This window comes from Sminthopsis crassicaudata, chromosome 3 (assembly GCF_048593235.1).
Source record: "Sminthopsis crassicaudata isolate SCR6 chromosome 3, ASM4859323v1, whole genome shotgun sequence".
Taxonomy (NCBI): Eukaryota; Metazoa; Chordata; class Mammalia; order Dasyuromorphia; family Dasyuridae; genus Sminthopsis; species Sminthopsis crassicaudata.
This window is the reverse complement of record NC_133619.1, coordinates 560,853,284-560,925,372: the sequence shown is the minus strand read 5'-3', so window position 1 is coordinate 560,925,372 and position 72,089 is coordinate 560,853,284. Positions and strand designations below refer to the sequence as shown.

The 72,089-nt window shown below is 38.0% G+C and overlaps 3 protein-coding genes and 1 long non-coding RNA gene across 5 annotated transcripts in view; 2 read left to right on the top strand and 2 right to left on the bottom strand.

Annotated features, from left to right (window-relative positions):
• The window catches only part of LOC141563497 (uncharacterized), a 6,734-nt gene extending 5,016 nt beyond the window's left edge, over positions 1-1,718 (bottom strand). For both annotated transcript variants that reach the window (XR_012488434.1, XR_012488433.1), the window contains exon 1: positions 1,408-1,718. This is a non-coding gene — a long non-coding RNA (uncharacterized LOC141563497). The remainder of the gene's footprint in view (positions 1-1,407) is intronic.
• A 16,997-nt stretch (positions 1,719-18,715) lies between these two features.
• LOC141562354 (E3 ubiquitin-protein ligase TRIM21-like) lies at positions 18,716-29,824 on the top strand. Its single transcript, XM_074302385.1, has 2 exons — positions 18,716-19,897; positions 29,612-29,824. Exons 1-2 carry the CDS (start codon positions 18,716-18,718, stop codon positions 29,822-29,824), a joined length of 1,395 nt encoding a protein of 464 aa, XP_074158486.1.
• Positions 29,825-46,463: 16,639 nt separating this feature from the next.
• On the bottom strand, positions 46,464-47,864 carry LOC141562353 (tripartite motif-containing protein 43-like). Its single transcript, XM_074302384.1, has one exon. It carries the CDS (start codon positions 47,862-47,864, stop codon positions 46,464-46,466), a length of 1,401 nt encoding a protein of 466 aa, XP_074158485.1.
• Positions 47,865-54,494: 6,630 nt separating this feature from the next.
• Positions 54,495-55,895, top strand: LOC141562352 (tripartite motif-containing protein 43-like). The gene has a single exon (XM_074302383.1). The coding sequence runs from the start codon at positions 54,495-54,497 to the stop codon at positions 55,893-55,895; it is 1,401 nt and encodes a 466-aa protein (XP_074158484.1).
• The last annotated feature ends 16,194 nt before the right edge of the window (positions 55,896-72,089 follow it).

The following is a 72,089-nucleotide window of genomic DNA, read 5'->3' as shown; positions in this document are numbered from 1 at the left end:
ATGCCATTGAGAACTGGAATTGGATGCTCAATGCTAGCAGGATGCTGGATTCTTGGAGACCATAGTCTCATTCAGTCCTGGGACCAAACTGTGGATCCATTTTGTCCCAGTAAATCTCTCCCTTTCAAATAAATTATTAAACACTCTCTAATCTCTATTTTGCCTCAGTTTCTCTGGCATTACATTTGGAGCTCCCACTAAGATTTTAGAAACTGAGAATGGGAATAGAGATTAGAGACATTTGGTCTCCACCTTGAGTCTTGGGTAGATGGAGATCTGAGTTCTTAGCCTGGAGAGGCTGGCCCTCTGCATTTATTACCAGAGTCTCCAGGGAAGAGAGAAGTTTTCAGTTGTAGCCATGCCCAACAGTGGACCCCTTCCTTTTGTTCACCAGAGAGTAACTCTGAATGTCTGTTTTAGGACATCTGATCTGTTTATCTGTTCTGTCTGTACTAGCATCTGGATTCTCAGAAAAATAAAATGCTGACGGGCATTAAATTCTGAGAAGGGTATCATTCCAGGATGCTGGTGGATATCCTCTGTCCTGAGTGTCTTCTAAGACACATCTGGTTCTGTGTGCCAGTGGCACAGAAAAACAGATGGAAGTTTGTGGCAGCTCATTTTGTTGTAGCTAGAAACTGGAAGTTGAATGGATGCCCATCAATTGGAAAATGGTTGGGTAAATTATGGTATATGAAGGTTATGGAATATTATTGCTCTGTAAGAAATGACCAGCAGGAGGAATACAGAAAGGCTTGGAGAGACTTAAATCAACTGTTGCTGAGTGAAATGAGCAGAACCAGAAGATCACTATACACTTCAACAACAATACTGTATGAGGATGTATTCTGATGGTAGTGGAAATCTTCAACATAAAGAAGATCCAACTTACTTCCAGTTGATCAATGATGGACAGAAATAACTATACCCAGAGAAGGAACACTGGGAAGTGAATGTAAATTGTTAGCACTACTGTCTATCTACCCAGGTTACTTATACCTTCGGAAGCTAATAATTAATGTGCAACAAGAAAATGGTATTTACACACATATGTTGTATCTAGGTTATATTGTAACACTTGTAAAATGTATGGGATTACCTGCCATCGGGGGGAGGGAGTGGAGGGAGGGCGGGGATGATTTGGAAAAATGAATACAAGGGATAATATTATATAAAAAAAAAAAGAAAAGAAAAGCAGATGGGACAGAGAAGACCTATATGCACAAGGAATATTCATATTACCTGTTTTTGTAGTGGTAAAGAATGGAGGGGGGCATAGCCAAGATGGCGGAGAAGATACACGCCACTGTGTAAGCTCCTTTCTTTCCTCACAACCAACTAGATTTAATCAGCCTCAGAAATAGCGTTGGACTGATAGTATCCACAAGGACTGGAAGCACGACTTACCAGCTGAAGAGAATCTGGAGTTTCAGCAGGAAAGGTCAGCTCCCAGGGGAGGAAGAAGAGAGGCCAGCGCAGACGGTGGGGTAGTGGCACACTGTGCCGGTCGTGCTGGGGAGGGCTCTGGGATCAGAGAAGCCACTGAGATAAAAGAATCTGGCACAGGCTGTTAGCTCTTCTCTGCTTATAAAACAGCAGTTCAGAAGAGAAATCTAAGCAACTTTAAAATTTAAAACCAGATTGGATCTTCCCGGATCCCAGGAGTGACTCAGCAGATCTGGGCACTGGTGGGTGTGGCCGACATAGGCAATCCAGGCTTTTACCTCGGGGTAGTTAAGAGATTGAAGAGTGGGCGGGGCGGTAACTCATAGTGCCTGGCTCGGCTGGCTGAAGGCTGTGGAACGGAAGTCCCAGAGAAGTGGAACCTTTGAACTAGGGACCACGGTTTCTGGCAGACACTTCCAGTTTGAGCGCAGGGGCTTTTCACGTCATCTGCTACAGACATCCAAGTCCCACCGGGACGTATAGGCTAGACTTTGAGTCGCCTTTACTGTTCAGTCTCGAATCTCAGGGAAGCGGCTAAAACACAGCGCCCTCAGGGCACAGCAGTGCTGATCACCTCTGAGGCATTTCCAGGGAGGGGGTGGGGAACTCTCTCCCAGAGCTCTCTCTTAGCTCAGGCGCGGGGCCCGCTGCATCCATCTGGTCTGGGAGGAATCTGGTAAAGAAATAAATAAATAACTTCCTACCCCAGGGACAGACCCCAAAAGATTTTTTAAGTATGAGCAAGAAGCCCAAAAAAACCATAGATTGCTTCTACACAGAGAAAGAGCGGGTATCCAACCCTGAGGAAGTTAACAGCAGAGAGTCAGCAGATAACAACCTAAAGGGAAACGATTCCTGCCCCCCATCACATAACTCTCTCATTGAAGAGACTATTAAAAAGTTAAGAGAGTTTGAAGAAAAATGGGGAAAGGAAAGAGAAGCTATGATAGAGAATAACAACGTTCTGAAATTGGAGTTGGAAAAAATAAAGAAGTCACAGGAGATGCAGGGAAACAAAATTAGTGAATTAGAAAAGGTAAAAAAATTACATGAAAGTAGGATTTCTGAATTGGAGAAGATAAAAAAGTCTCAAGAAAATAGGATTTCTGAATTGGAGAAGATAAAAAAGTCCCAAGAAAATAGGATTTCTGAATTGGAAAAAGAAAATAATTCTCAAAAAAAAAAAATTAGGGAAATGGAAAAAAATTCAATAGAGCAAAATAACTCATTTAAAAATGAAATTGGGCATTTACAAAAAGAACTAAAAACTGTGAATGAAGAAAATAACTCCTTAAAAGTCAGGATGGAACAAATAGAAATGAATGATTCATTGAGAACCCAAGAATCATTCAAACAAAACAAAAAAAATGAGAAGCTGGAGAACAACATCAAATACTTACTGGGAAAATCTATAGACCTGGAAAATAGATCTAGGAGAGATGATCTGCGGATCATTGGACTTCCCGAAAACTATGACCAAAAAAAGAGCCTAGATTCTATTTTACAGGAAATTATCAAAGACAACTGTCCAGAGATAATAGAAACAGAGGGGAAAGTAGATGTTGAAAGAATTCCTCGAACGCCTTTTGAAATAGACCCAAAAAAAAGAACACCATGGAATATTGTGGCTAAGCTGCAGAATTATCACACAAAGGAGAAAATCCTGCAAGCAGCTAGAAAAAAACAATTTAAATACCAAAGTGCCACAATAAGGGTCCCACAAGATCTGGCTGCCTCCACATTAAAAGATAGAAGGGCCTGGAACCTGATATTCCAAAAGGCAAAAGATCAAGGATTGCAACCAAAAATAAACTACCCAGCTAAGTTTAGCATCTTTTTCCATGGAAGAAGATGGTCATTCAGTGAAATAGAGGAATTCCACATGTTTATAAGAAAAAAACCAGACTTAAACAAAAAATTTGATCTACATCCACAAGACTGAAGAGAAACAGAAAAAGGTACACAGAACCCTTGAGAACTATATCTCTGTTGTGGGTATATAGAAAGTACACATGGATAATTTGATTTTACTGATATAAAAGAAAAAAAAAGGAGGGGGGCAGTAAAAGGAAGGGGGTAGTATCAGAAAAAGGGGAGGGAGTGATAAAAAGAGGGAAACTACATCCCAAGAAGAGGCATAGAAAATACACCATATCTGAGGGAATTTAGAGAGGGGGAGAATCATTGTGTAAATCTTACTCTCATCAGAAGAGGCTCAAAGAGTAAATAATTGTCATATTTTCTTTTTCAAAGAATTTTCTCTCACCTCATTAAAAGGGGGGAGAGGAAAATGGAAAAGGAAAAGGAGAATAAGGGAAGGGACGTGGAGGGATACTAAAAAAAAAAAAAGGGAGGGCTGCGCGTCACAAGGGGGGTCTATAAATTGAATATTGGGGAAGGGGTTCAGGGGGGTCAAGGGAAAAAGCATAATCTGGGGATAATATGATGGCAAGAAATACAGAATTAGTAATTTTAACTGTAAATGTGAATGGGATGAATGCTCCCATCAAATGGAGACGGATAGCAGACTAGATCAAAAATCAGAACCCTACAATATGTTGTTTACATGAAACACACTTAAAGCAGGGAGATACATATAGAGTAAAGGTAAAAGGTTGGAGCAGAATGTATTATGCTTCAGGTAAACCCAAAAAAGCAGGGGTAGCTATCCTTATTTCAGATCAAGCAAAAGCAGAAGTTGATCTAATTAAAAGAGATAAGGAAGGAAACTATATCCTACTGAAAGGTAGCATAAATAATGAAGCCATATCGATACTAAACATATATGCACTAAGTGGTATAGCATCTAACTTTCTAAAGGAAAAGTTAAGAGAGTTGCAAGAAGAAATAGACAGTAAAACTATAATAGTGGGAGATCTCAACCTTGAACTCTCAGATTTAGACAAATCAAACCACAAAACAAACAAGAAAGAAATTAAAAAAGTAAATAGAACATTAGAAAAACTAGGTATGATAGACCTTTGGAGAAAACTGAATGGCAATAGAAAGGAATATACTTTCTTCTCAGCAGTTCATGGATCCTATACAAAAATTGACCATATATTAGGACATAAAGATCTCAAAATTAAATGTAGGAAGGCAGAAATAATAAATGCCTTCTTCTCAGACCACAATGCAATAAAAGCTACATTCAGTAAAAAGTTAGGGATAAATAGACCAAAAAGTAATTGGAAACTGAATAATCTCATCTTAAAGAATGACTGGGTGAAAGAGCAAATTATAGAAACAATTAATAATTTCACCCAAGATAATGACAATGATGAGACATCATACCAAAATCTGTGGGATGCAGCTAAAGGAGTAACAAGGGGAAATTTCATATCTTTAGAGGGTTATTTGAAGAAAATAGAGAAAGAGAAGATTAAGGAATTGCTTTTTTTTTTTTTTTGCTCAGCATGATGAATATGGAAACATGTTTAGAGAAATTGCACCTGTATTGCAATTTACCCTATATTGAATTGCTTGCTGTTTTGGGGAGAGGAAAAGGGAAAGGAGAAGGAGAAAAATCTGGAACACAAAATCTTGCAAAAATTAATGTTGGAAATTATATGTATATGGAAAAAGAAAATACCATTAAATGATTATTAATAATAATAATAATAATAATAATAAAGTGGATATACACTTAAGTGCTGAAAAAAATTGAATTCCTTAGTGGCATGTGATAAGTGAGATACTACTTATGAACCTCCATTTCTTCACTTTCCAAACAAGTCAATTAAGTCTGGGAGGCTTTTAATGAAAATCATCTGTGATTGGGGATATTCAATATATTATTGAGGGAGGTAGCTGGATACTTACATTCCATACCACAGCCCAGACCAGAGGTTGCTCCTTCTCTTTTAATACAATTTTCTGAACTATTTTGACCTTTCTGTGAAAGATTTCCATCTTTTTCTACATCTTCTTTTGTAAAGAAAGAGGAATAAACAGGAAATTTCTTTCCTCAGCCTGAGTTCTGTGACCTACTTGAAACTAAGAAACTCAATAACCCTGATAAGCTGGTACTATTTCATTGATTTGTTAGGAAAAGTCACCAAAGGAAAGACTGTTAGGTTCTTACTAAGTGCTAAGTCAGTACTTGACAATTCTCTAGTTCCAGCCAGGACTGGGAGTTTTACTTGTGAATTTCTGGGGAAGAGCTTGCATGCTTAGGAGGAGCAAGTTCATTGGTTGAAGTAATTTTTCCCAGAAGCCCTTACATTATCCTACACCCATTCTCTGGGAGGATAAAAGAGGGAAGTCCCACTCTGGACCAGAGTTAACAGCAACTGTCTAGAGACAACAGTTCTCTAGAGGAAGAAGAATCTGTCTGAGAGATTTGAGTTGACACAGCAGATCTCCTCCCAGAGAGCAAACAGCAGCTTCTGGAGACAACAGCACATTACAAAAGACCATGAACCCATTCTGACATAACAGTATTCAGATCTAAGTGATAAGCTAATGCAGAAACAGCGAAATTGTGCATGGACAATCAGTGCCATTCCTGAAGGAGTAGGGTCTTATTCCTATCACAGAACAGCTTCTGGTCTTCCCTGTGTATCTCACATATGCCTTCCCCTTCAGGGTACATAGCAATGTCAAATTGATGACCTCTTAACTGAGAAAATTCCCAGCATGTAGTACAACAAGAAGATGGAGAGGTATTTTTCCTTAAGCAAGACATGCTTATGTTTTCTCCACACATTTCCCCACCATTATACTCTGTGTGGAGTACTGGGATGCAGCAATTGTAAAATATAAGATAGTTTGTTCCCTCCAAAAAAAAAACAAAAAACAAAAAACCTTTTCTAATTTGTCATCCTGGTATTTTCCATTTCCCTTAGGCACACAATTAATCTCAGTGTTCACTCATTAACCAATTCATTCTACTTATTCTGAGATTAATGAAATATTTTCCCTCCTTTTCTAGGACCTCAAATTGGTCCCAGTCAAGCTCCATATTCCACACTGCCCATCTTCTGCTCATATCCCCTACTTGACACTGTGTGAGTGGGAACCTTGGGCCGCCTTCCCTGTAATAATACTACCAACCCTAAGACTTGATTAAATGGTGTAACAGTGTACCCACTGGGAAAGTGAAGGGAAATTTCAAATGGTGTAAGGTGAGAAAAAGCAGAGAAGCATCATCTCTCAGAAAATAGTCTAAAACTTGTAAAGAAATATAAGATGAAGGAAGTTCTTTGTGGGTGAATCAACTACTGGGTTCTGTGGGAATTGTGAGAAAATGTCAGAGCACTGGTTGAACCTGCCACCATGTAGCCTAGAAAACATATGTGTTGCTTAGAAACAAGATTTTTTAAATATTTAAATCAGAAATTAGATTACCCTGACCAGGTACCCATCCAGATATGAAGATTTGCAAGAAATGTTAGGAGTTTCCCTTAGGTACACATCTCAAGGATTCATGTGGCTTATTTGAAAATGCCTCCTAGCTGGCCAGGCAGCTTCTCTTTTTTTCTTCCTTGTTTGAATCCTATATTATGTATAATTTAAAGAAAATCGGTGGCAACAGCCATCCAACTTTTTTAAGTCTCCCTTCTGCTGGAAGGCTTAAACTTCTTTTTAAATTATTTTAGCTCTAGATTTTGTTCTCAATCAACAGAGGCAGGAGGAGAAAGGATGGGTTTGGAATTGCTAACTTTTGAGTGATAGACAATTAAGTAGAAGTGGTAGAATGATTACCATCCCCAGCTGAGGACATAATTGAAAGTAAATAACAACAATCAGTAGTGGATTCATTCAGCATGCTCTCCTAACTTAAATTCTTTTGATTCTTTTAAAAGAATTGATGGATAAAATCTGAAATAACCAAGGAAACAAAGGTTGCCATATACATTTATTATGTAATAAATACATGACAACTGCAGAGCAAATCTGGACCAGTCCTCCTCAGCCTGGCACTTGACCCCTTACAGGGGAAACATTTTCTGAATTAAAAAAAACCAAGTAGGAAGATATAAAACAGGATATGGAGGGGAAGAGCGAAAAGGGGAAATTCCTTGATTAGGTAGAGGTGGCCCAACTTCTAAATCACTTGGCAATGCAATGAAGTTTTCTCCCAATTCTCACCATTGAACAGTGTTCTGAGTAGTTAGAAATTGAAGTGGATCCCTAATTAAATAGAAAGGGAACTGAGCTACCTCCAGAACTGAGTCACAACATAAATTCAGTGTGGTGTATTGAATTCCAATAATTCTTTTGAAAAGTAAAAAAAAGTAAGACTTATTGACACTGAAATAGAGATAATTTCCAGTTAGGTACTATTTGCCCTAGTTGATATCTATAGGGAGGATCTTCCAATTTTATCATTCTGTATTTGTCACCTGCTGAAAGTCCAAAGCCAAGAACATACTAAGGCAGGCTAGCTGCTTTCCCAGAGGTGTGAACACCATCATACTCACTGCTAATGCTATCCCAGGTGAAGTTCAGCAAGTTCCAGAACAAAACTTATGGCAGAAGAGGTGGTCCTGTGAAATCTAATAATGAATTGAATTTATATCTTATGTGGTTCAGGTGAATTTCCACCTTGTGTTGGAAGGGGTTAAATTTAAATAAATGACATATTTTGAATGAATCATTTAAAAACAGGTTTCTAGTTTAGGAAACTTATTTCCTTTTCTGAATTTCAGAATTGGGTCCATTTGTAAGAAACTAGCAGGTAAATATTTCAGTGACAATGGAATGCTACAGCATGACTTAATCTAACAGTGCTGATAAACTTCCTAGGACACTAGCCTTTTTGGGTTTTCTATTAGGGGGTTATGATGTTTAACTGAGTTGATTAAGGAGATGTCCCAACTATAGGTGTCTTCAGGGATGTGGATATTCAATGTGAATTTCAAATCCACTTGGTGAGAATGTGGTTCTAGTTTATTTAGTAATTTGCTAAACTTGAACACTGGTATTTTTATTTTATTTATTTTATTCTGAATGTAAGGAGGGGGAGTTTTTTAAATAACATAACAAAATACAGGTATCTTGAAATTTTCTTTTTGGGGGGAGCTAGGTAGCACAGTGCATAGAGCACTGGCCTTGAAGTTAGAAAGACCTGAGGTCAAATTTGACCTCAGACACTTAACACTTCCTAGCTGTGTAACCTGGGGCAAATGACTTAACCCCAATTGCCTCAGGGGAAAAAAAAAGAAATTTTCTTTTAAAAATTATTTTCTTCTCTTTCTGCCCTCCTCCTAGAAATGGCTAATATTAAGCACAAACATATTTATGGGATGAGATGTGAACCCCATTATATTCACCATTAATGCTATCACAAGTGAATTTTAGGAAGTATCAAAACAAAGCTTATGGCAGTACAGGTGTTACTGGGGAATCTAATAATGCATTGAATGTACATGTTATGGCACATCACATGAATTTAAATATGTTTTGGAAGGGGATGAATTCAGAGGAAGTACCCAGAGAGAATCATTAAAAAAAAATTAATCTTATTTCTTTTTCTGAACTTCTCACTTGGGTCCATTTTCAAGAAACTAGAAGGGAAAGGCTAGACTTTATTTTTTCATTTTCTTCAGCTCAGAATATTTTGTATTTTCCGTCATTAGGCAAGCAATTCTGATCAGAAAAAGAAAAGACAGAAGGAGGAAAAATGTCACTTTCTAAACTTAATTGTCATAAATATCAAATTCATTCAGTATTTCATGCCATTAATCCAATTTTTGTCCAAAAAATGGAAGGACAGATCATTTTCTCTTGGACTCATCCATGGATATTCATTCCAGTCATACTGAAATTAATGAGATATTTTCACTCCTTTTATAGGTCTTTAAATTGGTCCCAGTCATGCTTGATATTCCACATTGGCCATCTTCTGCTCATGCACTCTACTTGACACTGAGTGGTTGGGAACCCTGGCCTTCTCTGTAGGAGCACTACCAACCTCAAAAGACTTGAGCAAATGGTGAAATAATGTGTGCACTGGGAAAGTGAAGGGTACTTTCAGAGGGTGTGAGGTGAGGAAAAGCAGAGAACAAGCACCTCTCAGAAAATGGTCTAAAACTTTTGAAGACATATAAGAAAAGTTCTTTGTGGGTAAATCAAATAAGGGGTTCTGTGGGAAGTTTGAGAAAACTTCAGAGCTCAGGTGGAACCTGCCACTAGGTAACCTACAAAACATGTTGCTCAGAGACCTGATTAACTTAATGTTTAAATCATAACCTGGATTGCCTATCCACATGGCCAACAGGTAAGAAGATTGATGCAAGAAACATTGGGAGGTTTCCCTGGTTATAAATCCCAAACCATTCATGTGTCTTATCTGCAAATATTTCCAAGCTGGCCAAGCAACTTCTGTTTCTTTCTTCCTTTGTTTGAATCCTATATCATATGTAAGTTACAGATATTCAGTGGCAAAGGCCAAAGCAACTTTTTGACCCTCCCCTCCATGGGATGACTTAATAAACTTCTTTGTAAACTCTGTTAGTTGTGGATTTTGTTCTCAGTCAGTAGAGGCAGGAGGAGAGAAGAGAGGTTTGGCATTGCTCCTTTATGAGTGACAGATAATTAACTAGAAATGGCAGAATGATTACCATCCCCAGCTGAGGACATGTTGAAATTAGATACCTCCAATCAGTAGTGGACTCATTCAGCATATTCTCCTAACTTCAATTCTTTTGGTTCTTTTGAAAAGAATGTGATGGATAAAATCTGAAGCAATCCAAGAAACAAAGATTGCAGTATAGATTTATCACTTAATACATGTTAATTGCAGAACACATCAGTAGCAGGCCTCCTCAGCTGGGCACTTGGCCCCATTACAAGGGAGCCACTGCTTTTTGAATAAAAGTAAACAAGGAAGAAGACATAAAACAGGATAGAGATAAGGGACTTCCAAAGTTGGGAGGGAGAGAGGGGAAAGTGACAATTCCTTGGTTTAGTAGAGGTGGTCCAACTTCCTAACCTCAGGGGACTAGGTTCAAACAATGCAACTAAGCTTTCTCACAATCCCCAAAAACTGAACCATTTTTTTCTTAGTAGACAGAAAATGGAATTAGGTCTCTCATTAAACAGAAAAGGAACTGAGCCACATCCAGAACTGAGTCACAGAATAAACTCAATGTGGTTCACGTAATTCTAATAATTCGTTCAAATAATCAAGAAATGTTAAGATGTATTGATTCTGCAACAGGGGTCACTCCCAGTTAGGATGGACTAATTAATATCTATAGAGGGGACCTTTCCACTCTGTCATTCTGTGTTTGTCCTATGATGAAAAGTTCAAAACCAAGAACAAACTCAGCTGTGGCAGTCACTTTCCCAGAAGTAAGAATTCCATGGTACTCACTGCTAATGCAGTCACCAGATAGTGACTGTCAGAAGTATCAGAACAAAGTTATGGCAGACAGGTGGTCCTGGGAATTCTTATATTGAATGGAATTCACATCTTATACTGGACTAGCCAAATTTTCACCTTGTGTTGGAAGGGGTAGAATCGAGAGGAAGCATGCCTAAGTGAACATTTTTATTATTTAAAAAAAAAAAAAAAGTTTCTTATTGTAATTCTCTCCAAGCCTCCCTGTATTCCTCCTGCTGTCCATTTCTTACAGAGCAATAATATTCCATAAGCTTCATATACCATAATTTACCCAACCATTCTCCAATTGATGGACATCCATTCATCTTCCAGTTTCTAGCGACAACAAAAAGAGCTGCCACAAACACTTTGGCACATACAGGTCCCTTTCTGCACTTTAGTATTTCTTTAGCTTATGAGCCCAGTAACAGCAATGCTGGGTCAAAGGGTATGCACAGTTTGATAACTTTTTGGGCATAGTTCCAAATTGCTCTCCAGAATGGCTGGATTCTGGAAAGTTAAATTAATTGTAATAAATAACTTTGCCAAGAAAACCCCAAATGAGGAAACAAAGAGCTTGACACAAAGGAAAGAAATGCACAACAAAAAAGATACAAAGAAGCACACCAAAAGCTAGAATTCATTTCACATCTTTATTGAATGGAGTAAAAGATAAGTTAACAGTAATTCAAGTGACATAGGAGTGGAATGGCTTGAAATCTATGGCTTTCGAAGAACTTTGACAAATTCTAGGAAGATTATGGAAGCCACAGTCCTTATGTGTGTTGTTATATATTTTTTTAACTGCTGAAAAAAATTGCTATGTTTTGAAATTTTATAAGCAGAATCCACTGACGATCAGAAGGCACAACATACTTGGGAAGAATCCTCTTCAGCTTGCAGGGTGAAAGGCAAGGCATCTAGAAGTTGGTGATGCTCCTTGTCTTGCAGGGGAAGTTTGGAAATGGAAAAACACCAGCCGGGGAGCCTAGTGGTGGGCTGAGAATTCCTCCTTGTTGGAATGCTCAGAGAGACGAATAGCAGCAAGAACAAAGATGAGAATCCAGTGCACAGAAAGTCATGGGTGCAGGCTTTGTTCCTGGAAGTGGGGGGCCAGGAGAAAACATGGGTCTAACAGGGGCTGCAAATGAAATATCAGGTAACTGATAAATAAGAGAACTCTGCAGAACATTGTAAAAGGCTAGAGTGCCAAATTTGTATTCCAAGTATACTCCAATCCTGGGAATAGGATCTTTTAGTTTGTGGTTCAGTGATCCAGGATAAGATTGCAAATAGTGTCCATCTTCCTTCTTGACACATCTCAGGAAAAAGACAGAGGCATATTTAGTTATTCTCCCGGGACTTTTTATCCTCAAATAGGTTGTGTGAATCCCCAGTGTCCACTGAGGCAGCTGTGTCACATCCACCTCCCAGTACTGTATGCCTGAGGAGAAGGCCTGCTCAGCAAGGACCATGGGAAGGTCAGAGTCATCACCATGTGGGCTGTCTACCTGCCAGCCTTCTCCAGCTCTTACACTCTTCAGATCCTCAGCCACAATCAGGCAGGGACTGGCTGATGCAGGATCCAACCTGATGTCCACTCTGAATTGGTTGAGGGTCTCTATCATGCCAAAGATAGGACACACTCTCACCTCTGGGATGAGAGCCTTGGCCCTTTGGGACAATGCTGACTTGCTCCTTTCCAGCAACTCCTTGACATCCCGGAGCAGATCCAGATTGGGTTGGGAGTCTGCTTCCTGTAGATCTAGCATGAGGTCCTGAAGGGTGCTGCTTTCCTGGGATAGTCTCTCCTTCTTGTTCTTTTTTTCTTGATCCATCCTTTCCAGATAATGATATAACTCATCCCGCATGAGGGAATCCCGTTCCCGGTATTCTCTGCTGATCATCTTCTCCCAGTCAATAACAGGTTTCTTTTCCTTAACAAGAAGTTTCTTAGTTTCCTTAAAGTACTTCTGTAAGCAACTTTGCAGGTGCTGCATCTTCTTCCTGGAATTGGACACAGCTTCTTCTACAGGACAGTGCCTGTGAGCCCCATGCTCTGGGGCTTGACAACATCTTAGACAGAGCACGGTCTGGTCGTCTTCACAAAAGTACTCCAAGACTTCTTTGTGAATGGCACAGCGCCTCTGTCCTCCAGTACTCTGTAACAGCTGGGACCTGAGCTGTGTGCCCAGTTTAGTCAGCTCTTCTAGGCCTCCATTGACTAATGGGAAGCCTCTGACCTGAGACACTTGCCTGCATTCAGGGCAAGAGAAAGCTGTAACTGCTGTGCTTGGGAGACATGCTCGGCAAAAGCTGTGCCCACACCCGATGGTGACTGGCTCACAGAAGTAGTTCCCACAGATGGGACACGTGATCTGGCTCTGCAATTGCTGAAACATTTCCATAGCAGCAGCAGCAGCCATTCTCCTCTCTCCACTTGCTTCTGTTCTGCAGCAGCTGAGATGAAGAGCCTTCACTTCTATTCAAAGTAGTGCTTCTGAGCAGAAGAAGGCTCTCCTTTTATAGCAGGTAGCCCCACCCCTCTAGAGCCTCCCTGGCAAGGTGTGAATTCCCCTGTCCCAGAATTCTGAAGTTCTACCTGAGAACTCTTCCCAGTTGACAGAGTCCTGAGGACCTCAGAGTTCACACTTTTAGTTGGCTCCTTTGAATGTTTGGATTTCACCATCCTGCAGCTTTGTGGCTGTCTGTTAGGAAGAGCTTTCTTTCCCTTACCCAGCCTTACCCAATCAGTTCTAAGAAGCTCCAAAAGTCCTGTGCATTTCTCCCTTCAATCTACTTTTGGAAAGTCACAGAATTTAAGATTAAAAATGGATCTGCATGGCCATTTAGGTCAAGGAGCCCACAGCCATGATGAGGGCCATCTCCAGGATCCAAGAAGGGGTATTCCTTCTCTGTTGCATCGACAGTGGCATACTTATTACTTCTTCTCTATTGCATTTTTCTCTCAGTTAAGTGTCTTCTTCCTCCTTATTCCATCCTTTCCACAGTTGTCAATTAATCTTCCACAAGCAATCTGAGGATTGAAACTGTCTAAAAAAGTGTAACAGAAAAACTGATTTGCTTCTTTTTTTAACAACAGAATACCTTTTTTATAAACAGTTCAACATACAAAGAACATTAATTGAATTTTTTCATTTATCATTTTAAATTAGTAGAACAAGACATTAAAGTGTCAACAACTTATTTGCAAATTTAATTTCCTTTCCCTAATCCTACCTTTCTTTCACAAATGGTGCACCTAGAGGACAGGGTCTGATTTGTTTATCTTTTGTCTTCTAATATCTTCCATGATGCCGGTGAAATGATAGGTGTCTAAAAGTGTTAACTGAATTGAATTCTATTGATTTTAAAAATGAGGACTCCAATGAAGGCTACAGCATTGGGATGGCTAGTGCTTTTTTTCCATTCCACTTATTGCTCCATTTGGTCAGGTATTAGATGATCTCTCTATATGTTGTTTAAGTTGTTTAAATTATCCAAGTGTTGTGAGGGCTGCTATTAACATCTGGGAATATGATGGGACAGAGAGGAGGAGCTCTACTTTGCCACAAGCATGATTTTTTTTTTTTTAAATCTTCACGTTCTTTCTTGAAAGTGGAGAGACATTTCTCTAGAAATGAGGAACAAGGAGGCTTTAATGATTGAGAGTGCCTTGTAAAAAAAGAAGGAAGGATTCCAGTTTTGTGGAAAGGATATGGTAGGGGGTGGAGCTAAGATGGAGGAGAGCAGACACAATTCTCTGTAACCTCCTCTAACCTTCTCTCAAACCTACCCCAGATGAAGCCTCTAAACTGGTTTTGAAGTCAAAGAATCCACAAATATTTGTAGTACAACACATTTCTAGAAGAAGAAGATACGTTGGAAGAATTTCAGAACGGGTCTGTTTCAATCTGGCAGGGGGAGAGTCTGCCAAGCCCAGAGCATAGTATAGGGAGACCAGGGCAAGAAGCTGGAGTGGAGAGTCAAAGTGTTGTAGCTTCCAAGAACCTGGGGATCTTGTGTGAGCCTCCTTAGGCCACTCTGTCCTGGTTGCTACCAGATGGTTTGGCAGATTTGCCTTTTATAAAAAACAAATAGTTCCGTTACTGGAAATCAATCAGCAGAACTGCCCCAGGGCAGCTGTCCCTCCCTTGCATTGAAAGCACCTCAAGCCTTTAAAACAGTGAATAAAAAACAAAAAAGAACTCAAACCTAGACAGCTTTTATGGAGAGAGAAAAACAGCCCTCAAATCCTGAGGTTCCTAAAGGCAAAGCAAGTCCAGAAGAAGCCCTAAAGAGAGATACAAGCTGATTGCCATTTCACAAAACTTTCTTTGAAGATAGCATAAAGGATCTTAAAAGAGAATTAGAAGAAAAATGGTGAAATGAAATGAGACCATTGCAAGAAGGAATAGAAAAAATGAAAAAAAGAATGCAATGAACAAAAAAATATAATTGTCCAATTGCAAAAGGAGGTAAAAAAATAACTGAAGAAAAGAATACTCTAATTTTTAGTGTATTTAGTGAACAAATGGAAGTGAATCACTCAAGACTTCAAGAATCAGTGAAACAAAAAAAAAAAAAAAATAGAAGAAAATATGAAATACTTCCTAGGAAAAATGATAGTGATAAAACGATTGGTTTATACTCAGTGTAGAGCATATAAGTAGGAACTGAGAACCACTGAGGACAAGCACACTAGAAGCTCTCAGAACCAAGGGGACAAATTCAAGTTAAACTCCAATTTCCTGGTGGCTGGCCTGGCCTCCTGCACTTTCCCCAATAAAAGCAAGGCCACACTGAAAGGCTCTTCAGAAAGCTGCCCAGCATCAGGCAAAGAGGAAATAAAAGATTTGGACTTTAACTCTTGGCTACTCTTCTGGTGATTACTGAACTGAAACAAAGGCTGCTGCCAGAGACCCCAAGAAAACTGAACCAAGAGAACCTTACAAAGGAAGCCTATAAAGTAATAAACATCCCTAAATTGACAGTATGGCTTCATTATCTGTATCTGAAAGTCACACTAGCTACCAATCAGGGTTGCCTTACCTTTGCCAAAGGCGGTCTTAAACATGTAATATGTATTGCTGTAATATAATTCCTAAGTTTCTAAACTTTTTCTTTGTCATTTGCTGGCCATGGTGTGTTACCTGAATTTTGACAAACTCCCCGGGAAAAATCTCACTTGATTTCTCATGCCAAGCTTTGGGTATTGAAATGGGGATAGTCCCTTTGACCATGAATCTAAGCTTTTTTTCATACCAGTTCTAGGACACCAACAAAACCTTCCTGTTGAAAGTGTAGTCTTCAGTATTTCTGTTTACTGGGCTCTGAGAATGATAGAGAATGACTACTTGTCTAATATTTCATAAAGTAGAACCTTGTGCCAGGTCCAGATGCAATGTTGAGATCGAACTCCAACGGGTAAGTGAATAAAGAATGAAAGGGGAACAATAAAACTCAGGGAGATTCATCAACTTCTCTGTCTTGTAGTCTTTTTCTATGCATTATTTAATCAGGCTTCTGATAGAGCACTCATGGAGCTTCATTAGGCTGAAGTTTTATTCTGAGCAATAAGCAGAGCCTGCATGAACACAAATGTTGTGCTACTTGTGAGTTGGAATCAATAGAGCATCTGACCACAATGTTTGACACACCAAAGGGCTTTTAAAAACCAATTTTTATTCGGTTATGAAGGATGAAAACCAAATGAAAGCAATACTCAAGAGAGATTTCTTAGGTGCCAGATAGAATATAAAAGTGAGGATTCAGTCATCATGTTCCTCCTTCCAAAAATATGTACAACATAAGCCACACCTCAGGATTTAGTAATCCCAGGGGAAAGAAAGTTGCAGTCAGAATATAAGTCATTAAGGTACACCCAATGCCTACTATATACCATCCATATAACCTTAGAAAACTCTCTTCTTTTTGAAAAAAGTCCCTTCATCCCTGCTCAGGGTAATTCTTTCTTCTCTTCGGGATTAATTGAAGGGGAGAGAGAGAAATTGGAGAGGTCAAGGTCTATAGGTATTTATTGCTATATCACTAGCTAATTATATCACTCCCCTAACTGACTACCAGAATTTATCTATATGCTGGAAGAGGAAGGTCAGAAGAAATGAGGCAGTCTAAGAATTCCAAAGACTAGAAAAGTAACTGTTGGTTAAGAAGTCAGGAAGTCATTTACTCATTTGCAGATATTTTACGGGGGCTGATTAGAGTAAAAAAGGAAATGCCTGAGAAAGAGATCAGGGGCATGGCTAAAAGCTCTTTCCAAGTGTAATCAAATAAATAAAGAATATTCTTCATGAACCCCTTACTGCCCATAGAAGAATGGTTGAAAATGAACGATATCATTTTTTTTTTTTACTGTCAAAAAGGCTTGTGAAATGTTTAAATTTCCATAATATTGTTTATCCTATTGTCAAACCAGGAAACAGGACTATGCCTACTTGCAGTTTAGAGACCTTTAAGTAAGAACCTAGACTATGCTGCCCAGAACCCTAGTTAGATCCAAAGATTGATGAAGGGAGATTTCTCACAATTGCATACCTCAAACAACCCATATATCTTATCTGAAACCTGAAACTTATTGATGAATCAGTTATTCTTTCCATGTTCTTTGATTAAATATAGATATTTGGGAGTAGGACACCTCTTCATATGAATTAAGGGAATTGCATTGCTTTCTCTCATCCTTACAACTTGGACAGGCCCTAATCTGTCCTTACATTAGAAATCTGATCACCTAATATTGAATTCTTTTCTTAATTAATTGATTTTTATTTGATTAATTGCTTTTAATTTATGAAAGTCTATCTTCTCATGTTTTGGAGATTGAGGCTTAAGCTTGTTGCTTAAGAAATCAATATACTTAGAAGATCCAACCTTTGTTTACATTAGTAATTTTATCTTTCAGGTGGCAGAACAGTCAACGTGATTAGATTTTCTTAAGATCCTTTTAAATTTCTACAAGGATTTATTTCTAGAAGATTTATTCAGCAATAAAGTCTCTTGGCATCTGGAAAACCAGATCTATCGGTATAAATGTGTCTGCAAATCTGTCCTAAAAATAAGGCCCTAAGGATACTGTATGGCTGATTTGCCTAGATATATTTCAGAGTTAATTAGATCAAACTGGACAGTTTTGGGATGATGCTCAAAGACAGTCCCCTAGGGAAGAATTCCTATGAAGAAATGCTTTCCAGAAACAGACAACTTCATGAAGTAGACAACTCTTTCCAAAAATTTGCACTTGGATATACTGATTAAGAACATTAAAGAACTGTTCTACTCTTTTCCTCTTGATCCTTGTTTGTATTTTGGCTTCCATTATATTGATTTGACAGTGTATTTTAGCCATGGGGAGCCATTTCTTGGATCACAGAGATGGCCCTAATCATGAGCATGGGTTCCTTGCACTAAATGACCATGGCGGAGGATTTCTCATCTCACATTCTGTGATTCTCCATAACTGGACTGAAGGGAGAGATGCAGAGGATTCTTGGAGAGACTTGGAAGTGATTGGGTATGGCAGGGTAAAGGAGAGAAGGTACTTATGAATCCTGGTGTTTACATGGGGCTCCTGCACAAATCAGATTGTAAAATTCATTGATCTGAAGCTCCCTGTTTTCAGAGTCTTCTTCCTAAAAGATAGGGGAACCATCATGATGGTGAAATCCATCCATACAAAGGAGTCAACTAAAAGTGTGAACTCTGAGGTCCTCAGGGCTCTGTCAACTGGGAAGAGTTAACAAGTAGAACTTCAGAATTCTGGGACAGGGGAATTCACACCTTGCCAGGGAGGCTCTAGAGGGGTGGGCTACCTGCTATAAAAGGAGAGCCTTCTTCTGCTCAGAAGCACTGCTTTGAATAGAAGTGAAGGCTCTTCATCTCAGCTGCTGCAGAACAGAAGCAAGTGGAGAGAGGAGAATGGCTGCTGCTGCTGTGGAAATGCTGCAACAATTGCAGAGCCAGATCACGTGTCCCATCTGTTGGAAGTACTTCTGTGAGCCAGTCACCATCGGGTGTGGGCACAGCTTTTGCCGAGCATGTCTCCCAAGCTCAGCAGCTACAGCTTTCTCTTGCCCTGAATGCAGGCAAGTGTCTCAGGTCAGAGAATCACCTTTATGTATCAATGGGCGCCTGCTAGAGCTGACTGAACTGGGGAAACAGCTCAGCTCCCAGCTGTTGCAGAGTGCTGAAGGACAGAGGCTCTGTGCCACTCACCAGCAAGTCTTGGAGTTCTTCTGTGAAGACGACCAGACATTGCTCTGTGTCAGATGTTGCCAAACCCCAGAGCACGGGGCTCACAGGCACTGTCCTGTAGAAGAAGCTGCTCCCAATGTCAGGAAGAAGCTGCAGCACCTTCAAAGTTGCTTGGAGAAGCACTTTGAGGAAGCAAAGAAACTTCTTGCTAGTCCCAGACCTCTTGTGAACTGGCACAAGATGATTACAGAAGAATACTACAAAATGTACAACCTGCACTTATTCAAGGAATGCCCTTTTGCTAGGATTGAGGAAGAAGAAAGAAGTGAGAAGGACAGACTTTCCCAGCAAATGAGAACCCTTCAGGACCTCATGCTAGATCTCCAGGAAGCAGAGGGCCAAGCCAATGTGGATCTGCTCCGGGATGTCAAGCAGTTGCTGGAAAGGAGCGAGTCAGTGTTGTCCCAAAGGGCCAAGGTGCTCATCCCGGAGCTTAGAGTGTGTCCCGTCCCTGGCATGATAGAGATGCTCAACCGCTTCAGAGTGCACATCAGGTTAGATCCTGCATCAGCCAGTCCTTGCCTGATTGTGGCTGAGGATCTGAGGAGTGTAAGAGCTGGAGAAGGCTGGCCGGTGGACACCCACCCTGGTGATGACGGGCATCTTCACATGGTCCTTGCTGAGCAGGCCTTCAGCTCAGGGAGACAATACTGGGAGGTGGATGTGACAGGATTACCTCAGTGGATGCTGGGGATCCACACCCCCTGCTTGAAGAGACAAAGTGGTGGCAGCAAGACCCATTGTCCCTCTGTGTTCTTTCTGAGATGTGTCAGGAAGGAAGAGGATTACTTTTTGCAATCCTACCCTGGATCGCTGGACCACAGACTGAAAAGCCCTATTCCCAGGGTAGGACTCTACCTAGAATACCGTACTGGCATTCTGGCCTTTTACAATGTTCTGCAGAGTTCTCTTATTTATCAGTTACCTGATATTTCCTTTGTAGCCCCTGTTAGACCCATGTTTTCTCCTGGCCCCCCACTTCCAGGAACAAAGCCTGCTCCCATGACTCTCTGTGCACTGGATTCTCATCTTTGTTCTTGCTGCTATTCGTCTCTCTGAGCATTCAAATAAGGAGGAATTCTCAGCCCACCACTAGGCTCCCCGGCTGGTGTTTTTCCATTTCCAAACTTCCCCTGCAAGACAAGGAGCATCACTAACTTCTAGATGGCTTGCCTTTCACCCTGCAAGCTGAAGAGGACTCTTCCCAAGTATGTTGTGCCTTCTGATTGGCAGTGGATTCTGCTTATGAAATTTCAAAACATAGCAATTCTTTTTCAGCAGTTAAAAAAAAATAACAACACACATGAGGACTGTGGCTTTCATAGTCTTCCTAGAATTTGTCAAAGTTCTTAGAAAGCCATGAATTTCAAGCTATTCCACTCCTATGTCACTTGAATTACTGTTAACTTATCTTTTACTCCATTCAATAAAAATGTGAAATGAATTCTAGCTTTTGGTGTGCTTCTTTGTATCTTTCTTGTTGTGCATTTCTTTCCTTTGTGTTAAGCTCTTTGTTTCCTCATTTGGGGTTTTCTTGGCAAAGTTATTTGTTACAATGAATTTAATTTTGCTAAAATTATCTTTATCTGTTCAAGGAATCTAAAGAATTTTAAGGAATCTAAGAAACGGCTTCCTGGTTTCTCTCTGCCCCTTCTTGGCTCTGCCCCTTCCACTATTGTTTTAATTGGCCTCATACATTGAAGTCATATTATTATTGCCACCCTAAAGAATTTTGGGGTCTTATGGACCTCAGAAAATTGATATGAGTAGGAAATCAATGCTAATATGGACATCAATGTCTTCGACCTTGGTCCATTTGACTGGATATCTTATGGATCTGAATGAAAATTAGAATTTAAAATTTTGTTCAGGTTCAAATGACTGGCAATTGGTGATTAGGTGTTATTGCCCAAAATAAAGACTGAAACAAAAAACATCAAAGAATAAGGAAAAGAAATCACTTACACAAATATTTTGGGAGTACTTTTATTGGTGGGGGACAAGAAGCTGGAAATCAAAGGGGGTATATATCACTATGCACTTTATGGTCTCAAGATGCAATAGAATACACTTGACACGTAAAAAAATGATGAAGATTATCAGGAAATAATGTGAAGTCTTCCCATTTGGGCATCTATATAAGATAAGAAATATACATAGAATTTATTCTCCCCTCACCCCACAGGAGTTCACTGATGAGGAGTAAATTGGGGCTCTAAGCCAAGATGTATTAGCTGTTCTCCTCCTGAGTCTGATTAACCTCTCTCTCTCCAAAGTAACCAAGGGCAGGTTCAGTAACAAATGAATTTGCTACTCAATGCTGTATCAAAACAAAGTCTTTATTGATAGTAAAGGGATAGACAGGCATTAGGCCTCCAGGAAGACCAAACTGACTGGCAAGGGGATGCCAGTTGGCAGGCACAAGGCTGGTGTAGACCGAGTGCAAGGATTCCATTTTTTAGAACTTCCTTTTATACATAATTAGGGTCATCAAAACAACATTTGCACAGATATGTTATCCAAAATGTTGCCGAGATATTTGTAAATAAGACAGGAATTTCTCTTAATCATTTGTATCTCAAATTATCTCTTTTTACCCTTCCTGAGACAAGAATTTTCTGTTAATTATTTTTATCTTGAACTATCTCTTTTTTTTTTTTTTTTTGACATTATCATTTCCCCTTCTCAAATAATAGGACACAAATTCTTTTGGGGGTAGGGAAAATTGTCGTCGAAGATCATCAAGCTGCTTCGTGCTGAAAGGGGCATCGATGGGGGGGGGGCGGGAGTTGATGTCTAAAAAGCAATAGCCATAGTATTTTAAGCACAGTAATAGATAACCCAGACAAGTTTGCTGTTCCACTTCCTAACCATAACATAATTATTTACTGAAAATTCTTCCTCCCAAGATACTAAATGTTCTTGTTACCCACAGAAGGAATGCTATAGAATTCAAGTAAGGTCTTCTTCTCACTAAAGATGTTGAAATCCTTTCTTTTGGACTGAAACCTTTTCCTTTTTATAGGATATAAACTGACAGAGAGATGCAATGACTACAAACTTGTCTGAAGCAAAAAAAAAAAAAAAAAAAAAAAAATGGGCTGTCACAATTGTCCTTGGCTTCTAAGAGAAGAAATACCTTGCCTATATATTTGGAAATGTTCAAGCTGAGGATATCATAATTAAGAAAATTCTTTATTGAGGCATAGTCCCAGATAAAGTGTTTGAAGAAGTCTATGCCAAGCGGGCAGCTAGGTGGCGCAGTGGATAAAGCACCAGCCCTAAATTCAGGAGGACGCAAGTTCAAATCTGGTCTCAGACACTTAACACTTCCTAGCTGTGTGACCCTGGGCAAGTCACTTAACCCCAGCCTCAAAAAAAAAAAAAAAAAAGTCTATGCCAGAATTATCATCACTTTCAGAATTGCTATGAAGAGGGATGAATTATCTAGCAAGCTTTTTCCTCCAATAAAAAGGCAGTATGAGTAAAGAGCCTTTGCACAGAAGTTCAGGTGATTCTAAATAATGTTGAATCATTGTCAAATATTCATGTGCATTATTTTCATATTTGATGAATCACAGGATTATAAATCTAGAGCAAAATTTCTTAATCTGACATAAATGAAATTCCTGCCCAACCCCCAATCAATGGATAGATATTAGGGGGTCTGTTAATTCCTGACATTCCTGATATTAAGACCAGCTTTCCCAAACATTCCCGTTAGCAATAGAAAGTTCTTTCCAAATTACTGATGACCTGATCAGCATATGACAGCTCAAGTTTTGGAAAAACCAATTTGATAGAAACAATTACTAAATATTCACTCCAATTTCACAATCCATGATCTGCCTTTCTGAGGTGGCAGGGAAGGGGGATAGTAGAAAGTAATACTTAGGCCACTAGGTGGCCTTGTACATAAGGTTATTGAACAAAGTTCAAAAATGTTCTCAACCACTAACTAGCTCTGTGACTTTAGATAAGTAATTTAACTTCTGTCTGCCATTTTGTCTTTAGAATGCGTATAATAACTTCTTATTATAAAGCTTTTTTAAAGACCAAACAGGATTAGCTATATAAAGTAATTTGCAAATCTCAAAGCACTGTGAAATTAGATAATATTATTAGTAATCACTTCAGACCAGCTCACCCCACTAGAGAGATGGCAGTTCCTTCAGAAGGAAATGGAAGCCTTAATATGAAACTAAAAGAGACCTGAATTGAACCTCCAATGGCCAAACTGAGAAGATTGTTTAATCCAAGCTAAATACTGGACTCTTATTATCTGATCTTACACTCTCAGGAAGGCAGAAAATTTAGTCTCCATCCCCTTTACAGCCTTTTGCTTAGTAGGTAGGCAAATACATTTGAATGAAGGAAAATTTTGGCTTGAAAATGAAGGTAATATTATTGTGCTGCCTACTTCACAGAGTTATTGTGAGAAAACAACTTTATTGTATAAAGTGTGAATTAAAGGCTGTTGTAGTGCCACAGTTCCCTTTTATGGATCTAATTCAGTTTCCATAATTTTCCTGACCCAGTTTCCCTGAATTATTCTGCCTCTATTCCTAATTGTAATGCTCAATACTGCAACACAACCTTTCCCTCTTAATCATTAGAATGTTTGAAAGTTGAAGATCTTAGATTTTAGACATCATTAGAATATCAGGTGCCTCTCCCCATCCCATTTAATTAGAATATCAGGTGCCTCTCTCTCTCCAGTGCCTCCCCCCATTATGTCATTATTCTTGTTACGCTATAAAGGAATTTTTGTATTCAACATTCTCTGCTAGATTCTTGGAGACAATAGTCCCATTCAGCCCTGGGAAGAAACCATGGATCCATTTGGTCCCAGTAAATCTCTCCCTTTCAAATAAAACATTAAAGACTCTCTAATCTCCATTTTGCCTCAGTTTCTCTGCCATTCCACTGTGATTTAATGACTAGATCTAAGGTTTCAAAGTACTAGAGAAATGTGGAAAAAAAATTCTATCTTTGTTTAAATTGAGAGAGATGGAGAGAGCAGAGCAAATTCACAGCTGCTCAAAGTAGAGTGAGGAAAGGGGAATGTATTTATGGGTTTTTGAGTCTTTTGAGCAGGGCTCAGGGGCAAAAGGAATAAAACACATGCACATGCAATAAGCTAGGGAGCAGAATACTTAGAAAGTCTCAAGCAATGTTTTGAATCTTCAAGTGCTTTACACTGGTCAAGGCTAATTCTGTAGTTTCTGGCAACTACAGATATCTCCAAATTCAGCTAGAATTCACTTACAACAGGTCACTTGTACATCAAGAAGTTTTTGGCATCATATGTAATGGGGATAAACTGGAACCCTTCCCAGTAAGATCAGGAGTGAAACAAGGTTGCCCACTATCACCATTACTATTCAATATTGTATTAGAAATGCTAGCTTTGGCAATAAGAGTCAAGAAAGAGATTAAAGAATTAGAGTAGGTAATGAGGAAAACAAATTACCACTCTTTGCAGATGATATGATGGTATACTTAGAGAACCCCAGAGATTCTACTAAAAAAGCTATTAGAAATAATCTACAACTTTAGCAAAATTGCAGAATACAAAATAAAACCCACATAAGTCATCAGCATTCTTACTTATCACTAACAAAATCCAACAGTTAGAATTATAAAGGGAAATTCCATTTAAAGTAATTACCAATAGTATGAAATATTTAGGAATCTATCTGCCAAGGGAAAATCAGGAACTATATGGGTAAAACTACAAAATACTTTTCACACCAAAAAATCAGATATAACCAATTGAAAAAATATTAAATGTTCTTGGATAGGGCAAGCAAATATGATAAATATGACAATACTATTTAATCTATTTATTTAGCGATATACCAATTTGACTTCCAAAAATCTATTTTTATGACCTAGAAAAAATAACAACAAAGTTCATATGGCAAAGCAAAAGGTTAAGAATTTCAAGAGAACTAATGAAAAAAAAATCAAATGAAGGTGCTGTAAATAGACTAGTTGGTCAGTGGAACAGGTTAGATTCAAAGGAAAAAACAATCAATAACTTTAATAATCTAGTGTTTTACAAACCCAAAGACCCCAGCTTTGGGGATAAGAACTCACTGTTTGACAAAAATTGCTGGGAAAATTGGAAATCAGTATGTCAGAAACTGAGCATTGATCCATACTTAACACTGTACACCAAAATAAGGTCAAAATGGGTTCATAACCTGGGCATAAAAAAATGAGATTACAAATAAATTAGAAGAACATAGGATAGTTTACCTCTCTCAGACTTGTGGAGGAAGAAAGAATTTATAACCAAAGAAGGATTAGAGATCATTATTGATCACAAAATAGAAAATTTTTTATTCCTTCTTGCAATGATCTCATTTCATTTCCCTATTGTTCTTCTAATTCTATTTTAAGATCCTTTATGCAATCTTTGAAGAAAGTTTTGTGAAATGGGGACCAACTTTTGTCTCTCTTTAGGGCTTTATCTGGAGTTGCTTTGCCTTTAGGAACCTCAGGATTTGAGGTCTGTTTTTCTCTCTCTCCATAAAATCTGCCTATGGTGATCATTCTTTTTTGTTTTTTATTCTTTTTTTTAAGGCTTGAAGTGTGTGCAAAACAAGAGTGACAGCTGCCCAGGGGTAGTTCTGCTAATTGATTTCCAGTGCTGGGTAATGGTGGCTAGGTCGTGTCTTCTTCCTGCACTCATTGATTTACAATTTGTCTTTTAGAAAAGGCCAATCTGCCAAACCATCTATTTGCAACCAGGACAGAATGGCCTAAAGAAGCCTCACAGAACATTCCCAGGTTCGTGGAAGCTACAACACTTTGACTTTCCACTCCAGCTTCTTGCCCTGGTCTCACTATATACTATGGTCTGGGTTTGGCAGACTGTCCCCTGCCTGATTGAAACAGACCTGTTCTGAAATTCTTCCAAGGTATCTTCTTCTAGAAATGTGTTGTATTACAAATATTTGTGCATTCTTTGACTTTAAAACCAGTTTAGAGGCTTCATCTGCTGTTGGTTTGAGAGAAGGCTAGAGGAGGTTACAGAGAAGTCACTCTTTGCTACACTGTAGATTATTCTATGCTCCAGAATGACTGATTGGAGAAAGTGAGTTTTAAGCTTCATAGAAAAGTGTTTGGCCTTTCTGATTCAGAGATTACTTATTTGGATATTGTAGGACTGCAAATGTAACAGGATCAGCTGTCAGAAGTAAATATAAAGAAGGAAACATTATCAACTTCTCCTATTGGAAGATGAGATTCAGAGGCAAGGGAGATCTGAAGTTTTGTATTCTGCTTATGAGCATTCATGGGACAGTTCTCTTTTTAGAAATTTTGTTAGACATAAGGAGAGACAAAAAGTGATGGCTCATATGGAGAGATACCTTCTGCATCAGGGAGGCCTAAATTCATGTCATCCCTCAGATATTTCCTGATTGTTCTGTAATATCTTTCGTCTTCCAAGTATTCCACCAAAGGTAAAAGTTAGAAAGACCTTTTCCATCAACTTGTGTTTCAAGTGCTTAAACTTCATCTTGCTTGCCAGGGATTCTCCAAGGTGCAGGTTAGGGATTCTACAAGGAACACACACTCCAGAGATCAGGTCTATACAACGATGGAAAATTCCTACTTGTTTATGGGAAAAAGAAAGCAAGACAGAGTCACTGTCAGTTCATGGAGGCGAATAGTATACCAACATAAAAAGAAAACAAAAAAAGACACAAAAATTAAAATAATAGAAAGAGGCCAGGTTGGGAAGATCCATAAATACCCAGCAGAATACCTTGTATTTAAATGAATTTAATTTACAATAAGCAAAATCAATTACAAGGAATATATATATATATAAAGATACTTCTGCCTTCACTGTTTTGGTTCCATAGGGGAGAAATAGAAATGCAAAGTAATACCTATAACATATTGAAGAAAATTAATACTATATTGTATCATTTGATAATTAAAACTATTTTGTCATCTCTATTTTCCCACTATTTTACCAAAAAACGATCTCTTAGCCACATGCAGAAGGGTATCTTTACTAGTCCTAGCCTCCTGGAATATCTACTTATTAGCCACTTTAAAGGTGGCACCCCAGCTTTCCTTTCTTCTTTAAGAAAAAGAACTAGTTGGAACTGCTCTCTCCCTTGGGGACAACTCCACTGTCCTAGCTTCTCACTTTAAAATTTGAGATCTGATCTCCAAGGAAGGGCAAAAAAGAGGTTTGGTGTGATTTTATTTTTTAGCCAAGATTTATTAGAGGCCTTTGAAGACAGTCAATTAATAAATATTCCATAATTGGCTGAGGATGTCTTGATTATCGGTACCTGAACTATCTGCCAATCTACCAATCAGGAGTCAGATGTAAGTCTTTTGGAAAATCCAAGCAAGATGAGGTCTCTTGGATGACTTTAGGGGACTTGGCTAGCCCCCTAACCAAAGCTGGTGACCTATATCCAAGCTCCCTTGGATTATTTATATAGAAGATCAGAATATAACCAGAGTATACCTTATGTAGAAGCAAAAAGGGCCCCCTAAGAGAAAAACACAAACAGGATGTGCCTTGACTAACAGAACAAGGAAATGTCACAACCTTGGTTATACTTTGTGTGGTTTTCTGGCATTTGTATAATGTATAACAGAGAAAAACATGCTTAAGGTGGGATATAAAAAGGAAGCTGTAAGAAATAAAGTCAAGATGTAAGCTTGAATTCACCTGGTCCCATTCATATCCTTTTCAGTTATTACTTCACCCAGCAGTCATACAAACTACTAGCGCTCTTACCTTTGTCAAAAGATGCCACTGTCTTGTCAGGTCAATGAGAAGGAAAACGAACCTAAGTTTAGAAGGCTCTCTTAGCCCTCAATGTCTCTTTTCATTGTGACCCAGAAATCAAAGTCCCACTGTCTTTATAACAGCTAGCCTAAGAAAAAAATTAGTCATACAATCCCTGGATTTTGCCTGCCAGTGCCATCCATCTTATTAACACTTTACACATGGCTGTTATTAAAATGATATCTTGTTCTGGGGGAAAATGTGCCTCAGTTATAATACTATTCACCACAATCTGACTTTAGTATATTGCTTACTGTTAAACTTATCACACTCTTACACCCAACTTCTACCTATATTTCACCCTTCTAATTTTACCTTATAGAAGACTGATTTCTAGAAGTGAGAGAAGCAATGAAAGTACAGAAGATTAAAAAGTAAAGTGATCAGTAAAGTTTATTTTAACAATAATCATAAAAATAGCTTCTTAAAAAAAAGATGTCAAATTCCTAATGTTCTTAAGAGCAGAGAATGTGAGCAAATAAAGTGATAAATATTTGACACGTAAAAGTCCTATATTATTATAGACAACATAAACTTAAAAACAAACAGCAATTTATTTGATATTGTCAAATTCATATATATGTTGGCAATACTTTATTGTTTTACTATAGTCCTACAAGAGGAGGGAAGACTAAATCCTACATATATTTTCTATCTGAAACAGATGCCCAAATGTGAAATTCCTCCTATGAATTTTAGAAACTGTTCTTTTCGTCATTTCTTCTGTTTCAAATGTATTCTCTTGCATCTTGATACCAAAACATTCACAGCCATTCCCAACTGATACATACTCTGGTTTTCTAATTTCTTGCCCTGAATTAAAAAAAAAAAATACAAACTAGTATAGGTGATTCCTTTTCTTGTTTCTTTGATTTTTTTTTAATCTTTCTTTTTTTTTCTCGTAAATTCTATCTACTTACCAACTGTCTGTCATTTAAGGCAGATTAAAATTTTAGGTTCTAATCTTGCCTCCTGATCAATAAGATATCCAGCCAAATTTACCTAGGTAGACAAAATTGTTATCCAGCAGGATATTTAGACTTCTGGACTGAGAAATTCTTCAACAATTTTGCATTGTGGATAGGCTTTACAAGGATTTCTGGCAGTAAAAAAAATAGAGTTTGCCTTTCTGGGATAATTGAGGTAATGAATATTAACTCTAATTTCCTTCTTCCATCAGTCTTTTGGAGCCAGTCAAATCCATTGGTCTTTTGAGTGTTAAGAATAATATGCCTCAAATTTTTATAACGTATGAAACTGATTAAAATACAATTATTGAACAGCAGAAACAGAAGAGGAGAGAGAAGCCAGGAAGTTGTTATAGGGACATTTCTCCTTTTCTGAGAATTGCCATGTATGTCAGCTGGTAGGACAGGCCCAGGGGGTAAAAGGGGTTTGGCCTCTGAGGCAGGAGGTTGTGTCTTACAGGTGGTTCCTTGAGATGAGAAGGGGTGTGTCCTGTTGCTAGATCTCCTCTTAGAATGAAGCACTAACTCCAGGTGTCTCCCTTCTGCAGATCCACCTATTCATGCTGAGGGGGCTAGACATGGGGTAATCCCAAAGGAGAGTTAATATAAATAACCAGCTTAGAGTCCATAGGCAGGGATGTAGAATAAGACGTTTTCCTTACAACTGGGGAGTCTCTGCAATGGATGACTGTCTGCAGATTTAGCAGACTTTGCAGACAGAGCCTAGATGAATCTTTCCCTGATGTTTGTGGTTCCCTACAGGTGGCTGTTGAGAGATTAGTAGGTAAAGGAGAAGCAGCTGGTTTTATTTGGAAATTAGTTCGAGAGAACACTAATGCCCATTGCCAGAAAGCCATGCTCTCCTTAGATGGGGATGCGAGCCTTGAAAAGATTATAAAAAGATGTAACAATGTTGCCTCCAGTGCCTTTCAAATGGATGCCCTGGAAGCTGCTATTTCTGAAGGAGTGCAGTAAGTGATCACATAAAATGCAACTGCCTCCTTGGGCAGTGGTTCTTTGTTTAACAGAGCTTCCAAAGGCCTGGGATTAGGTGATCTCTGAGAGGGAAGTTACAGTTACATTCTTCAAATGTCTTTAGATTCTATAAAGAGGTGAATAAAATTTTAGAAAAGTTAGACTTGGGGGCAGCTAGGTGGTGCAGTGGATAGAGCACCAGCCCTGAATTCAGGAGGACCCAAGTTCAAATCTGGTCTCAGACACTTAACACTTCCTAGTTGTGTGATCCTGGGCAAGTCACTTAGCCCCAGCCTCAGAAAAAGAAAAAAAAAGTTTACTGTAGTTTAAGGGGCACAGGACTAGAAAAGGGAACCTCTAGGAACCTCTATTCTATGAACCTCATAGAATTTTGAAATCTATGAACCTCATAGAACTTTAACAAATTCTAGGAAAGCTATGAAAATGAAGGTCTTCATAGGAGTTGATGTTAATTTTTAAATTTCTGGAATACAATTGATGTTGTAAAACTTCATAAATACATGGGATCCACTCAGAACAAGAAGGCACAAAACACTTGGCAATGGTCCCCTTTCAGCTTGCAGGGTAAATGGCAAGCTATCTAGAAGTTGATGATATTTATTTTCTTGCAGGGAAAGTTTGGAGATGGAAGAACTCCAGCCAAGAAGCCTAGTGGTAGGTTGAGAGCTCCTCCCTGGAGAAATGTTCTGATAAATGAATAGCAGCAAGTACAAAGATGAGAATCACCTAGACAGAAATGAAACCAAGTTTTGTTCCTAGAACTGGAAGCCAGGAAAAAGATAGGTGTAATAGGTATTATGAATGAAATTTTTGGTAATGGATAAAGAAGAGAACTCCAGAGAACAGTGTAAAAAGCCAGAATGCCAGTTTGATATGCTAAGTAGGGCGTTATCCTGGGAATATGGCCTTTCAGTCTGTGGTTCAATGTTCCAGGATACTATTGTAAACAGTAATCCTCTTTCTTCTGGCCACATCACAGGAAGAACAGAAGGACAATGAGTCATGCTGCCACCACTTTGTCTCTTCAGGTGTGTGTAAATCCCCAGTATCTACTGAGGTAATTGTTATATCAACCTCCCAATATTGTCTGCCTGTGCTGAAGGCTTTCTCAGAAAGGACAATGGGAAGATTAGAGTCATCACCAGGTTGGGTGTCCACCTGCCAGCCTTCTTAGAAAGGACTGGGTGATGGAGGATCCATTCTAATGTCCCCTCTGAATCAGGTGAGCATCTATCATTTCAGAGATGGGACACATTCTCTACTATGGAATAACGGCTTTGGCATTTTGGGATAATATTGCTTCACTCCTTCCCAGCAACTGCTTGACACTCAATAGCAGATCAAGATTGGGTTGGGAATCTGCTTCCTCTAGATCTAGCCTGAAGTCCTGAAGGGTTCTCCTTTGCTGAAATACTCTGCCCTGCTCTTCTTGCTTTTTCCTTGGAAGACAATGAGATTCCTCCTCCATCAGGAGGCAGTGCAGTTTGTAGAATTCTCCTATGATCATTTCCTGCCAGTCAACAACAGTTCTCTCCTCCTCAGCAAGAAGTTTCTCTGCTTCCTCAAAGTGCTTCTCCAAGCAACTCTGAATGTGCTAGAGCTTCTTCCTGAAATTGGGAGCAGCTTGTTCTACAGGAGAAATCCTGTGAGCCCCATGCTCTGGGGTTTGCCAACATCTCACATAGTAATGTCTAGTCATCTTCACAAAAGAACTTGAAGACTTTGTGTGTGTCACACTGCTTCTGTCCTCCATTACTCTGCAAAAGCTGGGAGCTGAGCTGTTTGCCCAATTCAGTCAGCTATGCTAGGTACCTGTTGATTAATGGGAAGTCTCTGACCTGAGAGCTGCATTCAGGTCAAGAGAAAGTTGTAGCTCTTCAGATTGAGACATGCTGGGCAAAAGCTGTGCCCACTCCTGATGATTGATTGACTCAGAAGTAGCGTCAAAAGATGGTACAAGTGATCTTACTCTGTAATTTTATATGTGTACAAAGTGTTTTGTATTTTTGCTCATATAATTCTTGTATTTCCCTTGGCAGATAGATTCCCAAATATTTTATACTATTGGCAGTTACTTTAATGGAATTTCTCTCTGTAGCTCTAACTGTTGGATTTTGTTAGTGATATATAAGAATGCTGATGACTTATGTGGGTTTATTTTGTATCCTGCAACTTTGCTAAAGGTGTGGATTATTTCTAATAGCTTTTTAGGAGAATCTCTAGGGTTCTGTATACCATCATATCATCTGCAAAGCATGCTAATTTGGTTTCTTCATTACCTATTCTAATTCCTTTCATCTCTTTCCCTACCTTTATTGCTGAAGCTAGCATTTCTAATACTATCTTGAATAATAATAATGATGGTGATAAGATCACTCCTAATCTTATTGGGGTTGGTTCCACTTTATCCCCATCACATATGATGTTTACTGATGGTTTTTAATAAATGCTCCTGACTATTTTAAGGAAAAGTCCATTTTTCCCTAGACTTTCAAGTGGTTTTCATAGGAATGGACATTGGATTTTATCAAATGCTTTTTCCGCATCTATTGAGATGATCATATGTTCTTTGTGAATTTGGTTACTGATATAGTCAATTATGCTAATAGCTTTCCTAATATTGACCCAGCCCTGCATTCCTGGTAAAAATCATAGTTGGTCATGGTCTGTTATTCCAGGGATGGTTTTCTATAATCTTTTTGCTAATATTTTATTTAAGATTTTAGTATCAATATTCATTAGGGAGATTGATCTAGAATTTTCTTTATGTGTTTTCATCCTACTTCCCTGCCACCTAAGAAAGGCAGATCATGGATTGTGAAAAATGGAGTGAATATTTAGTAATTTCGTATATCAAATTGGTTTTTCCATAAGTTGAGCTCTCCTATGTTGATCAGGTCATCACTAATTTAGAAATAACTTTCCATTGCTAATGGGAATGTTTTGGGAAGCTGGTCCTGATAGAATATCAGGAATTTACAGACCCCCTAATATCAATCCATTGATTTTGGGGGTGGGCAGGAATTTCATTTATGCCTAGTTAAGGAGCTTTGCTCTAGATTTATAATTCTATGATTGACCAAATATGAAAGCAGTACACATGAACATTTGGCAAGAATTCATTCAATGAGTCAACATTATTTAGAACTACCTTAACTTCTGTGCAAAGGCTCTTTACTCATGCTGCCCTTTTATTGGAGAAAAAACTTGGTAGATGATTCATCCCTCTTCATAGCAATTCTAAAATGGATAATTCTGGCATAGAATTCTTCAAACACTTTATCTTGGGACTTAGCCTCAATAAAGAATCCTCTTAATACAATATCCTCAGCTTGAACTCTTCCAAATATATGGGCAAGGTATTTCTTCTCTGAGAAGCCAGGGACAATTGTGACAGCCCTTTTTTTTTTTTTTTTTTTTTTTTTTTTTTCTCTTCAGACAAGTTGTAGTCATTGCATCTCTCTGTCAGATTATATCCTATGAAAAGGAAAAGATTTCAGTCCAAAAGAAAGGATTTCAATATCCTTAGTGAGAGGAAGACCTTACTTGAATTCTATAGCATTCCTTCTATGGATAACCAGAACATTTAGTATCTTGGGAGGAAGAATTTTCAGTAAATAATTATGCTATGGTTAGGAAATGGAACTGCAATCTTAGCTGAGGACTAGATCTTTCTTTTTCAAGCATTTCCTTTTATTCTAATACACCCCCATATCTGTTTAGATGAAATCTGTTTGTAGGATAATAAAGGTTTCAAGGGAGAGGTGAAGGTAGTATTTTAGTCTTTGTGGCTTTTAAGTAACGCAAAATGGCCCAGTAAGTCATGTGAATTCTTTCTCCTTATAGTAAAGATCAGAATAGCTCCAATTATAAGAATAATTTTTTAAATTTGGAATGCCCAGATTTCTCCAGTTCTCATGAATTAAATTATGCCTTCATTACCTAAGTCTACATTAGATGCTCTTAATAAATTCATGGGACAGTACAATTAGTTAAATGTCAAGTTCTATAGTGTCTTTAATCTCTCAAAGTAAATTGTTTCATCAATGTCACCAGCTTTTATTTCCCCAAATTTTGTCACTTCTGTACTCCATCATGTTGAGAAGAAATAATGAAAGGAAATTATATCTCCATCTGTCTATTGACCTGGGGCCATAAGTTCTTGAGATGCAGACAAATATTCTCCCAATATTTGAAGGTTTTATGTCTTAACACAGATCTTTCTGCGGAATCTCTTCATTTCACAGGGCTGTCAAGGCCTGAGTATCTAATAAAGTCTTATCTCCAAGGAGCCACTTTCTAGTTGTATATCATAAGTTCCTGGATTTTGATTTCATTTCTAAAATATAGTCTAAGATAATAGATATGGAAGAGATCTTATAGAAGTCAGCACAACATAACTTCCTCTTACCAGGTAGAAATGAAAGAAGTTAGAAAATGAGCTTTCTAAGAGTACAAAGAAAGCGTAAGGAATGGAAAATGGTTTACACCTCTGATTTACAAACATCTTTCTCTTTGGACAACTATATCCTTCAGTACCTAGCCTTTCTTCTTTATCTTATATAATTTGGGAAAGAGGCACATGGTGATTCCTTACTAAAAATCATTCTCTACAGAGACCCTTAGGGAATTTCTCCTCTTATTTCCTCTTGTTTTCTGCTTTTCATCAATGAGTAAGAGTTGATAAGAATTTCCTATGCCCCAATGCCCTGCAACTTAGAAGCTCAGCAGTAAGGTCTATGACTATGAGTATGACTATGACACCAGGATGGCAATCCAGCATACGGTCCCAGTGCATGACTTGCTGGAGCAGCTTCAGTCTTGTCCCCGGTCATGGCTGCAAAATGACCAATATGTACAAAAAATATTCATAGCAGCTCTCAAGACAAAAATAATTGGAAATTGGAGGGATGGCCACTTGTGATACAATATTATCATTCTATGTGAAATGATTGAGCAGATGCACACAGGAGAGAAAAAAAAACCATCTCGAAATTCTTTATGAACAACGTGAAATATAATTTATAAAAAAGAATAGCAATGTCTATCTTTGTTATTCTCAGTAGAGCATCATCCACACTATTCCAAAGACTTAGGATAAAAAATCATATCCATACCCAAAGAAGAAACTGATATATCTGAATAAAGCATCTATCTCTCATCCTCCTCTCTCTCTCTCTCTCTCTCTCTCTCTCTCTCTCTCTCTCTCTCTCTCTCTCTTTCTCTCTCTCTCTCTCTCTCTCTCTCTCTCTCTCTCTCTCTCTCTCTCTCTCTCTCTCTCATTATTTAATTTTTCTTGAGGATTTTATTTAATGAGGTAAAAGATCTATGTTATTCTTTCACAACTTTGAGAAGATGTTTTGGCATAACTCACATGTGATTTCTTAATTGTGGGTGAGGATAAGGAAGAGTGCCTAGAACTTAAAAACATTTTTAACATTTGTTTTATAGATGTTTAATATTACTAGGGGGGAATTATTAAGTAAATAAATACCTAAGTCTGATAATAAGAACATGCCTGCCTGACTGGAAATGAATCAGAAATATGTGTCTAAGCTCTCCAGTCTTCCTCAACATCTTTGCCCTCCATGTATTCTAGGCTGCAGTGACAATGGCCTCCTTGTACTCAGAGAGGCTCTTCTATCCACACATTTCTTTATCACTGGAATTCTTTTAATGCTAGGAACTCACTTTGTCCTTGTCACTACCTGATGAGTTCCCAACATCCTTCCAACTCCAGATAAAATCCTCCAATCTATGAGCAGTGTTTTCCCAATTTTTTTTTCATGTTAGTCTCTTCTTCCTCTTGATTATACTCAATTTAATTCGTATATCTCTTGGCCAAACATGTCTCTTTTCATGTTTTCTTTTTCATTAATCTGAGAGATCATTAAGGGCTGAGGCTTATTCTGTCTTTTAATTTCTCCCCACCAATTGTCACAGTACTTAAAATATAGGAAAAGCTTAATATGTGATTATTACTATGGGAGATGATGGTGGAAGGATCATGTAATTCAGTATTTTCCAAGTACTCTTTCAAGGCCACTTTGTGATCAATTCATACTATTGCTTAGCAAACTCTTTACTTCTCAAAGTCTATTTATCAAATGTGTCCTATCCGGTTAATCCCCTTTTCCCTTAAAATCTCATTTTTCTGTTTTGATTGATGAAGGAGTCTTAAGACTGGGAAACAAATCAGAAAGCTGAACCAAGATGGCAGGGATAGATGTCATCTCCAATGAGAGACAACTTAAGACTTAACTCTAGATTTCAGGTCAGAAGATATTAGTTTGATTCAAATTTCTGAACTCATTTGATCACAAAAGAGAGAAAAGGACTCATACGTGTAAAAATATTTTTGCATCTCCCTTTGTGTGGTAAGAAACTTGGAATTCAGTAGATGCCCCTCAATTGGGGAATTACCTACTTAGTTATGATATATAAATGTAATTTAATATTATTGTTCTCTAAGTTATTATATACAAGGTGATTTCAGTAAAGCCTGGAAAGACTTACATGAGGGGCAGCTAGGTGGTGTAGAAAATAGAGCAAAGCCTTGAACTCAAGAGCATCTGAATTCAAATCTGGCCTCAGGTACTTAACACTTCCTCAGTGTGTGACCCTGGACAAGTCACAACCCCAATTGCCTCAGCAAAAAAAAAAAAAGAAAGAAAGAAAGAAAGAAAACATACAGGAAATGATGCTAAGTGAAGTGAACAGAATCATGAGAACATTATACAGTGTAAGAACAAGATTATGTGCTAATCAACTGTGATAACCTTGGCTCTTTTCACTAATGAGTTATTTTAAGGCAATGCCAGGAAACTTGTGATGGAAAGTTCAATCCACATTCAGAGAGGAAAAAAAAGGCTGAATATGATGTAAGCATAGTATTTTCACCTTTGTGTTATTGTTTGGCTTCTGGTTTTGTTTTGTTTTTCCCCTTTGAATCTGCTTTTTTTGCTCAATATGATGAATATGGAAACATGTTTAGAGAAATTGCACCTGTATTGCAATTTACCCTATATTGAATTGCTTGCTGTTTTAGGGAGAGGAAAAGGGAAAGGAAAAGGAGAAAAATCTGGTACACAAAATCTTGCAAAAATTAATGTTGGAAATTATATGTATATGGAAAAAGAAAATACCATTAAATGATTAATAATAATAATAATAATAATAATAAAGTGGATATTCACTTAAGTGCTGAAAAAAATTTAATTCCTTAGTGACATGTGATAAGTGAGATATTACTTATGAACCTCCATTTCCTCACTTTCCAGACAAGTCAATTAAGTCTGAGAGGCTTTTAATGAAAATTATCTGTGATTGGGGATATTCAACATATTATTGAGGGAGGTATCTTGATACTTACATTCCATACCACAGCCCAGACCAGAAGTTGCTCCTTCTCTTTTAATACACTTTTCTGAACTATTTTGATCTTTCTGTGAAAGATTTCCATCTTTTTCTACATCTTCTCTTGTAAAGAAAGAGGAATAAGCAGTTAGGAAATTTCTTTTCTCAGCCTGAGTTCTGTGACCTAATTGAAACTAAGAAACTCAATAACCCTGATAAGCTGGTACTTTTTCATTGATTTGTTAGGAAGAGTCACCAAAGGAAAGACTGTTAGGTTCTTACCAAGTGCTAAGTCAGTACTTGACAATTCTCTAGTTCCAGCCATGACTGGGAGTTGTACTTGTGAATTTCTGGGGAAGAGCTTGCATGCTTAGGAGGAGCAAGTTCATTGGTTGAAGTAATTTTTCCCAGAAGCCTTTGCATTATCCCACACCCATTCTCTGGGAGGATAAAAGAGGGAAGTCTCACTTTGGACCAGAGTTAACAGCAACTGTCTGGAGACAACAGTTCTCTACAGGAAGAAGAATCTGTCTGAGAGATTTGAGTTGACACAGCAGATCTCCTCCCAGAGAGCAAACAGCAGCTTCTGGAGACAACAGCACATTACAAAAGACCATGAACCCATTCTGACATAGCTTATCACTTAGATCTGAATACTGTTAATGCAGAAACAACGAAATTGTGCATGGACAATCAGTGCCATTCCTGAAGGAGTAGGGTCTTATTCCTATCACAGAACAGCTTCTGGTCTTCCCTGTGTATCTCACATATGCCTTCCCCTTCAGGGTACATGGCAATATCAAATTGATGATCTCTTAACTGAGAAAATTCCCAGCATGTAGTACAACAAGAAGATGGAGAGGTATTTTTCCTTAAGCAAGACATGCAGATTATATGTCCACATTCAGCTGTGATTAGCTTAATGACTTCATTCAAGCAGTTAACACAAAGACCCTCTTGTACTGCATCAACCATGATTCTGAAGAGAGAAAATGAGGCAGTGTAAGAATACTTCTACTCCTTCATTTCTGAAGTTTTAAAAAGCACATTTCAAGAACACCATAGCAAGCAAAATCATAATTGATGATATCCCCCATAAACCTGGAGAAAGTCTTTAACAGGTATAGACTCCATCACTTAGAAAGATAGACACAATAATATGTAATAACATCTAGTTTCACCTTAGACATTTATGATGCATTTCATACTTTTTTTTTTTTTTTTTTTTTTTGGTCCACACAAAACCCCCATCAAGTACATGAAATTGTCTGCATAGTGGATAGGGAACCTCAGGATGAGAGGCCAAGTGAGTTGCTCAGAACCAGAAAAGCTCTCCTATTTCCAAAGCTGTATGAGATAATTTTGATACTCTTATTCAAATCAATCAGTATTTAATCAATTTGTTGTGATTTTTATGATTATCAGTGATTGTATTAGTGAATCAAACAGAATGATTAATTCAAGTTGCTGTTAGGATAAGAATTAATCCTCCTTGAAGATTATATTTATTATGTTTCTCAATTACCTTCCTTTTGTTAGTAATGTAATAGCATGTAATTGTTGCATTGATCCCCTCCTTGACTTAGGAAAGGCTGTAATAAGATTCACTTGCTAGTGCAATAGCTCTCCCTCCTATGAACCACTTCTGACCATTCCCTACTGATCTTTATTTCCAGCTCACAACTTCCTTAGACTGTAGGCTAGCATTGGTCAAACCCTAGGGACTCATGTCTTGTAGAATCTCCTGAGATGTTGTTGAAAGGGTCTTAGGACCTTTGGATCACCTGGAATTTATGACCTGTGAAGAGGTCATGACATAATTATGATTGGTAGACATCCCTAAGATTTCACCCCCTTCTGGAATTGAGAGAGCAGTAAATTGTAATGTCTCCTTATTTTAGGAGTATATAAAAGTAGTTAGCACCCAAGAGGAGGGGCCTCTGATAGTGAGGAAGATCTTAGATCCAATTAAATTTAGGGCCTCTGGATTCACTAATGAATTGATCATGCTTGGAGTTTTCCATTACTTTTGTAATTTTCTGGCTTACAACAACTAATAATCAATCAACATTTATTAAGTGTCTGCCATGTGCCAATTACTGTGCTAGAAATTTTACAAATATCACCTCACTTGATCAGCACAATGAATGAGACTTAGGGGATACTATTTCTGTAATAATACAGTCAAGGAAACTGAGGCAAAGAGGTTTACTAACTTGCTCAGAATGAAACAACTAAATAAATATCTGAGGCTGGATATTGAAAGTAGGTCTTCCTGATTCCATTCCAGTGCTGTACCAATTATGCCACTTATATAATAAAATGATAGGCATAATAAGTAATAATAGCAATAAATAATAATGAAAGAAATATTCTGTTACAAAGGGATAATAAGAAATTTGGATTCAGAAACTATGCTCAAATTCTAGTACTGAATTTGGTCATCACTTTAAAAAAAAACTCTTCCGGTCTGTTTCTCTCTATGTAAAATGAAATGATGAAATTAGATGAACTCTAAGGTTCCCAGCACTTTCTAAATTGGTCTTCAGTAACAACAAAAATTTTCCTCAGAGGGACACCTACCTGGGATATCCTCTGGAGCCTCTAAGCATGTGAATTCCAGTTTGGGAATGTCTTAAACTAGAGCAGCACACAACATCAAAGTGAGTAGGGGCTGGAGCTTAAGTTTTCCCCATACACTTCCCTACCCTCATAATCTGTATGTACTGGGATACAGCCTTTGTAAAATATAAGGGACTTTGTCATCCCCCCCCCAAAAAAAAAAAAAAAAAAAAAAACTTTTGTTAGTTATTATCCTGTTATTCCCCATTTCTCTTAGGCAGACTTTGAATCTCAGTGTTTACTCATCAATCAATCAATCAATCAATCAACTGACTACTTATTCAATGATTACTAAGCTTTAGGTTTTGTCAAAGTCTTGAGTGATTCAGAACAATACAGAATCATGATCCCACTCTTCAAAGAGTTCACTACTAGGAAAGAGAACTTGAAAACCAATCCACTCTACCAAATACTTGAGGAATAGCCATAACTGTGAAAATGGGTTGGGGGAAACAACTGCCAATGATATCAGGCAGAGGTTCATTTGAACTGAAAGATTTATTTTCAGGGAAAAAAAGAGGAAATTTCACCTGGAAAATTATTTCCTTAGCACCTAAGAGTAATTAGGAAGTAATTACCAATTCAGGTCTTTTTAAATTAAAGAGCTTTCTTTTCTTTTAGTCAAGAGTTATTGCATGTGCCCCAGTCATGGCAGAGATCCTACTATCTGTATAAATTAATTGAAATACACATTTTGGAAAATCAATATATTTTGTGGATGAGAGATCAGGAAATGGCATCCATGGTGGCTCCAGACTGCCCCAACAAAAGAATCTAAAGTTTTGGACTTGCCAAGTTACTCTCTCACCCAGATGAATGGGATTCTTTGTTGTTCAATCATTTTTAGTGATATCTAACTCTTTTTGACCCCATTTGAAGTTTCCTTGGCAAAAATACTGGAGTGGTTTCGGTATTTGCTTCTCCAGCTCATTTTATAGGAGATGAAATAACAGGTTTTAGTGACTTGCCCGGGATTGTAAAGCTAATAAGATTCTAGGGCCACATTTGAACTCAGATGAGAACTCTTCTGGACTCCAAACCAGGCAGTCTGTGCACTGTACCACCTCGATCCCATTCCCTTTTATCACTTCCTCAGCAATAAGTCTCCTCTGACCCACTCCAGTACTCTATTTCTTTAGGCTAATTGGTTCTACATCTCCATCCAAAAATATATAGTGTTTGGAGATCTTTGAGGCCTCTTGAAGTCTGTTCCTCTCAAGAATTCCTATAGCAATCATAGAATTAGAGTACCAAGGCTCTTTCTAATTCTGCACTACAAGGAAAAATGATAGGATCACTATTTGACTGAATTTGATGATACTCTGTCTTTGTACCCTTTCATCTATGACTGACTGAGAATAACATTTCTTCATCTATGTCTATGGATTCTTGATACTTTAGATCCATTTGGGGGCATAATTATAAATGTCTACTTGAGTAACTAACTCACACCTCCACCAGTAGTGTCAGTTCATCTATCTTCTCCCAGATGTTTCAGCATTGTCCATTTTTTCTATCTCTTCTGATCTTTGCCAATTAATTGGGTATGAGTTTCTATCTTTGAGTTCATTTGGTTATCATTGGCTTGGAGAATACTTTCTTTAAGGAATGGTAGTTTCTAAAGTATATTTGAAAACTGATCCTGGGAGAAATTCAGATCGCTAGGTGGACAAGGGAAGATACTAATCCTATCCTTTTAGCAAGCTGACTTTCTCCACTTCTTCTGACATAGATTAGGAAAGAACCCATGAACATGAATTCTTTCTCTCTTCTCCCTTTGCTGGGTTCAGAAGACTCATTCCCAAATTTTTATAGTATAATGTGGTGAACTATACCTCTCAACCTCAATGACTGCCATATTGTGATGGACATTTTTGCATTCCTGTCTCAGAAATGAAGTTTTTAATAGGAAAACTTACCTTTCTTTTTTCTCCTGGGATCTTTTCTTCAGCTTCCACTGGTCTGCCTTTCCTCTCTGTGTTCAGGAAAAGGAAACTCTTGAGTCTGTCTCCTCTTAGGCCTTTCATATACTGCTAAGCACATTCATGAAGCCCCTCCTTCTTTCAAGGTGTGAATTCTCCTGACCTCCAAAGCCAAGAATAAACTCATATGTGACAGCCATTTTCCCAGAGGTATGAACTCCATGGTGCTCACTGTTAATGCAATCACAAGAATGTGAATTTCAGGAAGTAGCAGAACCATGCTTTTGGCAGAGAGGTAATCCGGGATAATCTAATAATGAATTGAATTCTCATCTTATGCTGGACCAGGTGAATTTCCACCTTGTGTTGGGAGGGACTGAAATTCAAAGGAAGTATCCTGAGTGAATCATAAAAAAAAGGTTTTTTATTTAGAAATCTTAATTTCCTTTTCTGAATTTCAGAGTTGATTCTATTTGTTAGGAACCATGGGGGAAATGTTTCAGTGAGAATGAAATGCTGCAGCGTGGTTTAATCCAACAGTAATGATGAAGTACATAGACAACTGGCCCCCTTTGATTCTTTGAGGGCTATTAAGGAGGTGTTCCAAATTCAGCCTTAGGTATATTCAGAAATTTAGATATTCAGTGTGAATTTGAGATCTACTCAGTTAGAATGTAGTTTCAGTTTACTGATCTGCTAATTTTGCACATTGCAGTTGTTGTTTTTTTTTTTAATTTTATTCTGAACATAAGGGGGGAAAAGGAAGAAAGGATTTACATAAAAATCCTTTAAAATGTATAATAAAGTTATCTGGTAATTCTCTTTTTTTTCACTTTTTTCTTCTTTCCACTCTCCCATCCTGGAGATGGCTACCATTAGGCATAAATATGTTTATGGTATGTGTGTTTGTGTTTGCATGAATGTATATACCTACACCATCCTTATAATTTTATTTATCAGTTCTTTATCTGTGTGCAGATGACATCTTCCTTTATATCTCATTTGCAGTTAACTTGGGAATTTATCATAGTCAAAAAGTGTCTCACAGTTTTTCTTAAAACAATATTTTGTTACTGTGTACAGCGTCCTTTTGGCTCTCCTCATTTCATGCATCTTTATTTCTTTCTATATTTTACTAAGATCATTGAGCTCATCATTTGTTTTATCGTAGCAGTATTGTATCACAATCACACACTATAACCTGTTCAGCTATTCCCCAAATGATGGACTTCTCTGCAGTTTCCAGTCCTGTGCTGCCAAAAAGAACTGCTAAAATTATTTCAGAACATCTATATTATTTTCCTTTTTCTCTTACCATCTTTTCATTTAATCAACAGAGGTATTAGTGTTATTGCTGGGCGAAAGGGTATACACGGTTTTAGAACAGTGAGCAAAATTTCAGATTGTTCTTCACAATTGTTGGATTACTGCACAATTCTTCCAGTAGTGAATTCTTGTCCCACATGCCCTCCAACATTTATTGCTTTCTTCTTCATTCAGTTCATAAAATTTTATTAATGAAAAAAAAAAGTTAAAGAAGGAGGTTTGGCAGTAATAGATTTCAAATGTTATGATTTGGATGTAATTATCAGATTTGTTTACGGAAAAGAAGATCAGTGGAAGAAAATAGACATATACTTTATATTAATAATTAAAGTCATCTTGTTTTTGTTACATCTGAAAACTTAAGATTTGGGAATCAGAACTCGCTCTTTGCCACATTGCAATTTATTCTAAGTTCTAAAATGACTATCTGGAGAAAGTGAGTTTTAAGCTACATTAAAAAGAGTTGGTTTTTTAAACTCAGAAACTACTTGCTTGGGCCTTGTAGCAAGTGAGAAGGATCAGCTGACAGGACTAAAGATGATAGTGGAGTCTTCTCAAATATAAGGGAGAGGACATTCTAAAAATCTAGCATTTTCAACTGCTCCGATTAGAAGATGAAATTCAAAGAGGAGGGAATTCCTGGAAAAGGAAAACACTTAGTATTCTGCTGATGAGCATTCATGGAGAGTTCTTTTTTTTAAGAATTGTACATAAGGAGAGATAAAGTGTGATGGCACATATGGAGAGATGGCTTTTGCATCAAGAACACCTAGATTCATGTCACATCTCAAACATTTCCTGATTGTGCCAGAGAAACAACTTTCTTACAACCATTTATTCCACCAAACATGACAAATGGTAAAAGAGGAAAGAACTTTCCCCTCTTGTACTTCAAGTGTCTAAGCTTCTTCTTGCATGAAGCCAGAAATGCCTATTCCAAAGGTTAACTCTGTGCAAAGTTGAAAAATGTGTTTTTGTTTATGGGAAAGAAGAAGCAGGACAGAATCACTGGAGTGTAAGTTCATGGAAGGGAGTAATGTAAAATAAGTAAAAACACAAAAACTAAAAAGACAGAAAGAGACCAGGTTGTGAAGAACTTAAATACTAAGCAGAATACTTTGTATTTAAATATGAGCTTAATTTACAATAACCTAAAATTGGATACAAGAAAGAGTTGTAAAAAGATACTTCTTCCACCCTCTTTTCCAGAGTAGAGTAATAGAAATGTGGAGCAATGTTTATAATATCTTGAAGACAATTAATACTGAGTTCTATCATTTGATTATTAATATTACTTTTTAATCCACCTTTCCCCCCTATTTTGCCAAAACCCCATCTCTTAGCCAAGCTCAAAAGAATACTTCTCCTGTCTAGCTCCTCAAAGTATGTATTTATTAATCAGTTTAAAGTGGGTACCCTTGCTTTGGTTTCCTTGTTAATTAAAAAGACAAAAACTATCTTTTTCTGGTTTCTCGCCAGGAGACAACTGTACTATCCTTGCTTCTCCCTTTGAAATTTGGTTGTGGCTTGATCTCCAAGGGAAAGACCAAACAGGGGTTTGGAATGGTTATACTTTCCAGGGAAGATTTATTAGATGCAGTTGAAACCCAGCTAGCAATGAGTATTCCATTACTGGCAGAGGGTGACTTGATCATCTGTACTTTAATGTCACACTACCTGCCAATCTACCAATCAGCATTGTCTTATCTTTGATAAAATAGGTCCTAATACTGTACTGGCAGATCAATGAGAAGGAAAACATACCTAAGTTTAGAAAGTCCTGTTGGCCCTGAATGTCTCTATTTATTGAGAGACAGAAGTCAATGTCTCAGTGTTTTGATTACTGCTAGTCTAGTAATAAACTGGTCATGCTCAGAGTTTTACCTACCAGTGTCACCCATCTTACAAATAGTTTACACATGGCTGTTATAAAATTGTAAAAATGTCTTGTCCTGCAGAAAAAAATTGCCTTTGTTGTAATTTTATTCACCAAAAGATGACATCAGTACATTGCTTAACTTTGTTGAAGAGACCACTCCCCTATATCCCACCTCTACCTATACTTCCCCTTTTGATTTTGCCTCATAAAGATGTGTTTTCTAGGAGTCAGAGAAGCAAAGAAAGTACAGAAGATTCTAAAACAAAGTGATGTATATTTCTTATCTTATACAGAAGCCCAAATGGGAAGACTTCCCATTATTTCCTGAAACTCTTCTTTTCATCCTTTTTAAAAAAATGTTTCAAGTGGATTCTATTGCATCTTGAGACCATAATGTGTATAGTCCTTCTCTAAATGATACATATCCCTTTGATTTCCAGCTTCTTCCCCAAATAAAAAAATATTCCCAGCATATTTGTGTAAGTGATTTCTTTTCCTTATTCTTTGATGTTTTTGTTTCAGTCTTTATTTTGGTCGATAACACCTATTCACCAACTGCCTGTCATTTCAGTTGGAATAAAATTTTAAATTCTAATTTTTATTCTGATCCATAAGATATCCAGTCAAATGGACTAAGGTAGAAAACATTACTTTCCAGCATGACACTAGGACTTATGAATTGAGAAATTCTTCAACAAATTGTAATTTGTGAGCAAGATTTACTGGGATTGCTGATAGTAAAAAAGGATTTTTATTTTTTATTTATTTGTTTGTTTTTTTCCCGGAATCCATATTAGCACTGATTTCCTTCTCACATCAGTTTTCTGGAGTCCATTATACCCCAAAGTTCTTTAGGGTGGCAACAATAATATGACTTGAATTTTTGTAATGTATGAAGCCAATTAAAAACAATTAGTGGAAGGGGCAGAGCCAAGAAGGGGCAGAGAGAAACCGGGGAAGCTGTTTGTAGATTCCTTAAAATTCTTTAGATTCCTTGAAGAGATGAAGATAATTTTAGAAAAGTTAAATTCATTGTAACAAATAACTTTGCCAAGAAAACAGAACTTGACACAAAGGAAAGAAATACACACAAAAAAAAGATACAAATAAGCACACCAAAAGCTAGAATTCATTTCATATTTTTATTAAATGGGTCAAAAGCAAAGTTAACAGTAATTCAAGTGGCATAGGAGTGGAAAAGGTTGAAATCCATGGCTTTCAAAGAACTTTGACAAATTCTAGGAAGAGTATAAAAACCACAGTCCTCATGTGTGTTGTTAATTTTTTTTTCTTTTAACTGCTGAAAAAGAATTGATATATTGTAGTTTCATAGAATCCATTGAAAATAAGAAGGCACAACATACTTGGAAATAGTCTTCTTCAGCTTGCAGGGTTAAAGGCAAGCCATCTAGAAGTTGGTGATGCTCCTTCTCTTGCAGGCAAAGTTTGGAAATGGAAAAACACCAGCCGGGGAGCCTAGTGGTGGGCTGAGAATTCCTCCGTGGAGAAATGCTCAGAGAGATGAATAGCAGCAAGAAGAAAGATGAGAATCCACTGCACAGAGATTCATGGGAGCAGGCTTTGTTCCTTGGAGTGGGGGACCAGGAGAAAACATGGGTCTAACAGGGGCTACAAATGAAATATCAGGTAACTGATAAATAAGAGAACTCTGCAGAACATTGTAAAAGGCCAGATTGCCAGTTTTATATTCCAAGTATACTCCAATCCGGGGAATAGAACCTTTCAGTTTGTGATTCAGGGATCCAGGATAAGATTGCAAATATTGTCCATCTTCCTTCTTGACACATCTCAGGAAAAAGACAAGGGCACATTTAATTATTCTCCCGGGACTTTTTATCCTCAAGTAGGTTGTGTGAATCCCCAGTGTCCACTGAGGCAGCTGTGTCACATCCACCTCCCAGTACTGTAAGCCTGAGGTGAAGGCCTGCTCAGCAAGGACCATGGGAAGATCAGAATCATCACCAGGGTGGGTGTCCACCTGCCAGCCTTCTCCAGCTCTTACACTCTTCAGATCCTCAGCCACAATCAGGCAGGGACTGGCTGATGCGGGATCCAACCTGAGGTCCACTCTGAATTGGTTGAGGGTCTCTATCGTGCCAGAGATAGGACACACTCTTACCTCTGGGATGAGAGCCTTGGCCCTTTGGGACAATGCTGACTTGCTCCTTTCCAGCAACTCCTTGACATCCCGGAGCAGATCCAGATTGGGTTGGGAGTCTGCTTCCTGTAGATCTAGCATGAGGTCCTGAAGGGTGCTGCTTTCCTGGGATAGTCTCTCCTTCTTGTTCTTTTTTTCTTGATCCATCCTTTCCAGATAATGATATAACTCATCCCGCATGAGGGAATCCCGTTTCCGGTATTCTTTGCTGATCATCTCCTCCCAGTCAATAACAGGTCTCTTTTCCTTAACAAGAAGTTTCTTAGTTTCCTTAAAGTACTTCTGCAAGCATCTTTGCAGGTGCTGGATCTTCTTCCTGCAATTGGATGCAGCTTCTTCTACAGGACAGTGCCTGTGAGCCCCATGCTCTGGGGCTTGACAACATCTTAGACAGAGCACGGTCTGGTCGTCTTCACAAAAGTACTCCAAGACTTCTTTGTGAATGGCACAGCGCCTCTGTCCTCCAGTACTCTGTAACAGCTGGGACCTGAGCTGTTTGCCCAGTTTAGTGAGCTCTGCTAGGCTCCCATTGATGAACAGGAAGCCTCTGACTTGAGTCATTTGTCTGCATTCAGGGCAAGAGAAAGCTGTAGCTGCTGACCTTGGGAGACATGCTCGGCAAAAGCTGTGCCCACACCCGATGGTGACTGGCTCACAGAAGTAGTTCCCACAGATGGGACACGTGATCTGGCTCTGCAATTGCTGAAACATTTCCATAGCAGCAGCAGCAGCCATTCTCCTCTCTCCACTTGCTTCTGTTCTGGAGCAGCTGAGATGAAGAGCCTTCACTTCTATTCAAAGCAGTGCTTCTGAGCAGAAGAAGGCTCTCCTTTTATAGCAGGTAGCCCCACCCCTCTAGAGCCTCCTTGGCAAGGTGTGAATTCCCCTGTCCCAGAATTCTGAAGTTCTACCTGAGAACTCTTCCCAGTTGACAGAACCCTGAGGACCTCAGAGTTCACACTTTTAGTTGGCTCCTTTGAATGTTTGGATTTCACCATCCTGATGGTTCCCCTATCTTTTAGGAAGAAGCCTCTGAAAACAGGGAGCTTCAGATAAATGAATTTTACAATCTGATTTGTGCAGGAGTCCCATGTAAACACAAGGATCCATAAGTACCTTCTCTCCTTTACCCTGCCATACCCAATCACTTCCAAGTCTCTCCAAGAATCCTCTGCATCTCTCCCTTCAGTCCAGTTATGGAGAATCACAGAATGTGAGATGAGAAATCCTCCGCCATGGTCATTTAGTGCAAGGAAACCATGCTCATGATTAGGGCCATCTCTGTGATCCAAGAAATGGCTGCCCATGGCTAAAACACACTGTCAGATCAACATAATGGAAGCCAAAATACAAACAAGGATCAAGAGTCAAAGAGTAGAACAGTTCTTTAATGTTCTTAATCAGTATATGCAAGTTCAACTTCTTTGAAAGAGTTATCTGCTTCTGGAAAGCATTTCTTCATAGGAATTCTTCCCTAGGGTACTGTCTTTGAGCATCATCCCAAAACTGTCCAGTTTGATCTAATTAACTCTGAAATATATCTAGGCAAATCAGCCATACAGTATCCTTAGGGCCTTATTTTTAGGACAGATTTGCAGACACATTTATACCAGTAGATCTGGTTTTCCAGATGCCAAGAGATTTTATTGCTGAATAAATCTTCTAGAAATATATCCTTGTAGAAATTTAAAAGGATCTTAAGAAAATCTAATCACGTTAAGAAAATCTAATCACGTTGACTGTTCTGCCACCTGAAAGATAAAATTACTAATGTAAACAAAGGTTGGATCTTCTAAGTATATCGATTTCTTAAGCAACAAGCTTAAGCCTCAATCTCCAAAACATGAGAAGATAGACTTTTATAAATTAAAAGCAATTAATTAAATAAAATCAATTAATTAAGAAAAGAATTCAATATTAGGTGATCAGATTTCTAATGTAAGGACAGATTAGGGCCTGTCCAAGTTGTAAGGATGAGAGAAAGCAATGCAATTCCCTTAATTCATATGAAGAGGTGTCCTACTCCCAAATATCTATATTCAATCAAAGAACATGGAAAGAATAACTGATTCATCAGTAAGTTTCAGGTTTCAGATAAGATATATGGGTTGTTTGAGGTATGCAATTGTGAGAAATCTCCATCAATCTTTGGATCTAACTAGGGTTCTGGGCAGCATAGGCTAGGTTCTTACTTAAAGGTCTCTAAACTGCAAGTAGGCATAGTCCTGTTTCCTGGTTTGACAATAGGATAAACAATATTATGGAAATTTAATCATTTCACAAGCCTTTCTGACAGTAAAAAAAAAATGTTATCGTTCATTTTCAACCATTCTTCTATGGGCAGTAAGGGGTTCATGAAGAATATTCTTTACTTATTTGATTACACTTGGAAAAGAGCTTTTAGCCATGCCCCTGATCTCTTTCTCAGGCATTTCCTTTTTTACTCTAATCCGCCCCGTAAAATATCTGCATATGAGTAAATGACTTCCTGACTTCTTAACCAACAGTTACTTTTCTAGTCTTTGGAATTCTTAGACTGCCTCATTTCTTCTGACCTTCCTCTTCCCAGCATATAGATAAATTCTGGTAGTCTGTTAGGGGAGTGATATAATTAGCTAGTGATATAGCAATAAATACCTATAGACCTTGACCTCTCCAATTTCTCTCTCTCCCCTTCAATTAATCCCGAAGAGAAGAAAGAATTACCCTGAGCAGGGATGAAGGGACTTTTTTCAAAAAGAAGAGAGTTTTCTAAGGTTATATGGATGGTATATAGTAGGCATTGGGTGTACCTTAATGACATATTCTGACTGCAACTTTCTTTCCCCTGGGATTACTAAATCCTGAGGTGTGGCTTATGTTGTACATATTTTTGGAAGGAGGAACATGATGACTGAATCCTCACTTTTATATTCTATCTGGCACCTAAGAAATTTCTCTTGTGTATTGCTTTCATTTGGTTTTCATCCTTCATAACCGAATAAAAATTGGTTTTTAAAAGCCCTTTGGTGTGTCAAACATCGTGGTCAGATACTCTATTGATTCCAACTCACAAGTAGGACAACATTTGTGTTCCTGCAGGCTCTGCTTATTGCTCAGAATAAAACTTCACCCAATGAAGCTCCATGGGTGCTCCATCAGAAGCCTGATTAAATAATGCTTAGAAACAGACTACAAGACAGAGAAGTTGATGAATCTCCCTGAGTTTTATTGTTCCCCTTTCATTCTTTATTCACTTACCCGTTGGAGTTCGATCTCAACATTGCATCTGGACCTGGCACAAGCTTCTACTTTATGAAATATTAGACAAATAGTCATTCTCTATCATTCTCAGAGCCCAGTAAACAGAAATACTGAAGACTACACTTTCAACAGGAAGGTTTTGTTGGTGTCCTAGAACTGGTATGAAAAAAAGCTTAGATTCATGGTCAAAGGGACTATCCCCATTTCAATACCCAAAGCTTGGCATGAGAAATCAAGTGAGATTTTTCCCGGGGAGTTTGTCAAAATTCAGGTAACACACCATGGCCAGCAAATGACAAAGAAAAAGTTTAGAAACTTAGGAATTATATTACAGCAATACATATTACATGTTTAAGACCGCCTTTGGCAAAGGTAAGGCAACCCTGATTGGTAGCTAGTTTGACTTTCAGATACAGATAATGAAGCCATACTGTCAATTTAGGGATGTTTATTGCTTTATAGGCTTCCTTTGTAAGGTTCTCTTGGTTCAGTTTTCTTGGGGTCTCTGGCAGCAGCCTTTGTTTCAGTTCAGTAATCACCAGAAGAGTAGCCAAGAGTTAAAGTCCAAATCTTTTATTTCCTCTTTGCCTGATGCTGGGCAGCTTTCTGAAGAGCCTTTCAGTGTGGCCTTGCTTTTAGTGGGGAAAGTGCATGAGGCCAGGCCAGCCACCAGGAAATTGAAATTCAAATTGAATTTGTCCCCTGGGTTCTGAGAGCTTCTAGTGTGCTTGTCCTCAGTGGCTCTCAGTCCCTACTTATATGCTCTACACTGAGTATAAACCAATCATTTTATCACTATCATTTTTCCTAGGAAGTATTTCATATTTTCTTCTATTTTTTTTTTTTGTTTCACTGATTCTTAAAGTCTTGAGTGATTCACTTCCATTTGTTCACTAAATACACTAAAAATTAGAGTATTCTTTTCTTCAGTTATTTTTTTACCTCCTTTTGCAATTGGACAATTAAATTTTTTTGTTCATTGCATTCTTTTTTTCATTTTTTTCTATTCCTTCTTGCAATGGTCTCATTTCATTTCACCATTTTTCTTCTAATTCTCTTTTAAGATCCTTTATGCTACCTTCAAAGAAAGTTTTGTGAAATGGCAATCAGCTTGTATCTCTCTTTAGGGCTTCTTCTGGACTTGCTTTGCCTTTAGGAACCTCAGGATTTGAGGGCTGTTTTTCTCTCTCCATAAAAGCTGTCTAGGTTTGAGTTCTTTTTTGTTTTTTATTCATTGTTTTAAAGGCTTGAGGTGCTTTCCATGCAAGGGAGGGACAGCTGCCCTGGGGCAGTTCTGCTGATTGATTTCCAGTAATGGGACTATTTGTGTTTTACAAAAGGCAAATCTGTCAAATCATCTGGTAGCAACCTGGACAGAGTGGCCTAAGGAGGCTCACACAAGATCCCCAGGTTCGTGGAAGCTACAACACTTTGACTCTCCACTCCAGCTTCTTGCCCTGGTCTCCCTATACTATGGTCTGGGCTTGACAGACTGTCCCTCTGCCAGATTGAAACAGACCTGTTCTGAAATTCTTCCAACGTATCTTTTTCTAGAAATGTGTTGTACTACAAATATTTGTGGATTCTTTGACTTCAAAACCAGTTTAGAGGCTTCATCTGGGGTAGGTTTGAGAGAAGGTTAGAGGAGGTTACAGAGAATTGTGTCTGCTCTCCTCCATCTTAGCTCCACCCCCTACCATGTCCTTTCCACAAAACTGGAATCCTTCCTTCTTTTTTTACAAGGCGCTCTCAATCATTAAAGCCTCCTAGTTCCTCATTTCTAGAGAAATGTCTCTCCACTTTCAAGAAAGAATGTGAAGATTTCAAAAAAAAAATCATGCTTGTGGCAAAATAGAGCTCCCCCTCTCTGTCCCATCATATTCTCAGATGTTAATAGTAATGAGGGAAAGGAAAGGGGGAACCCCATTTCTCGGTGCTTAGATAATCCCATGAGGCACAGTGTCCCCTGTAAAATGAATTTACAGGCCTGAAAACCTAGATTGATAAATAAAAGGTTTATTGTAGAAATTTGGAAATAAAGTTCAGTTAGAAAGATGCCAGGGCCGAAGGTGGCCGCTAGGTGGGCAGGAACCCTTACATGGCTGGAAGGATACCATTTGTTGGCTGGGAGGGCTCCTGCCATTGAGGGCTCCAGCTTGGCCCTTTTTATATATAATGAGCTATACTCCTAAATTCTCGGCAGGCTTTTCAGTTAGCTCAGATCAGGTAAGGCTGGGGGAAGCTGAGCTGATGATGGTGGGGGCTGGGTCCGGATATTCAAAGGGTGCCTTAGACCAGGATTTGTGAATCAAGGTCAGTCATGGTGATGGGAATGTGACAGGGAAATTGAGGCTGGAAACCCTAAAAAAAGTCACTTCCCACGTTATCCAGAACTAGAAGCCAGCCCAACCCCACCTCTGTTAAGTACCACTAATTTACCTTTCTATAGAGTTCAGCTGGACACCACCCAAATTTTCTACAGAGCTGAACTAATGCTAAGTACCCCTACTTAACTATCAATAGAACTGAATTCACATTAAGTACCTCCACTTAAGATCTATACAATTTGAACTATCACTAATCAAACTGTCTTTAGCCTTACTGAAGCCTATTCAAACCCAGTAGCTCTGTATTGTCTCAAATCTTATTCACGAGGGTGGGAAGAATGGGCGGAGGGGCAGAAGGGGCAGAGCTCTAATTCCATCAAAGAGTTCTGCTCCATTTGAGCTCTCTTGATGATTTATAATAAAATTAAACTTCTAATTTTACTTATAATTTAGTAAATTCTTTTACTTCACCCGAGCCTTGTCTCATCAAAAGCCTGTACATCCCCAACAAACCGTTGGGCAATCTTAAAGGGACTTCAACCCCCATCAGTAGCAGCCCTCACAGGAGTCTCTGACACTTGGATAACTTAAACAAGTTAAACAACATATAGAGATATCATTTATACTTGACCAAATGGAGCAATAAGTGGAATGGAAAAAAAGCACTAGACATCCCAATGCTGTAGCCTTCATTCAAGTCCTCATTAATAAAATCAATAGAATTTAATTCAGTTAACAGTTTTAGCCACCTATCATTTCACAGGCTTTATGGAAGATATTAGAAGACAAAGACAAACAAATCAGACCCTGTCCTCTAGGTGCACCATTTGTGATAGAAAGGTAGGATTAGGGAAAGGAAATTAAATTTTGAAATAAGTTGTTGACACCACCTCAGGCTTTTTCTGCTAATTTAAAATGATAGATGAAAAAATTCAATTGATGTGCTTTGTATGTTGAACTGTTTATAAAAAGATATTATGTTGTTTAAAATAAGAAGCAAATCAGTTTTTCTGTTACACTTTTTTAGACATTTTCAATCCTCAACTTGCTTTTAGAAGATTGACAACTGTGGAAAGAATGGAAAAGGGAGGAAGAAGACACTTAACTGAGAGACAAATGCAATAGAGAAGAAGTAATAAGTAGATGCAACAGAGAAGGGATACCACTTCTTGGATCCTGAAGATGGCCCTCATCATGGGCATGGGTTCCTTGAACAAAATGGCCATGCAGATCCATTTCTCCGCGCCCCCCCACCCCCAAGGCTGGGGTTAAGTTGCCCAGGGACACACAGCTAGGAAGTGTTAAGTGTCTGAGATCAGATTTGAACTTGGGACTTCCTGAATTCAGGGCTGGTGCTCTATCCAGTGCACCACCTAGCTGCCCCCAGATCCATTTTTAATCTTAAATTCTGTGACTTTCCACATGTAGGTTGAGGGGAGAAATGCACAGGACTTTTAGAGCTTCTTAGAACTGATTGGGTAAGGCTGGGTAAGGAAAAGAAAGTTCTTTACAGACAACTACAGTGCTGTAGGATGGTGAAATCCAAACATTCAAAGGAGCCAACTAAAAGTGTGAACTCTGAGGTCCTCAGGGCTCTGTCAACTGGGAAGAGTTCTCAGGTAGAACTTCAGAATTCTGGGACAGGAGAATTCACACCTTGCCAGGGAGGCTCTAGAGGGGTGGGGCTACCTGCTATAAAAGGAGAGCCTTCTTCTGCTCAGAAGCACTGCTTTGAATAGAAGTGAAGGCTCTTCATCTCAGCTGCTCCAGAACAGAAGCAAGTGGAGAGAGGAGAATGGCTGCTGCTGCTGCTATGGAAATGTTTCAGCAATTGCAGAGCCAGATCACGTGTCCCATCTGTGGGAACTACTTCTGTGAGCCAGTCACCATCGGGTGTGGGCACAGCTTTTGCCGAGCATGTCTCCCAAGGTCAGCAGCTACAGCTTTCTCTTGCCCTGAATGCAGACAAATGACTCAAGTCAGAGGCTTCCTGTTCATCAATGGGAACCTAGCAGAGCTCACTAAACTGGGCAAACAGCTCAGGTCCCAGCTGTTACAGAGTACTGGAGGACAGAGGCGCTGTGCCATTCACAAAGAAGTCTTGGAGTACTTTTGTGAAGACGACCAGACCGTGCTCTGTCTAAGATGTTGTCAAGCCCCAGAGCATGGGGCTCACAGGCACTGTCCTGTAGAAGAAGCTGCATCCAATTGCAGGAAGAAGATCCAGCACCTGCAAAGATGCTTGCAGAAGTACTTTAAGGAAACTAAGAAACTTCTTGTTAAGGAAAAGAGACCTGTTATTGACTGGGAGGAGATGATCAGCAAAGAATACCGGAAACGGGATTCCCTCATGCGGGATGAGTTATATCATTATCTGGAAAGGATGGATCAAGAAAAAAAGAACAAGAAGGAGAGACTATCCCAGGAAAGCAGCACCCTTCAGGACCTCATGCTAGATCTACAGGAAGCAGACTCCCAACCCAATCTGGATCTGCTCCGGGATGTCAAGGAGTTGCTGGAAAGGAGCAAGTCAGCATTGTCCCAAAGGGCCAAGGCTCTCATCCCAGAGGTAAGAGTGTGTCCTATCTCTGGCACGATAGAGACCCTCAACCAATTCAGAGTGGACATCAGGTTGGATCCCGCATCAGCCAGTCCTTGCCTGATTGTGGCTGAGGATCTGAAGAGTGTAAGAGCTGGAGAAGGCTGGCAGGTAGACAGCCCACATGGTGATGACTCTGATCTTCCCATGGTCCTTGCTGAGCAGGCCTTCACCTCAGGCATACAGTACTGGGAGGTGGATGTGACACAGCTGCCTCAGTGGACACTGGGGATTCACACAACCTACTTGAGGATAAAAAGTCCTGGGAGAATAATTAAATGTGCCCTTGTCTTTTTCCTGAGATGTGTCAAGAAGGAAGATGGACAATATTTGCAATCTTATCCTGGATCACTGAATCACAAACTGAAAGGTTCTATTCCCCGGATTGGAGTATACTTGGAATATAAAACTGGCAATCTGGCCTTTTACAATGTTCTGCAGAGTTCTCTTATTTATCAGTTACCTGATATTTCATTTGTAGCCCCTGTTAGACCCATGTTTTCTCCTGGTCCCCCACTCCAAGGAACAAAGCCTGCTCCCATGAATCTCTGTGCAGTGGATTCTCATCTTTCTTCTTGCTGCTATTCATCTCTCTGAGCATTTCTCCACGGAGGAATTCTCAGCCCACCACTAGGCTCCCCGGCTGGTGTTTTTCCATTTCCAAACTTTGCCTGCAAGAGAAGGAGCATCACCAACTTCTAGATGGCTTGCCTTTAACCCTGCAAGCTGAAGAAGACTATTTCCAAGTATGTTGTGCCTTCTTATTTTCAATGGATTCTATGAAACTACAATATATCAATTCTTTTTCAGCAGTTAAAAGAAAAAAAAAAATTAACAACACACATGAGGACTGTGGTTTTTATACTCTTCCTAGTTCTTTGAAAGCCATGGATTTCAACCTTTTCCACTCCTATGCCGCTTGAATTACTGTTAACTTTGCTTTTGACCCATTTAATAAAAATATGAAATGAATTCTAGCTTTTGGTGTGCTTATTTGTATCTTTTTTTTGTGTGTATTTCTTTCCTTTGTGTCAAGTTCTGTTTTCTTGGCAAAGTTATTTGTTACAATGAATTTAACTTTTCTAAAATTATCTTCATCTCTTCAAGGAATCTAAAGAATTTTAACGAATCTACAAACAGCTTCTCCGGTTTCTCTCTGCCCCTTCTTGGCTCTGCCCCTTCCACTAATTGTTTTTAATTGGCTTCATACATTACAAAAATTCAAGTCATATTATTGTTGCCACCCTAAAGAACTTTGGGGTATAATGGACTCCAGAAAACTGATGTGAGAAGGAAATCAGTGCTAATATGGATTACTTCAGTAATTCCGGGAAAAAAACAAACAAACAAACAAACAAATAAATAAAAATCCTTTTTTACTATCAGCAATCCCAGTAAATCTTGCTCACAAATTACAATTTGTTGAAGAATTTCTCAATTCATAAGTCCTAGTGTCATGCTGGAAAGTAATGTTTTCTACCTTAGTCCATTTGACTGGATATCTTATGGATCAGAATAAAAATTAGAATTTAAAATTTTATTCCAACTGAAATGACAGGCAGTTGGTGAATAGGTGTTATCGACCAAAATAAAGACTGAAACAAAAACATCAAAGAATAAGGAAAAGAAATCACTTACACAAATATGCTGGGAATATTTTTTTATTTGGGGAAGAAGCTGGAAATCAAAGGGATATGTATCATTTAGAGAAGGACTATACACATTATGGTCTCAAGATGCAATAGAATCCACTTGAAACATTTTTTAAAAAGGATGAAAAGAAGAGTTTCAGGAAATAATGGGAAGTCTTCCCATTTGGGCTTCTGTATAAGATAAGAAATATACATCACTTTGTTTTAGAATCTTCTGTACTTTCTTTGCTTCTCTGACTCCTAGAAAACACATCTTTATGAGGCAAAATCAAAAGGGGAAGTATAGGTAGAGGTGGGATATAGGGGAGTGGTCTCTTCAACAAAGTTAAGCAATGTACTGATGTCATCTTTTGGTGAATAAAATTACAACAAAGGCAATTTTTTTCTGCAGGACAAGACATTTTTACAATTTTATAACAGCCATGTGTAAACTATTTGTAAGATGGGTGACACTGGTAGGTAAAACTCTGAGCATGACCAGTTTATTACTAGACTAGCAGTAATCAAAACACTGAGACATTGACTTCTGTCTCTCAATAAATAGAGACATTCAGGGCCAACAGGACTTTCTAAACTTAGGTATGTTTTCCCTTCTCATTGATCTGCCAGTACAGTATTAGGACCTATTTTAGCAAAGATAAGACAATGCTGATTGATAGATTGGCAGGTAGTGTGACATTAAAGTACAGATGATCAAGTCACCCTCTGCCAGTGATGGAATACTCATTGCTAGCTGGGCTTCAACTGCATCTAATAAATCTTCCCTGGAAAATATAACCACTCCAAACCCCTGTTTGGTCTTTCCCTTGGAGATCAAGCCACAACCAAATTTCAAAGGGAGAAGCAAGGATAGTACAGTTGTCTCCTGGCGAGAAACCAGAAAAAGATAGTTTTTGTCTTTTTAATTAACAAGGAAACCAAAGCAAGGGTACCCACTTTAAACTGATTAATAAATACATACTTTGAGGAGCTAGACAGGAGTATTCTTTTGAGCTTGGCTAAGAGATGGGGTTTTGGCAAAATAGGGGGGAAAGGTGGATTAAAAAGTAATATTAATAATCAAATGATAGAACTCAGTATTAATTGTCTTCAAGATATTATAAACATTGCTCCACATTTCTATTACTCTACTCTGGAAAAGAGGGTGGAAGAAGTATCTTTTTACAACTCTTTCTTGTATCCAATTTTAGGTTATTGTAAATTAAGCTCATATTTAAATACAAAGTATTCTGCTTAGTATTTAAGTTCTTCACAACCTGGTCTCTTTCTGTCTTTTTAGTTTTTGTGTTTTTACTTATTTTACATTACTCCCTTCCATGAACTTACACTCCAGTGATTCTGTCCTGCTTCTTCTTTCCCATAAACAAAAACACATTTTTCAACTTTGCACAGAGTTAACCTTTGGAATAGGCATTTCTGGCTTCATGCAAGAAGAAGCTTAGACACTTGAAGTACAAGAGGGGAAAGTTCTTTCCTCTTTTACCATTTGTCATGTTTGGTGGAATAAATGGTTGTAAGAAAGTTGTTTCTCTGGCACAATCAGGAAATGTTTGAGATGTGACATGAATCTAGGTGTTCTTGATGCAAAAGCCATCTCTCCATATGTGCCATCACACTTTATCTCTCCTTATGTACAATTCTTAAAAAAAAGAACTCTCCATGAATGCTCATCAGCAGAATACTAAGTGTTTTCCTTTTCCAGGAATTCCCTCCTCTTTGAATTTCATCTTCTAATCGGAGCAGTTGAAAATGCTAGATTTTTAGAATGTCCTCTCCCTTATATTTGAGAAGACTCCACTATCATCTTTAGTCCTGTCAGCTGATCCTTCTCACTTGCTACAAGGCCCAAGCAAGTAGTTTCTGAGTTTAAAAAACCAACTCTTTTTAATGTAGCTTAAAACTCACTTTCTCCAGATAGTCATTTTAGAACTTAGAATAAATTGCAATGTGGCAAAGAGCGAGTTCTGATTCCCAAATCTTAAGTTTTCAGATGTAACAAAAACAAGATGACTTTAATTATTAATATAAAGTATATGTCTATTTTCTTCCACTGATCTTCTTTTCCGTAAACAAATCTGATAATTACATCCAAATCATAACATTTGAAATCTATTACTGCCAAACCTCCTTCTTTAACTTTTTTTTTTCATTAATAAAATTTTATGAACTGAATGAAGAAGAAAGCAATAAATGTTGGAGGGCATGTGGGACAAGAATTCACTACTGGAAGAATTGTGCAGTAATCCAACAATTGTGAAGAACAATCTGAAATTTTGCTCACTGTTCTAAAACCGTGTATACCCTTTCGCCCAGCAATAACACTAATACCTCTGTTGATTAAATGAAAAGATGGTAAGAGAAAAAGGAAAATAATATAGATGTTCTGAAATAATTTTAGCAGTTCTTTTTGGCAGCACAGGACTGGAAACTGCAGAGAAGTCCATCATTTGGGGAATAGTTGAACAGGTTATAGTGTGTGATTGTGATACAATACTGCTACGATAAAACAAATGATGAGCTCAATGATCTTAGTAAAATATAGAAAGAAATAAAGATGCATGAAATGAGGAGAGCCAAAAGGACGCTGTACACAGTAACAAAATATTGTTTTAAGAAAAACTGTGAGACACTTTTTGACTATGATAAATTCCCAAGTTAACTGCAAATGAGATATAAAGGAAGATGTCATCTGCACACAGATAAAGAACTGATAAATAAAATTATAAGGATGGTGTAGGTATATACATTCATGCAAACACAAACACACATACCATAAACATATTTATGCCTAATGGTAGCCATCTCCAGGATGGGAGAGTGGAAAGAAGAAAAAAGTGAAAAAAAAGAGAATTACCAGATAACTTTATTATACATTTTAAAGGATTTTTATGTAAATCCTTTCTTCCTTTTCCCCCCTTATGTTCAGAATAAAATTAAAAAAAAAAAAAAAAAAAAAAAAAAAAACAACAACTGCAATGTGCAAAATTAGCAGATCAGTAAACTGAAACTACATTCTAACTGAGTAGATCTCAAATTCACACTGAATATCTAAATTTCTGAATATACCTAAGGCTGAATTTGGAACACCTCCTTAATAGCCCTCAAAGAATCAAAGGGGGTCAGTTGTCTATGTACTTCATCATTACTGTTGGATTAAACCACGCTGCAGCATTTCATTCTCACTGAAACATTTCCCCCATGGTTCCTTACAAATAGAATCAACTCTGAAATTCAGAAAAGGAAATTAAGATTTCTAAATAAAAAACCTTTTTTTTATGATTCACTCAGGATACTTCCTTTGAATTTCAGTCCCTCCCAACACAAGGTGGAAATTCACCTGGTCCAGCATAAGATGAGAATTCAATTCATTATTAGATTATCCCGGATTACCTCTCTGCCAAAAGCATGGTTCTGCTACTTCCTGAAATTCACATTCTTGTGATTGCATTAACAGTGAGCACCATGGAGTTCATACCTCTGGGAAAATGGCTGTCACATATGAGTTTATTCTTGGCTTTGGAGGTCAGGAGAATTCACACCTTGAAAGAAGGAGGGGCTTCATGAATGTGCTTAGCAGTATATGAAAGGCCTAAGAGGAGACAGACTCAAGAGTTTCCTTTTCCTGAACACAGAGAGGAAAGGCAGACCAGTGGAAGCTGAAGAAAAGATCCCAGGAGAAAAAAGAAAGGTAAGTTTTCCTATTAAAAACTTCATTTCTGAGACAGGAATGCAAAAATGTCCATCACAATATGGCAGTCATTGAGGTTGAGAGGTATAGTTCACCACATTATACTATAAAAATTTGGGAATGAGTCTTCTGAACCCAGCAAAGGGAGAAGAGAGAAAGAATTCATGTTCATGGGTTCTTTCCTAATCTATGTCAGAAGAAGTGGAGAAAGTCAGCTTGCTAAAAGGATAGGATTAGTATCTTCCCTTGTCCACCTAGCGATCTGAATTTCTCCCAGGATCAGTTTTCAAATATACTTTAGAAACTACCATTCCTTAAAGAAAGTATTCTCCAAGCCAATGATAACCAAATGAACTCAAAGATAGAAACTCATACCCAATTAATTGGCAAAGATCAGAAGAGATAGAAAAAATGGACAATGCTGAAACATCTGGGAGAAGATAGATGAACTGACACTACTGGTGGAGGTGTGAGTTAGTTACTCAAGTAGACATTTATAATTATGCCCCCAAATGGATCTAAAGTATCAAGAATCCATAGACATAGATGAAGAAATGTTATTCTCAGTCAGTCATAGATGAAAGGGTACAAAGACAGAGTATCATCAAATTCAGTCAAATAGTGATCCTATCATTTTTCCTTGTAGTGCAGAATTAGAAAGAGCCTTGGTACTCTAATTCTATGATTGCTATAGGAATTCTTGAGAGGAACAGACTTCAAGAGGCCTCAAAGATCTCCAAACACTATATATTTTTGGATGGAGATGTAGAACCAATTAGCCTAAAGAAATAGAGTACTGGAGTGGGTCAGAGGAGACTTATTGCTGAGGAAGTGATAAAAGGGAATGGGATCGAGGTGGTACAGTGCACAGACTGCTTGGTTTGGAGTCCAGAAGAGTTCTCATCTGAGTTCAAATGTGGCCCTAGAATCTTATTAGCTTTACAATCCCGGGCAAGTCACTAAAACCTGTTATTTCATCTCCTATAAAATGAGCTGGAGAAGCAAATACCGAAACCACTCCAGTATTTTTGCCAAGGAAACTTCAAATGGGGTCAAAAAGAGTTAGATATCACTAAAAATGATTGAACAACAAAGAATCCCATTCATCTGGGTGAGAGAGTAACTTGGCAAGTCCAAAACTTTAGATTCTTTTGTTGGGGCAGTCTGGAGCCACCATGGATGCCATTTCCTGATCTCTCATCCACAAAATATATTGATTTTCCAAAATGTGTATTTCAATTAATTTATACAGATAGTAGGATCTCTGCCATGACTGGGGCACATGCAATAACTCTTGACTAAAAGAAAAGAAAGCTCTTTAATTTAAAAAGACCTGAATTGGTAATTACTTCCTAATTACTCTTAGGTGCTAAGGAAATAATTTTCCAGGTGAAATTTCCTCTTTTTTTCCCTGAAAATAAATCTTTCAGTTCAAATGAACCTCTGCCTGATATCATTGGCAGTTGTTTCCCCCAACCCATTTTCACAGTTATGGCTATTCCTCAAGTATTTGGTAGAGTGGATTGGTTTTCAAGTTCTCTTTCCTAGTAGTGAACTCTTTGAAGAGTGGGATCATGATTCTGTATTGTTCTGAATCACTCAAGACTTTGACAAAACCTAAAGCTTAGTAATCATTGAATAAGTAGTCAGTTGATTGATTGATTGATTGATTGATGAGTAAACACTGAGATTCAAAGTCTGCCTAAGAGAAATGGGGAATAACAGGATAATAACTAACAAAAGTTTTTTTTTTTTTTTTTTTTTTTGGGGGGGGGATGACAAAGTCCCTTATATTTTACAAAGGCTGTATCCCAGTACATACAGATTATGAGGGTAGGGAAGTGTATGGGGAAAACTTAAGCTCCAGCCCCTACTCACTTTGATGTTGTGTGCTGCTCTAGTTTAAGACATTCCCAAACTGGAATTCACATGCTTAGAGGCTCCAGAGGATATCCCAGGTAGGTGTCCCTCTGAGGAAAATTTTTGTTGTTACTGAAGACCAATTTAGAAAGTGCTGGGAACCTTAGAGTTCATCTAATTTCATCATTTCATTTTACATAGAGAGAAACAGACCGGAAGAGTTTTTTTTTAAAGTGATGACCAAATTCAGTACTAGAATTTGAGCATAGTTTCTGAATCCAAATTTCTTATTATCCCTTTGTAACAGAATATTTCTTTCATTATTATTTATTGCTATTATTACTTATTATGCCTATCATTTTATTATATAAGTGGCATAATTGGTACAGCACTGGAATGGAATCAGGAAGACCTACTTTCAATATCCAGCCTCAGATATTTATTTAGTTGTTTCATTCTGAGCAAGTTAGTAAACCTCTTTGCCTCAGTTTCCTTGACTGTATTATTACAGAAATAGTATCCCCTAAGTCTCATTCATTGTGCTGATCAAGTGAGGTGATATTTGTAAAATTTCTAGCACAGTAATTGGCACATGGCAGACACTTAATAAATGTTGATTGATTATTAGTTGTTGTAAGCCAGAAAATTACAAAAGTAATGGAAAACTCCAAGCATGATCAATTCATTAGTGAATCCAGAGGCCCTAAATTTAATTGGATCTAAGATCTTCCTCACTATCAGAGGCCCCTCCTCTTGGGTGCTAACTACTTTTATATACTCCTAAAATAAGGAGACATTACAATTTACTGCTCTCTCAATTCCAGAAGGGGGTGAAATCTTAGGGATGTCTACCAATCATAATTATGTCATGACCTCTTCACAGGTCATAAATTCCAGGTGATCCAAAGGTCCTAAGACCCTTTCAACAACATCTCAGGAGATTCTACAAGACATGAGCCCCTAGGGTTTGACCAATGCTAGCCTACAGTCTAAGGAAGTTGTGAGCTGGAAATAAAGATCAGTAGGGAATGGTCAGAAGTGGTTCATAGGAGGGAGAGCTATTGCACTAGCAAGTGAATCTTATTACAGCCTTTCCTAAGTCAAGGAGGGGATCAATGCAACAATTACATGCTATTACATTACTAACAAAAGGAAGGTAATTGAGAAACATAATAAATATAATCTTCAAGGAGGATTAATTCTTATCCTAACAGCAACTTGAATTAATCATTCTGTTTGATTCACTAATACAATCACTGATAATCATAAAAATCACAACAAATTGATTAAATACTGATTGATTTGAATAAGAGTATCAAAATTATCTCATACAGCTTTGGAAATAGGAGAGCTTTTCTGGTTCTGAGCAACTCACTTGGCCTCTCATCCTGAGGTTCCCTATCCACTATGCAGACAATTTCATGTACTTGATGGGGGTTTTGTGTGGACCAAAAAAAAAAAAAAAAAGTATGAAATGCATCATAAATGTCTAAGGTGAAACTAGATGTTATTACATATTATTGTGTCTATCTTTCTAAGTGATGGAGTCTATACCTGTTAAAGACTTTCTCCAGGTTTATGGGGGATATCATCAATTATGATTTTGCTTGCTATGGTGTTCTTGAAATGTGCTTTTTAAAACTTCAGAAATGAAGGTGTAGAAGTATTCTTACACTGCCTCATTTTCTCTCTTCAGAATCATGGTTGATGCAGTACAAGAGGGCCTTTGTGTTAACTGCTTGAATGAAGTCATTAAGCTAATCACAGCTGAATGTGGACATATAATCTGCATGTCTTGCTTAAGGAAAAATACCTCTCCATCTTCTTGTTGTACTACATGCTGGGAATTTTCTCAGTTAAGAGATCATCAATTTGACATTGCCATGTACCCTGAAGGGGAAGGCATATGTGAGATACACAGGGAAGACCAGAAGCTGTTCTGTGATAGGAACAAGACCCTACTCTGTGTGACCTGTTCTAAGTCAGGAAGTCATGAGAACCACTTACACTGGCCCATTGCAGTGGCTGCTCTCTGCTACAGGGTGAGTTCAACACAGATCATTGTCATTCCTCCAGGAATGCACAATTTCGTTGTTTCTATATTAGTTTATCACTTGGATCTGAGTACTGTTATGTCAGAATTGGTTCAAACAGCTTTTCTTTCCTTCTGTGACTCTTCCTCCTAACAAATCAATGAAATAGTACCATCTTATTAGGGTTATTGAGTTTCTTAGTATGTCACACAACTTAGGCTGAGAAAAGAAATTTCCTAACTGTTTATTCCTCTTTCTTTACAGAAGAAGATGCAGAAAAAGATGGAAATGTTGTACAGAAAGGTCAAAATAGTTCAGAAAATTTTATTAAAAGAGAAGGAGCAACCTCTGGTCTGGGCTGTGGTATGGAATGTAAGTATCAAGCTACCTCCCTCAATAATATATTGAATATCCCCATTCACAGATTATTTTCATTTCATTAAAAGCCTCCCAGAATTAACTGATTTCTTTGGAAAGTTTGGAAATGCAGGTTCATAAGTAGTATTTCACTTATCACAGACCACTAAAGAATTCAAATTTTTTCAACACCTAAGTATATATCCACTTTATTATTATTATTATTATTATTTAATGGTATTTTATTTTTCCATATACACATAGTTCTAACATTAATTTTTGTAAGATTTTGTGTTCCAGATTCTTCTCCCTCTCCTTTCCCTTCTCCTCTCCCCAAAACAGTAAGTAATTCAATATAGGTTAAATTGCAATATAGGTGCAATTTTTAAAACATGTTTCCATATTCATCATGCTGAGCAAAAAAAGGCAGATTCAAAGGGGAAAAAAACAAACAAACAAGAAGCCAAACAAAAACACAAAGATGAAAATACTGTGCTTCCATTATATTCAGTCTTTTTTTTCCTCTCTGAATGTGGATTTAACTTTCCATCACAAATCTCCTGGCATTGCCTTGAAATACCTCATTGGTGAAAAGAGCCAAGGCTATCACAGTGAATTGGCCCATAATCATGTTCTTGCACTATATAATGTTCTCATGATTCTGTTCACTTCACTTAGAATCACTTCATGCAGGATTTTTTTGTTTTTGTTTGTTTGTTTGTTTGTTTTTTTGGCTTTGTTTTTTTGCTGAGGCTATTGGGATAAAGGGCCTTGCCCTGGGTCACACACCTAGGAAGTGTTAAGTGCCTGAGGCCAAATTTGAATTCAGGTCCTCCTGAATTCAAGGCTGTGCTCCATCCACTTCATCACCTAGCTGCCCTTCATATAAGTCTTTCCAGGCTTTTCTGAAATCAACTTGTATGTAATTATTTAGAAAACAATACTATTATATTACATTTATATATCATAATTAATTAGGTAATTCCCCATCTGAGGGGCATCCACTCAGTTCCAAGTTTCTTGCCCCTACAAAAGGAAATGCAAAAACATTTTTACACGTGTGAGTCCTTTTCCCTCTTTTATGATCAAATGAGTTCAGAAATTTGAATCAAACTAATATCTTCTGACCTGAAATCCAGAGCTAGGTCTTAAATTTTCTTGTACTGCAGGTGACATCTATTTCTTCCATCTTGGTTCAGCTTTCTGATCTGTTTCCCAGTCTTAGACTCTTTCACCAATTAAAACAGAAAAATGAGATTTCTAGGGAGAAGGGCATTAACCGGATAGGACACATTTGGTAAATACACTTTGAGAAGCAAAGAGTTTGCTAAGCAATGGTATAAATTGATTACAAAATGGCCTTGAAAGAGTACTTGGAAAACAACAAATGACATTATCCTTCCACCATCATCTCCTGCAGTAATAATCTGTCAGTAAATACATAATAAACTTTTCCTATATTTTAAGTACTGTGACAATTGGTGGGGATAAACTAAAAAGCAGAATAAGCCTTAGCCCTTAGTGATCTCTCAGATTAATGAAAAAGAAAACATAAAAACAGACATGTTTGGCCAAGATATATACAAGTTAAATTGAATATAATCAATAGGAGGAAGAGACTAACATGAAGAAAATTGGGAAAACACTCCTCATAGATTGGAGGATTTTATCTGAAGTTGGAAGCATATTGGGAACTCATCAAGCAGTGACAAGGACAAAGTGAGTTCCTAGCATTAAAGGAATTCCAGTGATAAAGGAATCTGTGGATAGAAGAGCCTCTTTGAGTAAGAGCTAGGAGGCCATTGTCACTGTACCCTAGAATACAAGAAGGGCAATGATGTTGAGGAAGACTGGAGAGCTTAGACACATATTTCTGATGCATTTCCAGTCAGGAAGGCATGTCCTTATTATCAGATTTAGGTATTTATTTACTTAATATTTTCCCCTGGTAATATTAAAAACATTTTTTTTTACATTTCTTTTATAGATTTTTGAGTTCTAGACACTCTTCCTTATCCTTACCCACTATTAAGAAACCATATATGAAGTAATGCAAAACATATTCTCAAAAGTCAAGTAGTGAAAGAAAACATAGATCTTCTACCCTAATTAAAATAAAAACGCTCAAGAAAATTAAATAATGAGACAGAGAGAGAGAGAGAGAATACAATCTATTTCTTCTCTAGATATGGATATGATTTTTCATTTTAAGTCCTTTGGAATACTTGTGGATGATTGTACTACTGATAATAGCAAAACGAGAACATTGCTATTCTTTTTTATACAATATATTTCACTTTGTACATAAAAGACTTTCTAGGTGTTTTTTTTTTTTTTCCTCCTGTGAGCCTCCTGCTCAATATTTCACAGAGAATGATAATATTCCATCACAAATGGGCACCCTGCAATTTCCAATCATGTTTGTCTTGAGAAGAGAGCTGCTATGAATGTTTTTTGTACATGTTGGTCATTTGGGGGCCATGACAGGGGCCAAGGCTGGAGCTGCTCCAGCAAGTCATGCACTGGAACTGTATCCTGGACTGCCATCCTGGTGTCATAGTCATACACCTTTCTGCTGAGCTTTGAAGTTGCCTCCAGTGGGAAAATGTTCTACTCCTGTTTTTGTAGTGTTCTGATGCTCTCAAATTTGTTTAGTCATTGTGTTAAGGAATTAGAAGCAGTTTGGGGGAGAGGTTGAATGAGTTCTTGCCTTTATTCCTTTACCTTGACTCTGCCACATCAGCCTTAGTAGCAGAGGTAAGTTATAGTTCTCTTGCAGTATTACTGTTTTATATTCTTACTGAGGAGAGAGCTACAAATAGAGCAAATACAGCACAATCTTGATGTATTTGATGAGGAGAAATGACTTCAAAGGGTCAGGATTTCCCAAGAACTTATCTGGTTTGGGTCTAGTAAGACAAAGACGTGCTTCCTTTAGCATGTTTTGGAGAGGTTCATGAGCGTCAGGAAGACTGAATTGCTTCCTATGGGGAAGGTTCAGGAAGGGTTGGCATTGCAGCCATTAGGGAATAACATGACCAAAGACACTGAAACAGACAATCTGGATGACTGCAGGGATGTTCTGGAAATTCCAGATGCTTCTATAAAGGTAGATGGGCTTTAATTCATTGAGAAGAGTAAATTTATGGCAAACAAGTTTCAGTCATATTTAACAGGAAATAGGGAATCATGACAATATTATAAGGAAAAGAGTTTTTGAAAAATATTATTTTCCAGTTTTATGTAAAGACAATTTAAAAATAATTTTTATAAAATTTTGAATTCAAAATTTTCCTCCCTCCCCTCTTCTCATAAAGGTAAGAACTTCAATATGGATATTATATATACAATCATATAAAGCATAATTTTAATACTGATATTAAATATTATTATTCATGTTGTGAAAAATTAAAAAGACCAAAAGGGGAAAAATTTTTATTTTTCTGAGAATCCAGATGCTAGTACAGACTGACAGAACAGATAAACAAATCAAATGTCCTAAAACAGACATACGGACTTACTCTCTCGTGGCCAAAATGAAGGTGTACACTGTCCTGCATGGCTACAACTGAAAACTGCTCTCTTCCCTGGAGTCTCTGGAAACAAATCCAAAGGGCCAGCCTTTCTAGGCCAAGAACAGATCTCCAGCCACACCAAGGCCCAAAATGGAGACCTGAATGTCTCTAATCTCTACTCCCATTCTCAGTTTTGAAAATCTTGGTGGGAACTCCAATGGGAACTCAGAGAAACAGAAGCAAGATAGAGATTAGAGAGTATTTAATATTTATTTGAAAGGGAGAGATTTACTGGGACCAAATGGATCCATAGTTTAGTCCCAGGGCTGAATGAAACTATCGTCTTGAAGAATACAGCATCCCACCAACATTGAGCATCCAATGCCATTCTTAATGACTTATTTCTACACAGTAGCTAAACAAAGGCAGGGGGTGGAGTCCAAACTCACCAATCCAGTTCCAACAGGTTGGGGGGTAGGACCATAAATTCTAACAAACTGAGAGTTAAGAAAGTGTGTGGCAAGAGACAGAATGTCTGGATTCCCCGTTGTTGAGTTTATACATTAACAATTTAAAACTTTAGAGCAAATAGCCCAGAGTTATGTCATAAACCAGAGGCAGTTTGCAACGAAGAAGACTAAGGCATAACAATTAGGGAAACTGAGTCAGGACAATAAAAGACAACTGTGGCATAGCACCTTCATATAGTATTTCTTTGGGATACAAGACTAGTAGTGGTATTGCTGGATCAAAAGATTTGCATAGTTTGGTAGTCCTTTAGGGACCTTTAGGTCCAAATTGATTTCTTGAAAGGTTGGATCAGTTTATAACTCTCCTGACAATGCAATAGTGTTCCAATTTTCTCATCTTCTCCTTCATTTACCATTTTCCTTTTCTGACCTATTAACCAATCTGTCAGGGGTGAGGAAGCAATCAAAGCTGTTGCATTTCTCTAATCAAGAATGTTTGCTTGCAGTTTTTCATTTCTCTATAGATAGCTTTGATTTCTTCATCTGAGAGCTGCTTGTTCACATCCTTTGATCATTCATCAGTTGGAAATAGCTCGTAATTTTATAAACTTGAGTCAGTTTTCTATATATTTGAGAAATGAGGCTGTTATCAGTAATATTTGCTGTAAAAATTATTTTATGTAGTTCTGGCTATGAAAAGGGTTTCTACAAATATTTAAAAAGAAATTACCCCCTCCCCCCAAGGCCAATGGTAAAAGATTCACAATCAGGTTGGAATTCATATGCTTTCATGGAGCTTATGAATGCTTGTGAAGCAGAAAAGTAATAAAATGGGAGAAATGAAAAAATCCTGGACTTGGGAGTATTAGAGGTGACATGAGTTAAGAAACCCAGTATAAAATAATAAAGGAATCAAGTTCTCCAATAAACTAAAAGAGGTTGCAAAATGGTAAGTATTATGATATAGTAGATGGCAAAGATTATTTTAGATGAATGGATTAGTTAAATGACAATTTTGGGGGACAAGAAAAAGTAAAGAGAAAGTTTGGAATAAGTTGTTTGATGGTCTTAAGAACTCTAAAAATTCAAACTGGAAAAGCCCTTAGATGTCAACCATATATAGTAAAACTCTGATCTTAAAGGATAAAACTGAAATCAGAGACTAAGTAACTTCCCCCAGTTCATACAACTGGTAAGAGAGGAATCCTGGGGTTATGATTCCTACTTATCCCAATGCTCTTTGTATCACACCACATTGAGCAGGCACAAAAGGGGATATTTGAGGGCTGCCCTTGGTATATCACCTAATGTCTTTCTTTCAGGCCTGTACAAACAGAGGAATGTTGCAGAAGCAACTTAAGCAAATATGACAATATCTAACAAGGAAGAAGACAGCGAAGGGGGAAAATGTCATTCTGGAAAAGGAAAACAAGAAGTTCCGTGAACTCATTCAAACACTAAAGGAAATAGAGGCTACACAGGAACAACAAATCATGGTGGAAAAGAAGTGGGAGGCCATGATATCTAGCCAAAGCAGATTTCTAACAGCCATAATTACTGAGCTGAAGGAAAAGATGGAGAAACCAGATGTAGAAATACTACAGATGAAACTATGGCAAACTCATCAGGGAAAGTTGTTTGGGGGACAAGGAATCTAGGACATCTTCTTTCCCTGACTTTCCTGTGTCACAAAAGATTTCTTTGGGGATCTCCCCTTATCTCCTGCTGTATTCTTATATTTCCTGTGGGGGAAAAAAGTGGGTTCATTCCTGAGAGATATAATATCTCAATACAGATATTTTGGCTTAAGAGCAGCCTGGAGGGCTCTGGGTACTGGTGCTGAGTCCAAGTGATCCAAGGATCTAAAGCCTAGGAATGCTCCTCTACTTTGGATCTATCATACATGTAATAACAGCGGCTGGAATAAGAGACAGGGTGACATTCATGGTTTCCATGCAGCTGTAGAGATGGCTCCAGAAGATCTCCATTCATTCCCAGGAGGCTTTTAAAAACAATTATCAGCACTTTCTATTTTTTCTATGTGATAGAGAATGGCTTAATGATTCTTATCATAACCTTTTCTTTTCTTTTTTTTTTTTTTTTTTTTTTGTTTATTTAATTTTTATTTTATTTTTTATAATTATAACTTTTTTTTTTTTTTGACAGTACATATGCACGGGTAATTTTTTACAACATTATCCCTTGCACTTACTTCTGTTCAGATTTTTTCCCTTCCTCCCCCAAACCCCCCCCCCCCCAGATGGCAGGCAGTCTTATACATGTTAAATATATTACAATATATTCTAGATACAATATATGTGTGTAGAACCGAATTTCTTGTTGCACAGAAAGAATTGGATTCAGAAGGTAAAAATAACAGTTTACACTCATTTCCCAGTGTTCCTTTTCTGGATGTAGCTGATTCTGTCCATCATTGATCAATTGGAATTGGATTAGCTCTTCTCTATGTTGAAGATATCCACTTCCATCAGAATACATCCTCATACAGTATCATTGTTGAAGTGTATAATGATCTTCTGGTTCTGCTCGTTTCACTCAGCATCAGTTGATGTAAGTCTCTCCAAGCCTCTCTGTATTTTTCCTGTTGGTCATTTATTACAGAACAATAATATTCCATAACATTCATGTACCATAATTTATCCAACCATTCTCTAATTGATGGACATCCATTCATCTTCCAGCTTCTAGCCACTATGAAAAGGGCTGCCACAAACATTTTGGCACATATAGGTCCCTTTCCCTTCTTTAGTATTTCCTTGGGATATAAGCCCAGTAGTAGTATGGCTGGGTCAAAGGGTATGCAAATTTTGATAACTTTTTGGGCATAATTCCAGATTGCTCTCCAGAATGGTTGGATTCTTTCACAACTCCACCAACAATGCATCAGTGTCCCAGTTTTCCCACAGCCCCTCCAACATTCATCATTATTTGTTCCTGTCATCTTAGCCAATCTGACAGGTGTGTAATGATATCTCAGAGTTGTCTTAATTTGCATTTCTCTGATCAATAGTGATTTGGAACACTCTTTCATATTTTTTTAATTTCATCATCTGAAAATTGTCTGTTCCTATCCTTTGACCATTTATCAATTGGAGAATGGCTTGATTTCTTATAAATTAAAGTCAATTCTCTGTATATTTTGGAGATGAGGCCTTTATCAGAACCTTTAACTGCAAAAATGTTTTCCCAATTTGT

Bases quoted from the DNA above. Each gene is read 5' to 3' on its own strand.
- LOC141562352 (XM_074302383.1), top strand. From the start codon at position 54,495: ATGGCTGCTGCTGCTGCTATGGAAATGTTTCAGCAATTGCAGAGCCAG.
- LOC141562353 (XM_074302384.1), bottom strand. From the start codon at position 47,864: ATGGCTGCTGCTGCTGCTATGGAAATGTTTCAGCAATTGCAGAGCCAG.
- LOC141562354 (XM_074302385.1), top strand. From the start codon at position 18,716: ATGGCTGCTGCTGCTGTGGAAATGCTGCAACAATTGCAGAGCCAGATC. The intron at 19,898-29,611 runs GTAGGACTCTAC...GGTTCCCTACAG, and splicing joins TGAAAAGCCCTATTCCCAGG to GTGGCTGTTGAGAGATTAGT.